Source organism: Plectropomus leopardus, chromosome 17 (genome assembly GCF_008729295.1).
Source record: "Plectropomus leopardus isolate mb chromosome 17, YSFRI_Pleo_2.0, whole genome shotgun sequence".
Lineage (NCBI taxonomy): Eukaryota > Metazoa > Chordata > Actinopteri > Perciformes > Serranidae > Plectropomus > Plectropomus leopardus.
Window position 1 is genome coordinate 31148844 of NC_056479.1, and position 72089 is coordinate 31220932.

The 72089-nt window shown below is 41.7% G+C and overlaps 1 protein-coding gene across 1 annotated transcript; it reads right to left on the minus strand.

The window, feature by feature from the left end:
* Positions 1-2220: 2220 nt before the first annotated feature.
* Positions 2221-22929, minus strand: tlcd4b (TLC domain containing 4b). Its single transcript, XM_042505728.1, has 7 exons — positions 22678-22929; positions 18171-18323; positions 13979-14068; positions 7924-7982; positions 6562-6656; positions 5496-5569; positions 2221-3724 (listed from the first exon to the last, which is right to left on the minus strand). The coding sequence occupies exons 2-7, from the start codon at positions 18314-18316 to the stop codon at positions 3388-3390; spliced, it is 801 nt and encodes a 266-aa protein (XP_042361662.1). The 5' UTR covers positions 18317-18323; positions 22678-22929; the 3' UTR covers positions 2221-3387.
* Positions 22930-72089: the final 49160 nt, after the last annotated feature.

Here is a 72089-nt window from a genome sequence, read left to right on the forward strand (position 1 = left end):
CACGTCACCGCTAATCCTCCTGCAGAGACTCAGACTCCACCCACTGCGTGCATCACGTTACTACAGATTTGCACAAAACTTGAGCGATGTTTACGTTAATGTTGCTAAAACTCAACGTGGAGGTGACTGTGTTTCCACTGAGTGATGTCATGTGACTTCTCCTCTGGTGATAACATCCCAGTAACCATGGCGACGGATGTTCAAAACATCAGCAGCTTTATTTCTATTGCAGCCACCGCACTAGCCGTCATTATTTCCAATCCGAGGCCACGTAGGCGTGTTATGGAGCCGTGATGGAAAGGCGAGCCCCTTATACGTGGGAGCGGCCACGTATGAGGGATTTCTCGGAGATGTAGTCCACGATTTCACAGAGGAATTGTGGGTTAAAAACTTTCTCAGTTATGTGATGCAATAACAGCTCTTGTAGCTCCTGCTAGACATAGCGTCATGTGACCTCACAGCGTCATGTGACCTCACAGCGTCATGTGACCTGGAAAAGACTACAAAGGGTTTCCATCGCAGTTTTGTGAAATATGGCTTTTTTGAATCGCCTGAAATACCCCCTCATAGGAGTGTAAAACCTTTTTTTGCACTGAATGGGAGCTTTTTCAAAACTGACGTGTTTCCATCAGGTGTATTTTATATTCACTATTTTATTTTGCACGATTTGAGCGGTGCCGTCAGCTTGCTCCCAGATCCGGGTGGTGTTCGGCGCAGTAAACTAAAGAGAAGCAAAACTGACCTTTTGACGGCCATGTGTTGTCAAAAAATGTTCTCAGTGGTTAATTAATGACATACCCACTAACAAAAGTATCTTTTAAACTGACAGATTATTTATGCAATTTATGGCACAATTTAAACTGGATGAAAAACATAATTTGTCTCTCGCTGACTTCCGTACATACGTTTAAAGAAGCCAAAGTCCGACTGTGGACACGGGGATCGGAGGGGCTTCACCCTTTTCATGGGAGTGATATGCTGAGTCGGCGGAGTTCTCTTTTAAGCAAAAATGAAGCAGGAGTAAACACGCCGGCTTGTCCTCTCGAAATTTCTATTTCTGTGACCAAAGCCAAATATGAAACATCCTCCTGCGTCTCTGTCCGTCTGTCGTGACATCAGCTATGCAGCCATCAAAGTCCGCACCCGGCAGACCCAACTACGACACGAGATCACGAATCTGTAAAACCAAGAGATGCCCGGCGGCACACAGACGGCGCGGTAACGATGAGTTAACCATTCAGTGTGCAGAGGCTGGCTACTGTGTGTGTGTGTGTGTGTGTGTGTGTGCGTGTGTGTGTGTGCGCGCGCGTGTGTGTAAATACTGTACAGACATGCAGGGACAGCAGAGAGCCATCAAAGGACATGCAGTCAGCTCGCTCTGGAAGACAGATTAATGCAATTAATATTTAGATGTTAATCATCTAGCTGGACTATTTACTAAGGCATCACAGAAATATGTCCATCTTACCATGCTCCGTAGTGATGATTTACAGTTTATACAGAAAACTAAACAACACATGCAGATCGCCACATTGATTCTGACGGCCTCGTCACAGATTGAGACGTCCAAATTCATTCGAAAAATGTCATATTGCTCGCATTTCCTACTGCTGACATTCTGCAGAATCAACGCGAGAGCACCATGTCAGTGTTTCAGGAGGGCACCGGGTACAGTGTACCGTTTGCTCTCTGTGCAAACCTGAAGACGTGAGAGGAAAATGACCACACATCCACGAGTGTTAGAGTGTGTGTTAGTGTGTGTGTGTGTGTGTGTGTGTGGACTTTTTCCTAAATTAGGTTCTCCAAGTCAGAGAGAACAAAGGAGATAAGAGAAGGTATAAAAGCCTCCGGGGCTGTTTCTCTGCACAGATACACTGACGCTCTGCTCTGGCTCACTGCACTCTGAATCAGCGCCATCACAACACATTAACCCTTTGAAACCTGACGAGACTGGCTTCATTTCTTTCGAAAACATGGAGGGAAGGCCATAAGCAACTCAAAAAATAATAATAATAATTATATATACATATATACACACATAGAGACACACGCGCACACACACACACACACACACACACATATATACATACATACATGCTCAAAAATTGGTAAGACATTAGTAAAAAGACACAGGAAACTTACCTGACACAAAAAAAGAAAAACATTTAGTTAGTGATCAATTGTAATATCTAATAATCTCATGTTTGTCACCTTTTACTATTTTTTTCGGTTGGTGGGACATTTCTGGCTAAGTTGCTCGTTGCCTTTTTTCTCCATGTTTTCAAAAGAAATCGAACCAGATTTTTCCGGTTCCAGAGGTTAAAATGTGAATGTGAATGGTGTCTGAGGGCAGCACAACAAAACTGATGTCCATCCAGGTTCTAAAGGGTTAAAGGCTAAAACCAGTCTTTACAGAGAAAGGAGACAAAACGTTGATTAACTCGAGAGGACAGGAAGTCTCTGTAAGGCGATGGGAGAGGTAGAACCAAAGCAAACGTTGGAGCTGGATGGCGGAGTCGATCCAGTGAGGCAGAGGGTTTCCACGGATCCGAATCAGACCTCAATGTGTCGAAGAAGAGAATACAAACACGATGAATACTGAAAAGGCAAAAGTGGTCCTGTAAGAAGCTCAGGGTGGTGGAGAGCTGGTCTCTCCTGCATGCATATTCAGCTGTTTGATATATCGTCCCGATAGTCCGGAGGTTGGAGGGGCATGGCTGGTGATACAGGCAGGCGCCACGTGTTACAGGAGGCCACAGCAGGTGATACTGTAGAAGAGGCATTATGGTGTTTGTTCTGTCTCTTTTTGTGAGGTCTGATGAGTTTAAAGACAAGAGCCCTATAGATTCACAAACACTGTATGGATCGGAGGCGGGAGGACGTCGCTCTGAGGGTCTCCTCGCGGCGTGGACGGAGTCTGAGCGACAGGAGGAGCTCGGGGAGCGACAGCGAGCGAGAGGTGGTTGTCTTCTGTTAGTGATCCTGTTCCTCCGTGATTATTGCTTTTCCTGTCTTTCACAGGCACTTCAGAGGATCGGGCTTTGGCTGAAGGTGAGCGTGAGAGGATACGGGGGGGGGGGGGCGAAGGAGGCGAGTGAAAGACAGAGTTAAAAGTGTGCTTGTGAGCTCTACCATGTCGTCTGTGACCGAAAGCTATCGCCCAGCAGGATAACACGGAGGCTGCGAAGGCTGGTGCTTGAGCGAGACAAAGAGCAGTGTCTCTGTCTCGTGTCGGGGTCAGGACCTGAAGGACGAGCTCGGTCCACTAGCCAACTACAAGGAGACTGGATTGGGGGTCAGAGGGAAGGACGCTGAGGCTGTGAGGTTCCTGGATGTCCAGCCTCCCTCCCTGTTCGTGTCGGTCGTATCCTTTGCTCTACTTCTCTTTCAGTCTGTGTGGTTGTTGACGTGCTTCCCGTCCTTCTCGGCGTCCTCCTTGACCTTTCGTCCTCCTTGCCCGGTCAGGACCTTGTAGCAGCCGCGGGTGATCTTGTACATCCAGATAGTGTTCAAGATGTCCAGGGCGATGCAGGACGTGATCCAGGCCACCTGAGCGCCCAAACCGAGGCGCTCAAAGTCCGGAGTGCCAAAGGTGGCGAATACGCTGGCCCAGTAAGACGGCATGACGGCGGTGCGCACCAGGAAGAACACCACCGCCATGGCGACGCCGTTTAGCACCACCAGCCGGTGTGAGCGGGGATACTTTAATGCCTCGAAAAACCACCTGGAGGGAGAGGAGGACCAGAACAGACGCATTAACCAAAAATTTTCCAACAGTCAGAACGTTTACATCGTCTTAGAAAAGGTCGAATTTTGGCGTTAGTGCAACGAAAACTGGCCTTTGAAAATACGTGTAAACATGTTAGTCAGACTGAAATCAGACTGAATCAAAGTTCTCTAAATCGGACTAACACACCCAGATAATGACATCAGAAGTCGAGCGACTCCACCGTGGCAAAACATATTTATGCCATCGAAAAAAACCCCAATATCAGTTCAAGGGGCCGTTGACATGGCAACGGTTCGTGCATGAATCGCTAAACTTTTGTTTTATGGTTTGGCCTTTTGTTCACATGACAACGGCCTTTTGGGGGCCTGAAAACGCAAACTTTTGAAACCGGGTTCCAGGGTGTCTCTATCTTCCACAGCAGCTGATGGAGGCAGCAGCAGAGCAGCAGCATAGCAGCAGTAGAGCAGCAACAGAGCAGCAGCATAGCAGCAGTAGAGCAGCAACAGAGCAGCAGCAGAGCAGCAGTATAGCAGCAGCAGAGCAGCAGTATAGCAGCAGCAGAGCAGCAGCAGAGCAGCAGTATAGCAGCAGTATAGCAGCAGCAGCAGCAGCAGCAGAGCAGCAGTAGAGCAGCAGTATAGCAGCAGTATAGCAGCAGTATAGCAGCAGCAGAGCAGCAGTATAGCAGCAGCAGAGCAGCAGCAGAGCAGCAGTATAGCAGCAGCAGAGCAGCAGCAGAGCAGCAGTTCTGGACCGAGTCAGTGAAAATACGTGAAACTCTGTGTTTTAACAAACCACACTGAGCACTATTTTCATTTTTTTTTTTTATAAAACTCCCTCTGACATATTTACATAGCTCTTATGTGAACACTTTATCCCTCCCATATTGTGCAATTTTCTTCAATTTTGAAAATAATTTTGTAATAAAACGCTGCTGTCGGGCACAAACCTCCTATCTCCAAAATTACTATTTTTCAGGCATTAAAAAAAACACTGTTTTTAAAAGGATCAAATGAGTGGTTTAGTCACAAGCTTTTTAAAAATACACTTCATTGTTCTTAATCCTTAAGGGCCCTTTTTAATATCACACACGTGTGAAAATACATTTATGTTATTCTCTGCTTTAATTGAGTTATTTTTTCAACCAACATCAGTCCTAATCATAAATATCAAATACTCATTAAGTGTCAGAATTTTAAGCCTTTAAATGCCAGGTTTTTGTCATGAAAAAAAAATACAAAAATTGAATATTTTTAATATACTACATGCTAAGTAATTTTTTTTTGATTATCACAGCCAGAAAGGATCTGTCAATGATCAACATTGATTTCCATGCTTTTTTTTTTTTTTTTTTTAGCGCTCTGCACACAAAAACTATTATCATTAATATTATTTTCTACTTTCTGTTTTCACTTGAGTTGTTTTTTTTTTAACATGTGTGCTAATGAATAAATATCAAATATTCATTAATTTTCAGAATTTAACCCTTTAAATAGCATACCACTATGTTCTTAGATTAAAAAAAAAAAAAAAAAAAAATAAAAAAAAAAAATATATATATATATATATATATATCCTTCAAAACATTACTAGAGTTTTTTGATTATCACAGCCTGGGATGAAAATAAATGCTATACAATACGTACTATTATTATTATTATTATTTTAAATAAAATTAAAACTAAAATGATGGTGATGATCTATCGAAATGATGGACAGTGAGGAAGTGTAAGCCAACATCTCGTCATGAGTAGGGCTGACTTACCTTTGGTTCACAAACGGCGTGGACAGCTCTGAGATGAGGCGAAAGTTGGCAAAGTATGGAAGAACGCCACGTGTCTGCAATGAGCAAACACACACAGACGAGCAAAATAAATAACAATAAAAATTATGAGACATGAAAAATTCAGCGTCTCCAATAGCTTTTTGATTATATGGATCATATTATAACGGATTATATTATAATATCTGCAGGCATAAGGTACTTCAGTTTAATGCTTTTAAAGAGCTTTCTGTGATCATTTTATACCAAATAAGTAGTTCATATGGTCGTGTGTATGTAGGAATATGGTTATGAGAGTATGTTAGGTTAATCTCCATTTTGTTAAATAGGTCAAGTGCATGAATAAAACAAAGACAGAATTAGGCTCAGTGGACACGTTTAAGTTTTCTAACATCAGAAATGTGCACTTTGACAAAGACAAGCTTGACTCATTTTCACCAAAGGAAATTAAAAAGGTAGATACATTAAATTAGATCCAATGATTGAGGCAATTAAGACTTTTTAATGACTATTAAGGATTATATATTTTTAAAATTTATTTTACCATTGTGCATTCAGGAAAAACATATGATAGCAATGGCTGTCAAAAGTTATAAATAGCAATAAAATCTGTAAAAAGAACGAATAAATAACAAACGAGTCTGCAACTAGTGAAAAACACATGACACAGCGGGAAAAAAACTGTGAAAATGATGACGATAAAAATAAAAAATGATGATATCTGTGAATTAACCAGAGTGGGAGCACTGTACAGTAACCATATCATCTAACATACACAACACATACCTATTTAATTTAATAACTCTGTAACTTGTTGCATCTATTTGGTGCAAAAAAAGCAAATTTACCACTCAGTACTGATCCCAGGAGTTTCAGGGATAAAAAGTCCTGTGAGCGTTTGTAATAAGAATAATAATAATAATAATAATGATAATAAAGTTTAGTTATCTAAGTGCTGAGTGCGGACTGAATTCTTATTTCTAACACTGAATTGAAACCATTTAAGAGTTGCTCAGGAGCTGCAGACACCCCGAGCGGTAAGACTCACCAGCACGTATCCATACGCATAGAGCGCCGCCAAGTGGTGACAGACAAAGAAGCTGTCCCCCATAGTGCTCCAGTTACAGGCCAGCAGCACCAGGTCTAGAGGACGCAGGGGGGACAGGCTGGTTAGAGAACTGGCTCACTGATCAGGAGGATAAAGATGTAAATATCTGGCTTTACAGACAAAGAGCCGCAGCTGCACGGAGCACAAGAAACATTAAAATGTAGACAACATTTAGGAATGAAGTGTTTTACGATAAGAATACGTCTATGTAAGTGAGCACACTGTAAAAAAAAGTCTGTTAAATTACCAGCAGAGTGCTGTGAAATCATGACATAAATCTGTAAATAGAAAAACACTGATATAGTGTTCAGTTTACAGTCATATTTTGTACAGCACTGAAGCAAACAAAGCACTTCACTTTAAAGTAATACGATGTTAAAATAATGATAATTCTTTGTAGAATTTACTGTAGTACTGTAGGATTTTAAAACATCCTGGTGTCACATTTGAATGTTAATCAAAACTTTTCTATTGATGTTCACTCAAAAATCTGATTAACAAAATGTTTTTGGCATACATTTTAGGACATTGACAGAAAAAAAAGTTATTTTACCTGCCAATAACAGCTATTTGAAGTTGAAAGAAAAATAATGTGTAGATTTTCAATTATTAATTTAATTTGGGGGTTTTTATACATGTGACTGGTAGTTTTGTCTTCCAAATGGACAATTCAAATTGCAGAGCTTAAAAATTTAAATTTAAATTGTTAAATTTACAGAATTATTCTTGCAACCACAGCTGCCAGTTTTTTTCTGTAAAAACAACAGAATTTCTATAACAGTGTATGTGGTTATTGAAGTTATATAGATTTTCTTCAAAGCAGGAGAAAGAAAAGAAATGCAATTATCCTGCTTTGCACATAAGGAGCATGCAGACAGTTTCTGGAGCTCCAGATGAAAAAGACGCTCAGCATTCAAAGGGAAGCACTGAAGTCAAACTAAGACTGGAGGAGAGGCTCCTGCAGGCCTGAAGACAGACGCCACAGACCTGTTTGACGGTGTTTGTGTAATAACTCTTACTGCCAGAGGGGGGAGACAAAAGTCAGCAGTCCAGCTTTAAACTGGCTTCACAACCTTCATTTTCCAAAACAGTTAAATGGACGGGCTTGTCAAAATACTTAATGAAAGGCACTTTCTGTTTTGGATCAGTGTATCTGTCTCTTGACATACGCGCCTGGCTCTGGTGCCTCTGACTGCAGTCGGGTTACTTCAGGTGGAAGTGGCTCTCCTTTGTGTGTTTACCTCACACACAGTACACGAGACGGGACACGAACACACGTGTGCAACACAAATATGAACTCACCATACAGGAGGTAACCGCAGGTTATGGCTACGTTTAGCTTGACGAGGCTGGGGTCCCCCCTGTGGAGCAAAAGAGCACATAATTAAAACAAGCTGTAAAACCGACAGACGATAATCTGATCTATAATCTACCTCTGCAAACCCCTCAAACACTCAGCGGGAGTCTCAGAGAGAGCTCACGGAGGCCTGACTGTCTGACCAGTGATACATGCTTAGGTCTTCATTAACCCTTTAGGGCCCGCTTCAATATCACACACACTCACATCGCTCTGCACACAAAACGCACTTTTCAGAATCAAGCGTTAAAAATGTTAAATATATTAATATTATTTTCTACTTTCACTGAGTTTATTCATTTAAATGACATCAGTCCTAATCATAAATATAAAATATTCATTCATTTTCAGAGTTTTCACCCTTTAAATAAAAAATAAAAACATGAATGATGTTGAGTGTCCTCCTCCTCAGTGTGTGAGTGCAGCTGCTGACAGTCTGGGATATGTCAGTGATCAGCAGCTACATTGACTGTGACAGGTCACCTAGTGGAAATAGCATGTATTTCCTCCATATGCCAAATATGGTCAAAATGACCTCATCAGGTGGAAAATAGTCAAAATGACAAATTCAGAGTCAAAAGCCCAGAATGACACCCAGAAATAATACAAGTTGTTTGAATGTTTTTTTGAATGTAACTATTTAGTTTCCACAGTGTATTTTAGACTTATTGTAGGAGCTGAGCTGCAAATTCACTGATTATACTCAAATACACAATCTGGACTACATTTAGGACACATGCATCAACACACACAATTATCACAACAGGAAGAGAGAAAAGTGAGTAAAAATGTGCCAACAGTCCCTAAGTGTAACATATGCAAAACTGTTTGCACAGTTCATGATGAAAAAAACCACAACACACAACAAGAATACACAAAATACACAGAGAACAGAGAGCTAGTCCAAACAAGTTACCCAAATACCTGTCAGAACAGGTGAGAAACCACTGAGTCAGCAGATAGTTAGGGCCAAGGTGCTATTGCCTCTAATGTGGGAGGTAATAAAAATCTAAATATATTACATGAGAAAATAAGAAGACAGGGAGTCTTATTAAGGCTGTCTGTGAAAGCGTGAGATTACTTAAAATACCTCCTTTTTTAAAAATCCATTTTTAGATGCTTCAAAAACAGAAGGAGATCTGCATTTGTTCAAATATTTTGCCTCCAGAATCAAATTGCCTTGTAAGATATTCAGTATATGAGTATCTGTAACCAGCTCGTGTGATCAACACTCAACTTTAGGAACAAATGTAACTGCAAAAAAACGGCAAATGAACATTTAATATCCATGAACTCATACTGTAAACAGACTATCCCCGAAACAGCTATGAAGACGAACCGTCTCTGTTTGTCTCAAACGGTCGAGAGCCGCTCTGGTGACCGTCAGGTGTCTCTGCAAATACCATCTGTTCAAAACAACAGTGAAGGTGTCTCTGTGTCAGTGGACATCTGATCCTCCAATCAGCAGCCACGGATCGAGTGGCAAACGACTGTCTGACCGCCTGTGTAACACAACCCAACCACACACACAGACACAGACACAGACACACACACACACACACACACACACACACACACACACAGACACACACAGACACACACAGACACACGCACACACAGTACTGTGCAGCGGCTCAGCTCGTCCAGCGGTCACGTTTCACCTGATATTGTTCATCACATCACTTCGAATATTGTATCCGTGTATCTGTCGGCACCTTGACTGAGCGCTTCTGACTGTCGGAACATTTTCTGACATTCACGACATTAAATTCTCTTCAGCTCGGTCCCTTTGTTCATGAAGTCGGGATTCACCAGAGGCACAACGATACAATGTTATTGTGATATTTGAGTCACGGAACAATATTGCGATTTTCAACGTTTTGTGCTGGTTTTTGTGTGTTTGTGCTTCTGGCTGCACAATTAATGAAATATTAATCATGAACACAATTTTTCTTCCCAGGATTAAACAAACATTATCAACTTTGAAATGAACATTTAAAATGTGTACTTGGAGAAGTGAAAACCTGAAGCAGTAGCCCCATAGTTCACAGTACACACTACACAAATCAAATATTAAAATAAAAACAAAAAAATCAATCAGAACAAAAAACAAAACACAGTCTGACTAAACCACATATCCCGTACGCTCTCTCTATGTCAGTTTGTCTGTCAGATCATCCGAGTCGTTTTCATTCATCTTGTTTTTACTGCGAGGTGTGTTTGACCGCTCCTCCTGCTCGCTCATCAGCAGGATCACTTTTCGGCTGCACTCGGAGACGCACAGAGCAGATACGAGAGCAGCCCTCCTGTCTGACAGACACCCTGCTGCTCCTCATTACCTGTACAGCCAAGCCTCTCAGTGTTTGGGGACCTGAGCGGACTCTCTGACGTGACCCGGTACGTGCTGTGAAGGGGCACGCACCGCCGATTCAACAGAAGCTGTTGGATTCACTCATTTTCTTATAGGAATAAAAAAAATGAACCAGGAGTCAGCTCCTCTCCACGGGGAGTCCACAGCTGCTTTTACAGAGCTCCCCCCTTTATTCTGCCCCGACACTTCCACACAACTGTTTCATTACACATGCTTAATTTCTCCTTTTTCTGTTGGATTTGGTTTTAAAAAAATTATGGTTGATTTTTTTGCTGTTACTGTTAGTCTGTGCATTTACAACTTGTGTTTTTTTTATTCTTATAAAATCAATAAAAAAGAGGGCATGACGGGCGTGATGTTAACACACCATTGGACAAAATATCTGTATCGGCAGCACTTTAGAAACAATAACAAAGGCTTGTTCCACGTGCGACAGATATAATTTTATCGCAAACATCGAGTATAAACTGTTTCGTTGTTTTTTTAGCAACCGGCATGAGACTCTCTCCAGAGCGTCGTATTATATTGTATTGTATTGTATGTTGTATTGTATCGTATCGTATCGTATCGTTTGTTGTATTTTACATTAGTTAAGAGGAGATTTCAAAATACTTTAAAGCCATATCTCCCAGCCCTACTTTGAAAACTTTGTTTGTTGTTGTTTTAAAGCAAGTACTCAAGTAATAATGTGACTCACCAAACTTGTACTGGAGTAATATTTGACCAAGAGTATTTATACTTTGAAGTAAGACTGCTTGGAAAATCGTGACCCTGGTAAATCCTCAGACTTTGCAAAATGAAATGAAAATAAAAGAAATATTTTAAAAATAAAATCTGTGTGACTAATAGTCTTTAGATGTGAACGAGTCACACGTAAGTGTTAAAGCAGGTTGCTCAGAGGAACATGAAAGTGTCTCCTCACCTGAGACACACCGAACTCTGTCCTCTCATTTGTCTCTTTGACTGTCTCCTGTCTCAGTGACGCCGTCTTTGCTTTAAGGCTCCTTTATAACCGTGAGAGTAACGAGGGCAAACCTTTAGAGACACGTCCACAGACGGCTGAGTCGGAGCTTTGGTGTCGCAGATAAATATTACATTTATAAACACAATAATAGTACATTATTAATAATAGTACATTATTACTCAAACTTGTAAATAATATACTCTGTTTGGATAATCTAAATTAAGCCTTACAGTATTTTTTTAATCGAGCAGACGGTGGACTATGCTGGTATTATTCGGGTCGTAGGCAGATGGAAGTAAATATATTAAATAATATTAAAAAAGCCTTGAATTTCGAGCACTGAATATTTATGCACTGCATCAAGCATCAGTGTCATGATGTCGGTTTGACTTGATCTAGAATCGACTGCTTTTCCTGAAGTTCCCCGATGTTTACTCTGAATTTTAGTAAATTGAATTTAAGTATTTTGGCCGCTGAATTTGAGTGACTTGAATATATATTATTTGATCTGTTACAAGATGTGAATTTTTGATTCTGAATTTGTGAACTTTGGAAAACAAAAAGTGAATTCTGAGGCAGAACATTCACATACAGAAATTCAGTTCATAAACAATCAGCGCCGAAAACGACTTCTGGAATATTTGCATGTGCATTTCGTAATGTCCTCCTGATTGCCATGCACCTTTTGTCCTCTGGGGTCACTCTGACCCCGCCCTGGCTTGACTGTTATTTTACGCACATTTTATAGATTTTTAATCAGTTCTGTGTTACACTTTAGTCTAACTTCAGTCCAACCCATTATCACACATTTTTCCCTTCGTTTTGGAACTTAGGGCCCAAAAACCTTGTTTACATAAGTATAAAAAAACATATTTTGGTAGCAAAAGATTTCATTTGGGGTCAGAATGACCCCCAAGGACAACGGGAGGGTTAACAAGTGGCGGAGTAATATTTTCAGTGATGAGGAAAGCGCGCTGTCATGCAGATTTGAGCACATTCTTAATGTCTTGTGGGCCAATCAGATACCTCGGTCAGAACTACTTGCAGAATAATAAAGGCTAATCTTACTTTACTCTTATTTTTGTAGATAAAAGAAGTTTAGGATTCAAAAATGTTCTTGCATGCGATCCAGTGTCTTCGATGTCAACTTGGAAGATAATAACGTGTTGAAAGATTTAAGTTAAATATATTAAATCTAAACCAGGTCGACCTCAACACGACCCTGAAATTTGGCCCCTCAGTTTTCCCTGATGGCCCTGAACGTGTGGAGGTCGTCTCAGGATAAGCCAATCAAGGAGCGCAGGCGGTCTGGGCGCGGCGCTCAGACGTGCTGCTCGTTAATGAATGGATCGTGATAAGAGCCGCAGCAGCAGCTGGAAACAATGCAGCTTTCTACAGTGTGGCTCGGGAACAACGCTGCTGTGTGACGGACATTAATGATGCTGTAATACAATCAGATTGACTGCAGAATTATTGCAGCACTCTGCGTGCAATGAGACGAGCTTTAAGGCATTACGATGGTGCTGGGGGGGTCGGGGAGGTGGGCGAAGGGGATCAGTTGAGAAATTCAGCACAAGCACAAAGAGCTGCAAAAAACTGTACAGCTTACTCATACTTATACTGTCGACCGTGTTACACTATTGTTTATTGTATCCTTTATCTTTATGGTCATTTTTCTTTCTTCTATAGACAAATCCTGAAACCTGCCACAAGTAAACACGTCTCCATTACTGTGTTGGCCCTTACGTTTGAATGCAAACTGTCCTAAAAAGTATAGAATTTCCTATTTTCAACGACAAAATTATTAATAAAAAGTGTGTGTGTATTACAATCAACCAAAAGCAGGGAAGGCAGTCTGCAAAGCTGAGGGGATAGAGGCAGGAGGGGCTCATGGAGGGCTGGTGTGTGTGTGTGTGTGTGTGTGTGTGTGTGTGTGTGTGTGGTTGGGGGGGGGGTAGAGCTCTAGGCTGCTGCTGTTTGCTGTGAAAAGGAGGCTTGTTGGAGGGATTCAGCAGAAGAGGAAGGAGTGTGTGGTGAGAATATTGCAGAGACAGAAAGCTGAGGAGAAGTGTTTAAAGACTGATTGAGATTTTGAAGAGGACGCAGAAATTAGGGAAATTTTCAGGATTCACTGATGCAAACAACACAGTCAGCAGTCGCAGAGAGGGAGCAGAGACAGAGAGAAGACAGTAAAGACAATAATCAAAGGCTAAATCCACTGAATCTACAACTCCCCGGAGACGCCGCTGACACTTCAGATCCGTCCTCTCTGCTTCCTGTTTTCACTCTGAAGACGGGAACGCCGTCGTCATCTCTCCAAAGGTATTAACTACCAGCCCTGACGATCCCTCACTCCCGCCCACCTCCCATCTTCAGCCCTTCATGTGTTTCCTCCCTGTGAGCTCGTCACGGCTGACGGGCTGAAAAGGCAAATGTGAGAAGACGGGTTTCTCCTAAAAGCGCCTAGAGCGTTCACATTCACACATTGGTTTTTTTAGCCTGCCAAAATGACAAGGCATAATGTGTCGGGATTTTGGTCTTTGCTGCTTTGTGTTTATGACGGTTGTATTTGTCTGCATGTCCCGTATTATTCTCCTGCTTTATTTCATTGCATTGCAGAGATGTCGCATATTTTCTTAATGCATTAGTTTTCTGTTCCTCTTACCAGACGGGGTTGGCGTTGACCTCATCGTCGAACCACAGGATGTACAGACAGAACAACCCCACAATCAGAGCGTGCACAGTCGACACCAACCTGGAGACGGACACACAAACAAGAACAAAGAAATAAACATGATGGCTGATTAATCCGAGTGTACAGGAGCCGACGTATCGGCTGAAATTCATATCTGCTGGTATCTGCCTGAACTCCATGATTAAACTGACAGGAGACCTCATGCTAAACTGCAACACCAAACAGAGAAGACTTTCTTATTTTTATGATCATCTGTTCACAAAGAAACACTTGGTTTTTGGTTTTTGCTCCTTGCCAATGTACCTAAGCTGTAGGAGGTCCTCGAAAAAAGGTACTTTCACCACGCTAACAGGCCAGAATCACGCTCCTATTTCACACTCTCGGCTGTAAATTGAACATTTATTGATAAGTTGAGATTCACTTAAAATTGGTGACATACTGACATTGGAGGCTTTATGATTTACAAAATGCACAGCAGGAATCGCATGACACCACAAGCTGCTGATTTTGATCAACTCAGCCTTCAACTCCAAAGATGCAGCAGGATCAAGGACACATTTTAATAAATAAATCTACCTTGTATTTTGTAAAAAAAAAAAAAAAAAAAAAAAAAAAGGTTGTGTTATTATTGTATAACAGAGATATCTTTGTTCTTTGTTTTTTTTAAATGAATATTGTCACTGAATTTCACGATCATTGCATCCCTCCTTGTAACTAAAGGCTGATGATTATAATAAAGGGTGCTTATGTCTCTAATACACTCATGTATAATTACATCACTGTTATCCCCTCTGTCCACGTGGCTGTACCTTGTGTTTTTGTATTTTTTAATCAGACCTCCTACAGTATCACCCCTGACCTTTGGAGTGCTTATCTGGGCCACTGAAGAGATACTTCTGAGCTGCACTGGTCCTTATCTGTCCCCTGCCTGAATCACAGCTCCTCCACTGTCTCCGTGCAGCCTCTGGAGGACAGCAGCCCCCGTCCACAGGCTGCAGCTGCTGGCCTGAGCCCGGGCCAAGACCAGCTCTGCAGATCAGCGACCGGATGGGACCATCATTCAGAGTTTTCTATGAGCGCAGGCTGTCGGCCGCATGGCTGGCCATTAAAACATTTCCAGCCGACTACTTTCTTACTGCTTCAAGTCACGTCACTTTAGATCTTTTTAACTCTATCTTTTAACAGGATAAAAGGTCATCAGAGGAGCAAGCTGAGTTAATGTAAGCTGCAGCTGAGCTCACAGTCCTCCTCAACGTCCGGCGCCAACCAGAGAGCGTCAGAGAGACACTCAGCTTTAATGGGAAACTGCCTCATGCAGTGTTTTTACCTCTTTATATTACTGCGTCGGTTGGTTTTCAAGAGACCTCTGCAGATAATTTGGCTCCTGGTTAAAAACTTGTGCACGATGAACGCTGACGGAATCGTGGCCTAAAATTAAGCTGGGCTAGAGTTAGCAGCAGCTGAGCGAGCAGCCCTTCCTGACATCTGGCCACCAAAAAGCACAAACGACACACAGATGTTTAATGTGAAACTATTTTTTCATGGTGTTAATTATTAGATTCATCTGGAGGAGTGGGAGACCTCTGTGGATACTTCTGATCCTGGTAAATCAATACTGAAATAATCCTCACCTAAATAATAATTGATAATTGTGTGTGTGTGTGTTGATGCATGTGTCCTAAATGTAGTCCAGATTGTGTATTTGAGTGTAATCAGTGAATTTGCAGCTCAGCTCCTACAATAAGTCTAAAATACACTGTGGAATTTGTCATTTTGACTATTTTCCACCTGATGAGGTCATTTTGACCATATTTGGCATATGGAGGAAATGCATGCTATTTCCACTAGGTGACCTGTCACAGTCAATGTAGCTGCTGATCACTGACATATCCCAGACTGTCAGCAGCTACACTCACACACTGACATATCCCAGACTGTCAGCAGCTACACTCACACACTGACATATCCCAGACTGTCAGCAGCTACACTCACACACTGAGGAGGAGGAGACTGACATCATTCAGTTTTAGTGTTTTTGGTTTTTCATCTAAAAACATAGTGGCATCATGACAAAACCCTTAACATTGTGAAAATTAATGAATATTTGACTTTATAATTAGGACTGATGTTGGTTAAAAACAAATTAACTCAGTAAGTTAATTAGAATTAAAGTAGAAAATCATATTAAAGCGTAATATTTTTCATCGCCTGACTTTGAAAAAGCACATTTTGTGCACAGAGCGATGTGAGTGTGTGTTATTAAAGCGGGCCATGAGGGTTTAGAAAGAAGACGAGAAAAGAAACAACACATCAACAATATTAACCGCAGTGTCTCAGATAATGCAGCTGTGCTCAACACCTGACAGTCAGCCCGGCTCTTCCTTTGGAAATGCTTCCTCCCTCCTCTCCGTGCACTTAAGTTACATAAACAACGCGGTGACACAGTGAGAGCCGGCGGTTATGCAACAGAGGGCCACTCTGTAGTGAACCATCAGAGCCCGACCTTTGACCTCAGACTCTTCCTTCTATTCATCACGTACTCTGGAATCAGGACAGAAAGGCTAATGTAAGCTGTGTAAATGAACTCTTCACTCAGGCAGCAAAAGAAACGCTCAAAAACTGCCGATAACTGAGAGTCCCTGAAAGATGTTATGCAACTACAAGTTATTGCCCTCTGAACTTAACCCCTGAGGTTTCTGCATGAAACTTAAACCTGCTCCTGCTCCACCAGCTGCTCACATCGCAGCTGTAGTGCAGTGATGATTTGGCCAGAGGCACATCAGAGGCCGCCTCAGCGGACCTGCATTCCCAAAAACACCAGTGTTTGCTCAGCACAGGTCAGCCCTGTCAGGACGACATACCCTGCAATGTTACACAACAACCATTTTCAGCGGAGGTGTGTCTGGAGCTTCAGTCGTTACGCTGACATCCATATTTAAAACAGCTTTTCTTTGCATGTCTATAGTAGATTAAGATTAGGCCACAATAAACGAATATTATTAGTGTTAAGCTGTTCGGATCTTTTGATTCCGGTGGCGGCTGCGCAGGATTGTTTCTCACTTGTGTGATTTAAACATTTTCAATAAGTAATTTGTTGTAATATGACAGATGTAATCTGTTTTTGTCAAGACGTTCTGCCTCAGTCCATATCTTTTGGCGGTTAGCCTTTAAAAATGGTTATTTCACTGCGGTCTGATGGCATCACAGACTACATTTAAATTCATTACAGAAAAAATGATTTCATGAAATAATAAAAAGGATAACTCATTTAACCCACTTCATTCAAATTCAGGATTGAGGATTTTTTTCTGCGGTGATGACCTTATTAAACATGACAACAGATAATCTTCACTCTCTTTTTATTTATGTTTTATTTCATTTTATTTTGACGTTTTATTGTTTTTGTAGTTTTTAGTCTTTTTATTTGTATTTATTTCTCTTGACATTTTGTGTCTCTGTATCTTAATGCTGCCCGAGTTTTGTCTCGCTCATGTTTGGTAGGACTGTTTGGCTTTCTGCCCTCCACATTTCCTATTTCTGCTCTCCACATTTCCTATTTCTGCTCTCCACATTTCCTATTTCTGCTTTAGCTTTTTCTATCAAAGCACTTTGTAAACTCGGTTTTTAAAAGGTGCTATATAAATAAAATTCTTATTATCAATAATATGAACAAGGAATGAGGAAATTACCCAAACATAGCAAGAAATTAGTAAAAAAGAAAATACAAGAAAATTACATGAAAATGAGTAAATAAATACAAAAGTTAATAAATAATTATTAACAGTAATTGAAATAATATTAATTAGTATTTTATTTGAGAAAAAAAAACGCGATAAAAGCTTTGGATGTAAAAAAAACAAACAAAAACAAAAACCATGACACTGGGTGCAGCCCTAGTCTCAGTAACTATGAGAGGTGACTATCAGTCGAATATTATGTTCAGCCAGTAAATTGGTGCATCCTTAAAAAAGCTCCAAGGTAAAACGTATGCTATTATTCTCTGCTACTAAGTGGTACAACGTTCAACAAAACGAATGAAACAAACATCAACTAAAAAGCTTTGGTTTCCCATGGGTCCTGGATGAACCTCCCAGAGCGTCCACGTGTTCGACGCGTGTGGGAGAAGAGCTACAGAGGAGCTCAGTGTGTTTCGGGGACGCACCTGGAGTTCCACTCGGTGAGTTTGGTGGGAGGCAGCCGTCCGTAACCCGGCGTGATGGCGGAGGAGAGCAGAGGGCTGGCCACCGAGAAGAGAAGCTGGAAACCCACGAAGCTGCCAGCGACCACGGTCAACTCTCTCATCTCCATCACTCACCTGAACGCAACAGAGGAGGAGACAGGAGGGGAGGGTGGGAAGGGTGGGAGGGGGACACGGAGAGGACGACACACATGGACAGGTTCAATCGATGACTGTCGGTCATCCTGGGAAGCACCACAAGAGAAAGTGAGGAGGCAGCGAGGGCGGCGAGAGGGTGCAGCAACGCCCGGTGTGGTTCATCCAGTCCACAAAGAAAAGAAGAAGAGACAGCAGGGAAAAAATATAAGCGGAGGACACGGGCTGTCTGAGGCAAGAGACATGAGAGCCTTAGACAAGCGGGCAGTCCAGGGAGGGAGGAGAGAAACGAAGGAGTTCGGGGCAGCAGGGGGAAAGTACAGGACACAGGAAAAATTAGTTACTGGGTGTTGTGAATACAGTGTGTTGCAAAGCGGTCGGATTTGTAATAAAAGGTCTCCATTTATGCATAGTTTGCAAGAGGATTACAGTGAATTGTTTAGGACACACCAAAAATCCCAGAGAGGAAAACAAAGGCCAGCGAGGAGAGAAAAGAGGATTGTCAAGACGGAGCCACGGGCCGAACTCATGAGTCAAACTCACTCAGCGGAGGACCGAGCAACAAGTTTAAAGGCTCTACGTTACTTCAACACTGCTCTTTATCTGACCGATTTATTATGAATTATTCTTATCTTATTTAGCCCATACATCGATATCTAAGTCAGTGGACTGTAGTGTGCACTTAAAATCATATCGAACATTTAACAAATTTAAACATGTTTTCAAAAAAAAAACCATATTCAAAGGATGTGAGATGGTAGGACAGACAGAGGAGGACGGACACAGTAAGACAGAGGACAAGATAGGTAGGTTGCTTTTGATAGTATTTCCTTTTGTTGTGTTTTCTTTGTTTTTATGTGTGTGTGTGTGTGTGTATTCATATTGATCTGTTCTTGTTTTGTCTCAGTTCTTGCTGGATTTGATCAAGGAGTTTATGGTGAGTATTATTGCAGAAACTGGGAATATTTATGTTCACAATTACAATTTTTCATAATAAATGTTAAAAAATAGGGGAAGGGTATGTGGACTTGATATTCACGTCCTCCAAATCCTTTTTTTCGACATGAAATATTTGTGTTGTCTACTGAATATGTCTGATGGGCATTTTAATGTTGTTGTCTCACTTATATTTTATTTGTATTCTCCCATTTTATTTGGCACATTCGAAATAAAGATCGAAACATCTTTATAGTAGCCACATGGTATTTTGGTTTTGGATGTCTATTTACGAACTCTCACAAAAAAACAGAGCTGTTAATAAAATAGCCATAAATAGCCAAATTGCCACAAATAGATGAATGTGGGAGACACCCTGTGGCAGTGCCGTCACACGTTTTGGTACAAGCGGGACACGAAGAACTCCTCTGCATTAACGGTCTCGTGCGTGGACGAGCAGCACGCCTGGCCAGCTCAAACGAATATACGAGCAGAGCTCAAACGCATGCTTTCCCAGTCGTGCCACTTGTACGCTTAAGTGAATTAAATAGTGAGATTTAAGTGAAAAGTCACATGTGCGTGAAGTATTGAGCATATGACCAGATAAATGACACTTGGAATCGTCTGCACAAGTTGTGAGAATTTGATATAGTTTTGCTGTTGGTCACCCTTTCGAACTGAGATTGTCAGGTTGTTGCTGCATTCAGACGCCTTTTACACGTGTTTTACTTTTGAAACTCTAGCAAATTGAATGATGAGCAAATTGCAAGAAATTGGTAAAATTAATGTCAAAAATTGGAGAGAGCGAGAGAAAATATAGGATATTTGAAAAAAAAAATTTTTAAAAAGAAAAAAGATTTATAATTATTGGAATTTTATATTTTAAAAAATTGGGGGGGGGGGGGGGCTTTCTTTCATGTCATTTTGAATTTTCCTTTATTGCTCATTTTTAGGTAATTTTTTGTAACTTTACTTATTTCTTATGAAGTTGCTTCGCACACATTTTCTGAGAAAAACAAGCTGATGTGGTCATGTTTCAAAGGGTTAAATGTGGTAACTTTTACTTCATTTAATCATCAATGTTTGCCACTTTTGTATGATTTATTCAATGTCGAGGCATGGGAGAAAATAAATGTTTTCTTTGCATTTTGGTAGTGAATCTACAAAAGGTCATTTTGCAGATGAAGTGTGTCTTTTAAGTGTTTATCAGTGTTGAGTATTAGGCAGAGACAGAAAGCTGAAGTGGTGGGGGGGCAAATACAAATTGAAATGAATCCGAACAAACACACGCCGGATAAACACCGAGTGAAGAGCTCTGTTTACTCACTCAGGTCAACAAACTAGAAGCCTGTCTTTTCAAATCGCAGCCAATCAGTGGACTGAGACAGCACAGTGTCTGCAACAAATCACTTTGTTCAAATCGTCTTTTTTAAGCTTGGCTAAATGACAAAAAGGGAGAAAATTCATATTTGAGTCCACAAAGGTTTCTTTCCATTCACTCTTGATTCATGTAACTGCACTGACTGTGCTGGTTTTCTGCTCACGCTCAAAAGCGAAAAAATTCTGACTCAGAGCAACCGGATGTCTCGGGGTCCGTCTGCAGCATCAACAACGCCATTGCTTCATAGTTAAAACAAACAAATTCAGGAACAAGCAGTTGATAGCCCTTTGCAAGCAGTTTGTGGCAGTTCCTCATTTCCATTTTTATTTTGCTGCAGACAAAAATAATCATCCAGCTTTGTCTCTGGGCTCTAGTCATCGCACCTATCACAACTGCAATTACAGCAAAATTGTCAACATACCTGCAGCACATAAAAACAGAGGCGGGAAAAGGTCCCAAACGTTCACTGGATGCTAAAGTGCCTCCTCCTCATCATTGTGACCCCTCAGCTGTCTGAACATACTGTGCTGACGCTGATCTGGACTCTGGCCTGAGAAACGCACTGAAATTCTGATTAAACCATGGAAATTATGCAAGCCATTTAAAACCACTTATTCCAGCAGAGCTGCTGATTAGGGTTGTGCAAGGTAAAGATTATTACCAAGTACCCGACACAAAGGTAGAAACCTCATAAAATGCAGCCATGTATTTAGTGAAGGCCTCAGTCATTGAGCCTCTGGGAAGCACATGACACTTCAGGCAGGCAGCCTACATTAAGTGTCTATTTTTACCCTTAAAATGTCCAGTGTCATACATGCATACTGCTCTGTAAAATACAAAGAAACAAAAGAACAAGCTGCTGAGGAACCAAAGCACCACATTCAAGCATCCTGAAATCCTAGAAATGTGTTAAAACCCAAGACACGTCCTAAAACCCCCAAAACGGTCCCGGAATCCTTTAAACATCCCACAGTCCTAGAAACGCCCAAAAATCCTATAAACGTCCTAAATTTCTCGAAACGTACTGCAATTTAGAAACAACCAGAAGTCCTATAAATGTATGAAAATCCTCAGAACATGTTATGGGGCTCCTGCGACTGGCCCCGGGCCCTGACATTTTGCAGAAGTGGCCCCTAAGAGTGAAACACTATTTTGAACGAGCAGGCTGCAGGTGTGGTTGAGCAGCACGGACAAAGTGTCTCATTGTCCCCAGCAGCAGCAGCTCCTCTGCACATTGCTGGGACACGCTGATCACATGCAGCACGAGCCTGAATAATTCATCGGCACTCTTCACCTGGCAGGCCGGTTCACGCGGCCCCGCGGGGGGCAGCAGCAGCCTCCTCACTGCGGCTGACAGCCCGGGACAGGGAGCCGCTCTGCCGGCCGCGTTTGACCTTGTTCCGCCGGACTATCCTGCTGCTGTCAGCAAACCGTGACCCCGTGACATATCGACCAAACGTAAATAATAGCGGCTCGATTTCCCCCGCTGTTCCTGAGGAAACATAAACCGGCTGCTGTCTACCGCATTGCTGCACCGCCGGCTGCGCCCGCCGGCCGGCCCGGTCTCAGCTGCCTCTGCGGGCAGGTCGAGCCGCGGCATGAATACTGATCAAATACGAGCCGGGAAGGACCGCGCGGAGGTGTCTGCGATCAGGGAGTGTGTCCTAACCGTCACCCGCCGCAGCTGCTAACGTGTGTGTAATTGTCTCCATCTGCTCGATAAGTCCATTATTAAAAAAACGCTGGAAACGGCGCCTGACGTGTCCAAAGTCGTGAATATCAGCCGCATTATCGATAACGAACCGCTGTTATTATCAGCGCAACTGTTGTAAAAAAGCCGATTTTGGATTTTGGGGGTAAAGTTGCTGGTGCAAGAGAAGCGGAGGCTACGTATGCTGCCGCTGCCACAGCCGGAGGACACAAGCAGGACGTTAACCCTTCAAATGTCTTCAAATGAGCCACATAAAGAGCGCACGTGTCGCGTTTAAGGCGCCGAAGGTGTACGGGGAGCTCGGTTACCTGCTGTCCGTCGCATAGGTCTCTGTAGGCGGATAAGCTCCCGGTTCAGCCGCCGTCTTCTCCACTTTTCCTCCAAGTTGACGTTAGCTAGCAGGTCGGCTAAAGAGAGGCAGCCCGCTGGCTCTGTGTCGCTCGCGACCCTCGGAAAGAAAGACAGAAGAAGAAGAAGAAACAGCCTCCTCGCGACGTGAACAAAGCCGCGTGCCAACGACCATTAAGCCCCCAAAAACGGCGCTGCCCGCGTCTTATCTCCCCGCCGCCATGTGAGCCGAGTTATGAGTCCGATAGAAAAGTTTCTACTCGTTTTATTTTGGCGTTCACTGAAAGGACTGACCGTGACGTCGGCACGTTCCCACAGCTCGCGCACACGCCCCTCGCGACACAGGGTACACCCACGAGGAACAAAGGCCACATGTAACATTAATGACGATAACATGCTGCACGCGGACAGGCAGAATTAACCCTTTGAACCTGCAGCACGCAGGCTTCGTGATTACAGGCTCTATTTAACACGTTATTATTATTATTATTATTATTATTATTATTATTATTATTATTTTGGTCATTGTTTTTGCTTTGCACACATTTTAATGTTCGCATGTCGGAACTTACATACTAGTGTTATACACTGCATTGAAGCATAAGGCACAGTTTAATATTTTACACACTTTTCACACTCAACACATTATCCATGTTATAAATTAAATATTCACATACTAGAACTAACTGTCTATTACTGTATTACTTACATTTATATTTTTACACACTTACATACTCATACTATAACCTTTACTTTTAAACATTTCAAGATTTACATATTGTGCTACTGGTTTACTATTACTGTATTTCTGTTTTTTTATGTACATTTTTATATACTTGTGCTTGTGCTTATTCAGACTTGCAATAATTCTCTATGCTGGCAGCAGAGCGACTGTAACGAAACACAATTTCTCCACCAACGAAATATTTCTGATTCTGACTCTGAAAAACATGGGAAGAAGGCAATAGAAATGTATTATTTTGTGAATTAATTTCCTTTTGTTTATTTTTATTTGACCTATTATGATTATTATTAATAATAAAAATACATAAGTCCTATCAATTATTATTGGCATTATTATTAATAATATCATTATTTATTTGATACAACACTTTTCATAAAATTAAAATTCACAAAGTGCCTCACAAAATACAATAATAAAACATAAGCATACACGACGAGCGCACAAAGTCACAGAGATTTACAGCACGATGACCAAATACAGATCCAGTCCCGAATATTACACAGACACCAGGGAAACACCTTCACTCACCAACAGACTTTGGAGTGTAGGACGAAATGGGCACACCTAGGGGAAAATGTGAATTAACCCTTTAAACCCTGGACTTATGCCTTTTACAGGCTATTTGACCCTTTGAAAGCCAAACACATTGGTTTCATTTCTTTGTAATGACGAACTTGGCAAGAAAAGTCCCACAAACTGCAATAAATTAGTAAAAAGTGATGAGGAAAATTACCTGAAATTAGCTTTTAGAAAAGGGCTGACAATTATGACAAAATTGTCAAAAAACTACGGAAAGATTTGTAATTACACAACTGTGTAATCGTAATGTTATCTTTAAAATAATTCTTTGTTTAAATTTAACAGAAAAAAAGCATGTATTTTTTAATTTTCTGCACTTTTTTTCCCATGTTTGTTTGTTTGTTTGTTTTTTAAAAATTTTTTGCTTATCTTCAGGTAATTTTTTTTTAACTTATTTTTTTGCTATTTTTGGGTCTTGTGTTGTCAAGTAGCTTATTGCCTCCTCCACATGTTTTTGGAGGAAATCACACTACTTTGCTCAGGTCTCAAAGGGTTAATGAGTAACCACATGCAGATCCTGTATGCTGCACCATCAGTGTTCATGAAGTTGACTGCTGATCCTGACAGCGTGCAAATAAGGCTTTATTTATCATTTTGGAAGAGGTCGTTCTTTGTCTTGGCAAATGTCTGACCTCTTTGTTCTGTCGCCTTCTGAGTCATTTTGCAGAGTCAAGGTTGTCTGTCTGGTTTCACCACATGTACTCACACAGGATGGAGGGTTTTTTCTCATATTCACACGCTGGCTTGTAAAGAAATTGAAATCTCTATTTTTTTCCTGCCACATTACTTAGTGGGTAGCCTTGGGCTTACATTGTGTGGCACCAAGAGCTCAGTCGATCTCTGTTCAAGGTCAAAATAGACATCATGATTTACACTTGAAATGAGGTAGTTACAAAGGCATTGCATTCATTCATTGAACTGAAAATGAATCACTCCGTGGCTTGGGTTCATTCTTACAAAGAGAAGGAGTGAGATGCGGATCGTAGCCTCTATTAAAGTAGTGAGTGAGTCAGAAACAAGCGTGGAGATGGAGACATTTAAAAAAACAATTGCATGCATGTCGACTGAGAGAGTGTGGAGACAGATATATGAAGTTCACTCAGGGTACAACCACCCTTTCACAAGTATTTAACCTTTGAAACCTGGGTTAATTGGTGCAAGTTCATTTTTTGGGATAATTTAATGTATTTCAAATTTTAAAATATATTTTTCATATAATTTTCTTGCCCTTTTTTTCTTTAATGAATTTCCCACTCATTTTGGGTCATTTCTTCTTTTGTCGCTCATTACCCTCTTGTGTTTTTGAAAGAAATCAAGCCAGTTTACTTAGGGTTGAAAGGGTTAAACTTGTCAATTTTAAAATCAAGTATATAACTAAATTTTAAGTAAATTTAAAAATTAGATATAAAGTAAACATAAATTAAGACTAATTTTGATATTTATCTACATTTTTTGAGGCAGTCTTTTTCTAAGATTTTTTTCAAGTAAAATCAACTTGTCAGAGTTTACAGTGTGGAGACGTTAAAAAATAAAACAGAGTGCATGTCGACTGTTGGAGTCTGATATATGAAGCTTGCTCAGTGGACAACCAGATGCAACCTCAGAAATGAACATGCTGTAGGAGACATCTGAGGCATTACGGGTCAATTACAACCAGAGAGCACAATTAAAATGAGATTGTGGTGCAATCCAGTTCAAATTCAGAGAGGAGAATTCATTTTGAATGTGTATATTCAAATTTGTTTAATATTTCCTCTCCAGTCTTGCAGAGAGGAAATAAAACACGGCATTGTGATTGAGTGGCTGAGTGTGTGAGAAAGCACGCAGAGATGAGTAAATGATATTTGTGTCGATTGAAAGAGTGTGTCGAGACAGGATAAATCTAATCCTTCCTCTAACAATGAAGAGCCTCGCAGATTTACTAAACATCCGCTGCTAATTAGAGCAGATCAGATGCCAATCATAGAGGCAGTATTGTGAAATGAAGAGGTGTGGGGGAAATAATACATTCAAACAATGTTGCATAATATGACAGGAGCAGGCACGGAGGCAGGATATCACTTGGTTTCCAATGTGCATTGAATTGCAAAGTTTCTGGCACGTGTTCTGTAAAAAGTATGCTTTTTGTAATTTGGGTGAACTGGCCCTTTAAAAATACATGGTAAAGTAATGGTTGTACACTTTGGCAAGTAGGCTTGTTCACTTTCTTTGCAAAAGTTAGATGAGAGGATTGCTGGCTCTCTCCAGCTCGTTCTTACTCAGAAGTCATCCAATATCGCCACTTTTACAGTGATTTCAGCGTAAGATCCTGCCGCCAAAAGCCACCTCTTGCGACTATGTGATACACTACGGGGGAAGCCAGCTGAGAACGTGGCCTGACAGAAGCGGTTGCAGTGTTATGATAGGCCACCGGATGGCACGTGTCGTGGCAGCATGATACTCAGATGGGTGGCATTAGTAGAGAACGCAGCGGGACAGAACTTGTCACGTCCACATGATGCGCCGCAGAACGGCGTCAGGTTCAAACGTTGCTGGTAACAAGGTAATATTAGGATCACAATGGTCCCTACAGGACTTTTGTTGCCTAAACTTCACCACGTGCAGAGTCCTCCCACCATGTGCTTGTGTTGACATCGTGGTAGCGGCATCCTGGATCATCCACCGCAGATGCAAAAGGATACCTAGAGCATAATATGTAGACATAGAAGTCCACTATTTAGGAGGCGGGTGAACGCTCTTGGTTTGTTGAATCCATCGACCTCCTCTTCCACTCGCCCTTCAGGGACTTTCCAGCTCTTTGTTTTACAAACTTGCTGGTGGTGTAACAAACTGACGCCAACTGGTGGTGTATCATACTGCCAGTAAAGGTGCCTCTTTGTGTCAGTGGCCGACATATATTGGGAAAATAACTCTTAAATCTTGTATCGAGACAGATACGCTTGTTTTTAGTGTGGCCGCACCAGTTTTTTTTATTTATCTGTGGTTCTTTGAGACATTTTTTAGCTGTTACAAAACAATCTTGTAAAGAGAAATTCTCCAGTTCTGTTTTAAGTTTGATTTTAACTAATATTTCACAATTTTATTGCTTTTTTCCCTTCTTTTTAGAGTCATTTTTGCAGTGATATACAGGCTCTGACTACATGCAAAGCTAAGCTAAGCAGCTGCTGGTTGTAGCTTCATATTCTCTTTCGAGAAAAGGAGTGCCTATGGGCCTTATGAAGTGTCTCTTAGCTGAGATTTTGACCCAAATGTCTTCAGCTCACCACACCAGTTACTGTTTACCTCCAGTAGTTTTTTTGTATGATGTGGATACACAAGACTCTGCAGGGTGTTTGCTCACTTCACTGCATCCTGTCCTCCTGCTCAAACAAGCGTTTTACAAGCTCACCTCACCATAATCACAGATCCAAACCATAGCTGATCTGCTCCAGATTTCTGCAGTTTTAACCGTCTTTATATATGTGTGTATATATATATATATATATATATATATATATATATATATATATATATATATATATATAGATATATATAGATATATAGATAGATAGATAGATAGATAGATATAGATATATATATAGATATATATAGGTAGATATATAGATAGATATATATAGATATCTTCAGCATATGGACGTCCACTGCAGGGACACTATCAACCAATTACCTCTTTGTCCTGGGCCACAAGCCAACCACCTCTCTCCTTCCAGCAAATGCCCTCAAGGTTGAAAAACAAAATCACTTCACAGAGACTTTTTTTCTGGGTTTAAACAGAACCAACAGAGATGGCACTGACCCAAAGACTCAGCAGGCCTGCAGGTCTCGACACGGTCCTGCTGCGTCCTGCCCTTCGTCCTCACTTACACCTTGATGAGCATGGCCCTCTGGCCTGCAGCGAGATGAAGCAGCCTGCTGTATTAAATTACTCCGCTAATATAATAAACAGAGTCGTTGTTGTTCTCATTATCACCATTACAGGTTAATTACACTTAGTCATCGGGGACATGAAATCTCCATGCTTGAAAATGTAAATTAAGGGTTTGTTTAGTGAGTCTGACCAAATTAATTAAATCAGTCATCGAACAAAAGCTTTCAAATAGAGACTTTGAAATTTTGAGTTCAACAAAGGGACTTTCTGGTTTTGATAGGCGATTGTCAACAGTTTGTATCTGCATATCAGAGTGAACTGAAGAATTTAAATTCCATTTCACAGCTACTCGTGAGTCAATTTCACACCAAAAGTGCAAATATTTGCTTCACTTTCACATGCAATGACTCAACAGACGTGTGAGGGACATGTAACATGATGCTACGTTAATGCAACATGACGGACAGTTTGACATGTTGTGAAACAAAAACCCTTTTACCCAAAGTTAGATGAAAAGATTGATATCACTTTTCACTGGGGTCGTGTTCTCTGTGTGCGTTTTCCATTTGCTAAAATCCTCCCCTAGAGTAACTTTAAGGCATTACAGCTTAGCAGCGAAGCTACACAGGACAAGGTAAGCCTGCGAGATTCAAATTTCCCCACATGTTGACGCCATTTTGCATGAAGCCATAAGAGTTTGGGTGGTGCTTTGGCTGCCTTCATGTGTTCCTCGGAAATATGGTATTTACGAGTTCCGAGCACGTGAACGGCTCTCCAAAGTCACAATTATGAGTAGGAACTTGGATAATTCTGATGATCACGAGTTGCTGAGTTGTGATCTTTGTGTGACGTTTCACAGTGGAAAGCATGGAAACAGCGTCAACAATTGACTGTAAAAAATTATATATTTCATTATTTTGTTCCTTGTAGGCTAGCTATCATCTATTTTTAGTTGCACATTTATTTTTAGTATCTGCGTCGATTAGCTGCAGCAAGCAAACTTTTAACTATAAAGCAGCCAGGCAAGTATACTAACACTGATAACAACGTTATTCTATAACACGATACGTTATTATTAAGGTATTCATAAAAAATAATAAAGCTGTTTATGACATCTTTGCCCTGCTCTTAAAAAAACTCATGAGGTTTTTACAAACTCACTCTGATTCCTCTGATGTAACAGTGATAAATAATAAAAATCTTTACTTGTTTGCGTCAGCAGAAATGGACATTTGGGGTAAAAAAAAAAGAAGCACAGCAGCATTTGATGTCTTTTTTTTACCAGAAGAGACGCAGTCATGGGACATGAGCTCCAGACGCACAGGAAATGTCAACGGCTCTGCCCCGAGGTCAGAGGCATTTGGAACCTTGATTGGATCTTTTCTCAGATAACCTATGAAACACAATCAGGCACCAGGAGAAGGCCACAGGGGATAATGAAATTATCAGAATAGTGCGCATAAAACACTAGTGGAAAAAAGAGAAGTGATGAAGGTTTACTGAGAACCACATCCGACAGAATATACTGAAAAATGAGAAAGTACTGATCCATCTGTTTCAAGGAGGAAAAAGGAAATACTGTGTGAAATGCAACAGCGGGAACATCAAGTTGCTTGTATTGATGCAGCATGAACCTGCAAATAACAGTTTCTTCATATTCATATTAGTATGACTATATGTCAGGTGGATATGTAACCAGATATTCAGAGCATAGCACAGTGATACTCATCTTATGGCCTGCAGGACAGATCTGGGCCATGATGGGGTGCTGGGTGGCCCAACAACCATTTTCAAGTTCACAATAAAAATAAACTTTGAGTATACATAAAGTGCCAGCGTGCAATAAACACCATCAACACAGAGCTTGTTCATTAACAAAGTGCCAGTGGAGGAACCCCTAAAATCCTAGAAACGTCCTAAAATCCAAGCAAAGTCCTAAAATACTACAAACAATCAAAAATCCAAGAAATGTCCAAAAAATTCAAGAAATGTTCTAAAATCCAAGAAACATCCTGAAATCCTAGAAATGTCCAAAAGTCTGAGAAATGTCCTTAAAATCCTGGAAACGTCCTTAAATCTGAGAAATGCGCAAAATCCTAGAAATGTCCCCAAATCTGAGAAACTTCCTAAAATCCTGAAAATGTCTCAATCCCCTAGAAATGTCCTAAAATCCAAAAAATGTCCTTAAACATCCTTAAGCCCTTGAAATGTACAAACATTCTAGAAACATCTTGAAATCCTAAAAATGTCCTCAAATCCTAGAAATGTCCTAAAATCAGTTAGTTGTAAAATCCTGGAAATGTCCTCAAATCTGAGAAATGTACCAAAATCCTAGAAATGTCCCCAAATGCAAGAAAAATTCTACAATCCTGGAAACATCTGTCGTTGTTTCTTAAGTAGCAATGATGTGTAGACGATGAAGAAACCGCTGCTGACACCGACTTGGTTGCATAAGAATCAATTTATTACAACAAAGTTCAGCATCCACCAGGCACCATGGTCTGCCTGGGAGAGGATTCAGGACCAATGCGAATCTCTCTCTCCTACAGCTCAAGGAAATCTCTTATATAGGTACAAGCATCTACACATTAATCAGTAAACAATTCCTCACCTACTGTGATCAATCACAAAAAACCCCAAGGGGCCGCAGTCCATGTCATTTAAGCCTGGTATCAATATTCTACTCATCTGGCTCCGAGACGTAATCATCCCTAGACCTCTGACCTCAAGATAAGACCCATACAAACAAAGCATAATACACCTCACATCCTAAAATCCGAGAAATGTCCTAAAATCCTAGAAATGTCCTAAAATCCTAGAAATATTCTAAAATACCAGAAATGTCCTAAAATCCTAGAAACATAAATGGGGCTGCTGTGGCTGGCCCCTGATGTGGCCCCCAAAAGGAGCAAGCTGCGTATCCCCAGTATGTTACGGGAAGAATACACAGTAACCGTCCATGCACACACATATTTTTACACCTGCAGAAACACGTGCACCTTCATCAGTGTGAGAGCAAAATGCAAACGGTATTCATGCACCGTGTTAATATATGAACGCTGTGTTCTTCCTGTGCTCTCCGTTTTATGAGGAGACTTCAGAATGCTGCATTTATTAAACAGTAACATTAGTCGCAATCCCAAGAAAAACACTTGGCAGAATAAATTATTATGCTGCCGTCTTTAGTCAATTACAGTAATTATTAACCTCCCTTGGGCCCTGTGAGTAATGTTTGAACTTACCAAGGCTCAAAATATTTAATTATCTCAGGAGGAGACTAATTAGCACTTTATTGCAGGTAGTGAGTCAAAAACAGCCATTATTCAAACAAATAAACATGCAATTTAAATTCTGTTTAAGCGTTGTGTTTCAGCAGAAGGAGAAGTCTTTGTCTTATATATATGGTAATAAATTTAACATTTTCTGAACAGTCTGCCACATTATATCTCACCAGCCTGTTATTTCCTGGAAGGTGCCTTTTTTTGGGAGAAAATGGTTGTTATTGCTGCCAGCTGTTCACAACATGTATCGACAAGGTTACTTGGCACAAGCAGATAAAAGATTTGGCTCTCGATATATCTGTAGATAAATTAGGGCAAGAGATACTATTTCTGAGATTACTGAGGTTTAAGATTCAGCTGCAGCTCTTAACCTCCCAGATATGTTTTATCAATCCCTAATGAATTCCGTTTAACCCTCTGAGGCCCGCATTGACAACAGTTTTTTGTCCTGCATTCGGATGCCTTTTGAAAGCTGTTTAATCTTTTCAGACCTGAGCAGATTGGTTTGTTTTTTTTTCTCAAAAACACAGGAGAAAAGACAGTGAGCAATTTGGTGAGAAATGTCCCTCAAATTGCAAAAATTAGTAAAAGGTGGCAAGAAAATACCTAAAATTAGTTTTTGTTTATTTGTTTTGTAAAAAGAAAAAATCAGAACAAATCCTCCAAACTATATTCAGAATTATTATAAGTATATACTTTAAAATCACATTACAGAAAAAATATGAACATTTAAGCACTGTTTTGGTTCATTTGATGTTTTTTTTTTTTTTTTTTTACCCTTTTCTTTTCTTTTGAATTTTAGGTAACTGTTTTACAACTTATTATTTCTTGCCAATTTTGGTGCCATGTCTGGTTAAGTTGCTCATTGCCTTCTCCTCAAGTTTTTGAAAGAAGTCAAACCACTTTGCTTAGGTTTCAAAGGGTTAAAAATACAGAATGTAAATGGTGTTATAGGCTTAGTCGATTGCTTATGATTCAGGGAATCAAAAAAGTAAAATTGCCACTGTGCTGTGGTGCATGACTGAGAATTAGAAAAGGACAAATACGCACAGCTCCGACAGCGAAACATCAGGAGCAGATGAAGTGTGAGGATATACAACATGAATGTATATGTACATGTATATGAAACATGAATGTTCCTGAATATTCCTCAAACCACGTGCATGCAACAATACCAAAAATTCCTGAACGACTAAGGGACCGTACAAAAGTTATTAGGGGAGAAAAAAAAGAAGAGTGTGTAGCAGAGCTAGTGTGGAGGTTCAAAACTACGATGGCCGACAGGAAAATTAGAATAGCCAACATAAATGGACGTATAGATCCAGAGTTTGGTTTGTCTGTTCTGGGCTGCTGTAGAAACAACATGGCAAGCTTTTGGCATGGCATCTGGCTGTCAACTGACCATAACAGCAAATCAAATTCATAAAAACTCAAAGTAAAATCTTAGAAAATAACAATATAATATAACATAATAACAACATAATAATAATTCATTTGAAGAATAAACCAGTACAAGATACAAGGACAGGAGTCAGAACTGATTCAAAAAATGTTAAATCTAAATAAAATAATAATACCAAAAGTAGACCATTACAAAAAGAATAATACATATGAATTAAATTATTGAAAGAACTAAAACTAGAATAAGATAAATAGACCAATAAAATATGATAGCACATGAGGAAAACAAACAAACAAACCAAAAAAAGACCAAATAATCGATAAACCAATAAACCAGGAACATGCCTAAGGTAAAACGAAAATGAAATAAAATAAGATAAAATAGTTGAACCAGACCAATGAAATGCTCAGCTTGAAAAGAGACATCTTTTGACTGTAAAGGGAGTGAAAGTGTGCAGAGTGGCTGAGAGGAGATTCTCCTCCATCAGCGGCTTTTAAGTTGCTGTTATTCTGATAAAGAACACAAGATGGCGGACTCGATACTGCCTTCGGTCACGGCGCTTCAGAGGGCCCAGAGAGGGGAGGCTTTCCTTTTCATTCAACGGCCGTTACATCAGCACCATACTCTGAACTGCATTTATTAGAAAGTGGAGCAGAAAGAGTGAACAAATAATATGAAAACTTTCAGATCCCCCCGGACAGGACCCTTCTCCTGCAGGGCAGAATTTAACATCCAGCTTCATGCCACATTACGTAATACTGGTGCTACTAATGTAAAGCAGTTCGACTCCAGCGGGCAGCAGAGCGGCCTGTGCCAGGTCCCAGTGTGTGTGCGGGGGTGTGTGTGGAGGCGTCTGAAAGGGAGGGGGGTGCCATAAGTTTGTGCGGTGCCATGCGCAATCTATTCCACTCTCCACCCACACAAACTAAACTAACTACTGTAACTAACAAAATGCAGAAGAAAAGCTACTCACGAGTCAACAAAACGTGTGCGGAGACACACAGATTCATGTGGGGTTCTGCACACACACCAGTGTCAGTATGACTTAACCCCACTTGTCCTCCATCCCTGGAAGTTTGACGAGCCCCATCAGACACCAACAGCTAGTCCCGTGTTTTTCTGACAGCCGGGGCCTTCTGTGTTATGACTCCTGCTGCCACATCTGGTGTGTGTGTCAGTGTGTTTACGCGAGTGTGTTTGACGAATTCTGCCACATCTGGGAGGCGGTCCAGCTGTCCTGCTCCTCACACGTCTGGACAGCGTCCTGCAGACACTTAGCTGTCACTCCGGGTTACCTGGAGCCCACCTCACTGTTAGAGACGAGACACTGGCTACATGTGCACCCGTGCCGCCACATCTGTGCTGTGTGTGTGTGTGTGTGTGTGTGTGTGTGTGTGTGTGTGTGTGTGTGCAAATGAGAATGTGCGTGTGTGTTAGTGCCTGTGTGCGTGTGACACTGGGTACATGCGTGTCCTCGGGGCTGAAGCTCCGGTCTTCACACCTCTCAGTTAAAAACACACCCAGAAAGACACACCAGGCACTGCAGCCAGTCTATCTGGGTCAAAGTCTTCTTCAGAAGAAACACTGTCGAGCTCGCCTGCCCAAAATGCATATTTAAGGAAAATTATATTCAAAACTGACTTATTAAAAGATGTCTAATTATTTTTAGTCACAGAAGTATACAAATCAATCGCCAGAATAAATGTTGGCATTGTTTCTGCAAACTACGGCTATATTACATTTGTACTTTATTATGCAGCGGATAAGATGAAACTTTTCATTTCAACACTGTTGTGGTTAACACATGGTTAGGTTTTGGTAGAAAAACTGCGTGGTTATGGTTAGAAAAGGATCATGTTTTGCCTTTAAATATTTGGCTGTTATGGCACCATCCCTGCACAAAATGCAGGAATGTATCAGTGATAAACAACCACTTTTTGTGGCATTATCTCAGCTAGAAATGCAGTGATCTTTTAGTAAAAAAAACAACCATTGTGTCTGGCACAATCCTTGCTCGAAACTCAGTGATGTCTTGGTTAAAAACAATCGCTTTGTAGGTGAAAAGACAACCACTTTTCATGGCACTGTCCCTGTAGGTGACGAAGTGTCTTGGTAAAAAACAGCTGCTTCATGGCACTATTCCTGCAGGAAATGTAAAAATAGGCAGGTTTCCATTAACCCTCAAATTGCACAATTTGAAATTGTGAATATAAATTTGCCTTATGGAAACATGTTTATTTCGAAAAAAAGCTGTTATTGCATCACATAACTCTGAGAAAGTTTTTAACCCACAATTCCTCTGTGAAATCGTGGACTACATCTCCCAGAAATCCCTCATATGTGGCCGCTCCCACATATAAGGGGCTCGCCTTTCCATCACGGCTCCATAACACGCCTACGTGGCCTCGGATCGTAAATAATGACGGCTAGTGCGGTGGCTGCAATTGAAATAAAGCTGCTGATGTTTTGAACATCCATCAGCAATGTCCCAGTAAAAAAAAAAAACAAGCTTTTTGTACCACTATCCGCGGTGGAAAAATCTATAACATGTCACTTAAAGTCACCCACTTTTGGTGGCTAAAAATCAGCTGGAAACGATGACTCATGCAAAAACATCTGGTTTTGTTGTTTGTTGGTCTGAAATGGTGGTCTGTAGGTTTGTAGACCGCTCGCCTAAGTGTCACAAAAGCCACCGTCCCCAGCTCACACACTCACTTTAAATATCCTGCGATGACTTTCACTTATAGCAGCAACCGTTTTAGAGAAAACTGGAGCTACATTTGAACAGGCTGAACCCGCATTCTCCTAATATTTCCCAAAAACACCCTTTCCCTCAAACCGCACAATCTCACAGATGCTGTCGATTCTGGATCTTCTTGTCCCAGAACGCCGGCAGACATATTTCACACTGAGTGAATGATTTAAAGTTTCAAACTCCAGGCATCGCTGTTTTATGGCTGCACCAAACCACCACACCAAACAGCTGATGTCTCGTGCATTGTTTTATTCCCTCTGTATTAGGTATAGATATATGGAATTCATAACTACAATTTAAAAATAGTGAATCTTCTGAGTTTGAAAAAGACACTCACATGTAAAGATGGCAACAGAAGAGGTTATTCATTTTGGGTTGAGTTTCTTTCTATGTGTCCAGGGAAATTAAAATGAGTTGATGGCTCATTAAAATTTGTGAAGGAGGTAAATGCATCATGAAAACCATCAAATGTGCTAATATATGCTGCTATATTTATTTATCAAACTCAAGGGCTGTGTGACAATGATCGAAGAGAGAAGGAGGTCTCAAAAGAGGGAAAGCTGTGTTATTTTTTTTCTTTGTGCTAAAGGAGGGTAGCATTACTATTTTGGGGAAAGCAAACAGAGAGTCTTTATTCTCAGTTCAGATTTAGATTCTTTTTCATTCTGACTTTGTGCCTTAAAGATGCATTTTGAGCCATAACCAGCCAAACTGTTACTAAAACACAGTTTCCACTGAACAAAAACCCACTAACACCCAGTAAAATTTGACTTCAAACGTGCTAAAACCCCTGAAACGTCCTAAAATCCAATAAATGTCATAAAATCCTAGAAACATACGAAAATCCTATCAAGTCTGAGAAACATCCTAAAATCCTGGAAACATCATAAAATTCTAGAAATGTCTGAAAATCAGTGAAAACGTCTGAAATCCTAGAAACGTAGTAAATTCCTGTCACAGTGGGAAAGGTTACAACTGACAATCACTTCTAGGAAAGATGAGCTCGCAGTTGTCACAAATTTTTTTTTTTATCAGATTGGCCGATCGGAGCAGAAGCCACTGACCTGGATGCAGGTGATAAATACGCTGTTTTTCTGGCGTGATGCGATGGCGTGCGACCACAAGATTCTGTCCGTCTGTCCGAGCAGCACTCGGACATTGTTCCAAATTAGCCTGTATAGCAAATTTGAAAAAGAGACTAAGTTAGCAATTACAAAAAAAGGAACCATTTTCACTGGCCTTTGCTGCTTTGTTCTGTTTGCTCACCTGTTTTCGGCAGATTCATGATGTCCAACTTGACAAACCAGTGAAAAAAATCAAACTGAAGGGCGTATTCATCTACTGCCAATGGGAAAGGATTCTACTTAAGCATGTTTTCCCGAAAAAATGCAAATACGTCAGGTAAATTATAAAGTAAAGTAAATGAATTTGCAAATAAGGAGCACATAAGAAATCACACTGCCTTGGGATGGATAAATGATACATAAATGAATTATTAAAAAAATAAATAAATAAATTACTGATAGAGACCATAGCTGAAATGATTGGTCCGTTAATCTATTAGTCAATATAAGTAATATTCTATTTTTTTAATTTGATTGTTTATCAATAAAAATACATTTTTTATAGCAAAAATGCAATATTGCAAAATATTTGCTGGTATTCTGTCATTATAAACTGAAAATCTTCGGGTTGTGGACCGTTGGTCGGACAGATGGGCTTTTTCTTAATTTTCTGACATTTCTTAAAGCAAAAAAATCATTGATTAGTAAAGACTTAATATCAATACTTTCAGATGAATTCATAATGGGAAATAATCAGCCACAATAGAGATGTGAGGCAGAAATTTGGGGTCAAGATGATTTCTATGGTGACCAAACAAAACAGACTTTAGCACAGTGGTACGTTAGGACATCTGCCTGTTTACTGTGTGTGTGTGTGTGTGAGTGAAAGGGAGCCTCAGAATGTGATAGTACTACTGTACTCCACTATTCAGCGAGCCTGTGTGTAGCTACGTCTCTTTTTCGGTCTTCTTGGCGGAGTGTTTCCACTTCTGTACCTCCAGATCAGTGCAACATGCATCTCTCCCTAAACACTCCACCACTGAAGAATCTCCACTCTAATTAACTGAGATTACAGCAATTAGCAGACCATTAATCACACCCTTATTAGTTTAGCCAGGCAGAGAGAGGGGAAGAGTGAAGAGAGGGATGGAAAAGTGCAATGGGATGGGAAACAGAGGAGGAGGAAGAGATAGAGAGAGGTTCTCCTCTTGGCACTGGAACTGATATCACACTCTCCTGTTTCACATAGTGTGGCTTTAGGAGCCAAACAATGCCTCCCTGATTAACACACGTCTGCGCTGTGTGCTGGTGCTGTGTAAGCGTGGACAACACTCGTGAAGCGTGCAGACACACCTTGGTGCAGATTCTGTGCAGATTTTACATGCAGATTTAGAGACAACTGTGTGTAAATGTGTGTGTGGGTGGTAGAGTGTGAGTTTGGGTTGGCACGAGCACTGGTATGTTAAAGCATCCAACGTGTGTGTGTGTGTGTGTGTGTGTGTGTGTGTGTGTGTGTGAGAGAGTGAGTGAGTGAGTGAGTGAGTGAGTGAGTGAGTGAGTGAGAGAGAGAGAGAGAGAGAGAGAGAGAGAGTCAGGGTATGTGTGTGTGTGTGTGCATATGTGTTACAGTGAGAATGTGTGTGTGTGTGTGTGTGTGTGTGTTTTAAGGAAGGCTACATGTCTAAAAATGCTCTGATAACATCTACTATTCTATTTTTTTTTTTTTTTTCCCCCACACACCCCGAAACTCGCCTCCCCTCGTCAGCAAGCGGGGTCAAATGTTATTCCCTCCTCATTGTCACGGTTGCCAATCACCTCACATTCTGTAGCAACTGTTTCCAAGGCAACGGAGAGATCCGGTTGCCAGGCACCGAGAGCAATGCATGTGATTGTTACTTATTTATTTAATTCTATCTTTATCTATTTGTTCATTCTAAATGCGTCCGCACTCGCATTTCACGTGCGCGCGCTCCATGCACCAGAAATGTGCAAACACACAGTTATCTCTCACACTCTCTCTCACATGTTCTTTTTTTTTTTTTGCAAGTGCTCGCGCACGTGCACACACACACACACACACACACACACACACACACACACACACACACACACACACACACACACACACACCTTCTCTGACCCTGGCGCTAACTAACTAACCCATCTGCATTTACCACAGGTGTGAAACGTGCGCATTGGATGACAAACAGTGATTATCATAGCAATAAGGATCCTAATCTGAGCTCTGCTCTCCTCCTGGCCTTCTGTTCCCTCCTCTCATCTGCCACGTCTCATAGGAGCTGCACAGTGATAAAGACAGGCCCTAATGAGAGAGCTCTTATTGCACTGTGATTTCCTCCCTCCGTCCCCTCCTCCTCCCCCATCTCCTCTCCATATCCATCCTTCTATACCTGCAGCATCCTCTCTCTCCCTCCATCTCCATCTCCATCCCCATCTATCCATCCCATCCCTGCAGCCACTCCTGCACGCATCAGGCCTTTTGTTTGTCTGGATAAATATCACAGGGGTAATTGTAATGGAGTGACCCATCGAGGGGGGGGGGGGGGGGGGTAAAATTACTGCTTTCGACACATCCAAGACGTACTTTTTCATTCAGAGTCTATTGTCTCTGTCTGCTTTGTGGTTATTATAGACAGGAATGGATGGAGGAGGAGGCCAGAGGGTCAGAGCAAAGGAAGGGAGTCTCCAGTTGACCAGGTTGATTCAGGCAGGGGGGGGGGCGCTTTGATGTCGACTTAAGCACAGATGTAACGGCCATGTTTCGCTGCATTCCTGTTGAGAGGCGGGTAGCTATTGTGCAGAAAACACAATGGATTAATCATGTTTATCATCGTCAGCCCATGGGAAGTGAGGAGTGAAGACATATTAGGGATTTGAGCTTTGGGCATGTAAAACCTGAGAAATGTCCGAAAATCTGAGAAACATCCTTAAGTCCCAAAAGCATACCAAAATCCTTACAGCATCTTAAAATCCTAAAAACATCCTTAAATCCTAGCAACATCAAAAAATACAAGAAACGTCCAAACATACTAAAAACATCCTAAAATCCTAGAAATGTCCTCAAATCCGAGAAACATCCTAAAAACTAACAAATGTGCCAAATCCTACAAGCATCCTAAAATCCTAAAAGCATCCTAAAATCCTTGAAATGTCAGAAAATCCTAGAAAGACCCTACAATCTGAGAAATGTCCTAAAATCCTAGAAACATCCAAAAATCCTAGAAATATACTAACTAAATAATTATGTCTGAAAATCCTAAAAACATTCTGAAGTCCTGGAAATGTCTTGATGTCCTTGAAACATCCTAAAATCCTAGAAATGTCCTGGAAACCTAAAAACGTCCTGCAGCTGAATTGTGCATCGCAACAAGATAATATTCCACAAAAACATGCATCAATCCTTCCATCATCTTCAGCTTATCCAGAGTCCCGGGGACAGCAGGGTGAGCAACCAGACGTCCTTTGCCTCTGCAACAATTTGCAGCTCCTCTTGGGGGATCCCGAGGCATTCCCAGGTCATATGAGATATATGATCCCTCCAGCCCGTTCTGGGTCTGCCGCGGGGCAGGCGCCCAGGAGGCATCCTGATCAGATGCCCAAACCACAACATCTTGCCTCTTTTGACACAAAGGACAATAGGCTCTGAGCTCCCTCGGGATGTCTGAGCTCCTCGCTCTGTCTCTGAGGGCCCTGACACACCAAGCTGTTGGTCAGCCATCAGTGACCGTCTTTCGCCCCACTTTTTTGTGGTGTGTCCTGCATGTTGAATTGACGTCAGTGAGAGAAATCACGCTGATTAACAGTTTAGTTTGGCACATTACAATAAAAAAGGGAGTGATGATCGCAAACAAATAGCTTGAAAGTCAAGAAGGAAGGAGATCAAAACAAGCTTGTTACATTAGGTGAGATTATTTTTTAGCCATTGAGCTCTTAAGCAGAATTTTTTGTGTGTTATTGCATGCACATGGCATGAAATTCTATAAACATCCAGAAATCCCAGAATCCTATTTATGTCCTAGAGATGTCTTGAAATCCCAGAAACGTCCTAAAATCTTGAAATGTCCTAAAATCCTAGAAACGTCTTGAAGTCGGTGAAATGTCCTGAAGTGCTAGAAACATCCTAAAGTTAAAGAAACATCCTAAAGTTAAAGACAGTTAAAGTTAACTCGAACAAGTTCGAGAAATGTCCTAAAATTCTAGAAATGTCCTTAAATCAGATAAAATGTCCCAAAATCAGAGAAATTTCACGTAGCTGCAGAACGTATGTGCTCGTTGGCCATCGGCTGTAGTTTATTTGATGCGCTGAAGTGCAGCTTTTGGACAAAGCACAGGCAGCGTGAGGAGACTTAACAGTCTGCTGCTTGTGTCTCATTCTTTTCGGTCACTACTGAGATGGAGAATCAATCAGTAGTAGATGAAGATCTACCACTTCTTCTTTATTACGATAGTCTGTCAAAATGCCTGCAGCACTGCCGACACGCTCTCATTCCACCTCGTCACATGGTGCCGCTCTGTCAGCGACCGTCTACGTTTACTTATGCTGGTCTAGGTCTCCTTCGTCGCAGCTGACGCAGAAGGAGACGCTCCATGACGCCGTAACAATGATGTCAACAAAAACACATGTTGGAATGAAGCAGCACAGTCAGCATGTTTGCACAACAGCTTGTGACAACCAACGCAGACCACCGTGATGGTTGGGATCAGGGAACAACGTCACAGACGGTTAGGTTTAGGCAAAGGAGGCACATGGTAAGATGTAGAAAAAACTCCCACATACATCCACACGGGAAGCAGACTCCGGATTCCTGCATGAAAGTCGGTTGTTAGTGGGACCCATCCACACCGCACGTTTGCGCTCCTTTAATTTCGTGGTTACAGTGGTTGCGTTATTACCAGACACTGTCCTTCAGTGTTTCATGTGCAAGCGACTGGATCTGTCCGGCTCCATTCTAATGTGATGCCACCCGTGCATGTTGCATGTGGACACACCCAATGTCTCCTGGCTGTCCACCAGCGTACATTAACAATGCCATCAATTCTGTACAACCGCATTCTCATCTGACACCATCCAGCTGTGTTCAGGTTGGACGTGGACGGTGGCTTTTGACGTCATGCTCGTACGCTGAGAGCACTGACAGAACATAATATTGACAAGTTTGGGCTGAGAACGGGCTGGTTTGGCTAACGGAGAAAGGACGGGCTGCCGAGATCACGGCCGTGCAGATCGGTGCTCACGATGCTTCAGACAGACAACAAGGATGCTAGAAAAATAGCTGCTGAACAATGTTAGAAAAACAGTTTCAAAAACACAACCTAGCAGTGAAAAATGACTTCTTTAAAGTGTACCGTTTTACCTGAAACCCAAATAAAATGATTTTTGTACCATATACGGGGTTGCAACACGGTCATGAAAAACCTGAGAATGTCATGGAATTGCTCAGTCTCATTATGGACAATCTCAATCTTTGATGGACATTTTACGTGATGTAACACAACAGCAAATTTATTTTCTGCAGCAGCTGACGTAATGCAACTTTGGGATGCGCTAATCTGTGACTTTTTTTTGAACTATCAGGAAAGTTTCTTAATGTTTTCTCTCTGTGTTCCCTATCTCCCTCCGTGTATGCCAGCTAACTGGAACTGTGCTTGGAAAGAGCATAAATCTGATCTGAAAAATAATGCTGTGACAGTGCAATTTAATGTGTAGGTTCTTGAATTTCAAGAGTTTCCATATGTCCCACGACTATTTTCAAATTGTAATGTATTTTGAGTTCGAGAAATGTTTGTGTTAAACATTGTGAATAATAATGGAAATTTTATCATGGAAAAGTTTAAAAAAAAAATTGAAGACAAAGGCACTTTTTCATTAAAAATGACTCGAGAAGATAATGGTCAAAATTACTGATAGACTATATTCTCTGTAGATAGAATTATTGCCAAATTATTTATTTAATCTATAAAATGGCCATTTTGAAGCCATGGCAGTGTCAAGATGTGAGGTGTTCATGTTATGGTGTCAGCTCCCTGTATACAGCCTCGGCATTAATCAGATATCATAGAAAAAACAAACTAGTGAAGCAGGTAATCAGTGTAGGCAGGGGAATCAATTGGATCTTTAATTGCTGTGTGGAAGAGACAGAAAAACTGAACCCACACACACACACACAGAGACAGAGACAGAGACAGTGGCGCTGATGTGAGTGGAGTCTCTAGGGAGTGGCGTGGAGAATCCTCTTGGCTGGGAATTTCCAGGGTTTAGCACAGAGACACAGTTTCTGTCAAAGGGCCTTTTACATGGATGAGCCCCGGCATCACATTCACCCACTGTGAAATAGTGGGATTTGAATAATCTTATTACATCCCATTACAATAACACTAATATGATCCAATGCCCTGCTAACTATAGCAGAGACAGGGAGCTGACGCTGCTGACCACCCGACAGCGTCGCACAGACGCGTGGCAAATCACAAATATAACAAATATATGATAGTGTTTTTATCCGTGTAGTTTAGGGGAAGTTACAGCTCTCGTAACACTTGATTTGATCCAGACAGGAGTGGAAGATGTTGTCAGATACTCTCTTTTAACCCTTGGGCCTGCTTTAATCTTACAGCTACTTATGCTCGTATCGCTCAAAATGTTCAAAATCAACCCTTAAAAGATATCATACATTATTAATTCTTTAAAATTGTATTTTATTTATTTTCTATGCATGCAGTGCTTTCCATCTGGCCATCAGTGTATAATAACAGTGTCACTAGTTGTGACAGCCGTTCAGCTGCGTTCCAGTTGGATGTGAAGGTGGCTTTTGGCATCACGCTCTTACTGACAGCATTAACAGAGTGGACGTATTTGACAAGTTTGGAGTAAGAACGGGCCTCAGGGAGAAGTTACAGGACTGCAAACAGCCAGCGGCCAGCAGGCAGAAAGAGACCGTGGGGAATAACAGCATGTTTTCTTACATCAAATCTGGTGAATTAAGGATTTATTTCAACCAAGCTGGAGCTAGACATTGTTGGAACAGTGGACTTCCCAGCTAGATTACTGAAAGTCGAGGTGGTTTGGGTGATTTTATTTTGTTTCTGTTGAGTTTGAATCAAGTGTGTTTCATGATGAGTTAACGAGGCAATTAAACCTTGTCAGTCTTCTGTGACAGAGAAAGTGGAATTGAAAAGATGTATAGTTGTATTTCTCTGTTTAATAGGGAAAATAGCTGTGATAGTATTACTTTTCTTAACATTTTGTGGGTTTCTGTTGTCTATTTATTTGTCTGAAGGGCTGAAAGTAAGCAACACAGTCGCCATCAGGTTTTATCCCCGCACACGTGTACCGACATAAGGCAGGTTTGCATTACAGATTTGTGCCAAACTTAAGCATTATTTTTAAAATGTGGATAAAAAACAATTATGAGCTGACTGTGTTTCCTCTGAGTGATGTCATGTGACTTCTCCTCTGGTGATAACATCCCAGTAACCATGGCGACGGATGTTCAAAACATCAGCAGCATTATTTCTATTGCAGCCACCGCACTAGCCGTCATTATTTCCAATCCGAGGCCACGTAGGCATGTTACGGAGCCGTGATGGAAAGGCGAGCCGTGGGAGCGGCCACGTATGAGGGATTTCTGGGAGATGTAGTCCACGATTTCACAGAGGAATTGTGGAACCAAAACTTTCTCAGAGTTATGTGATGCAATAACAGCTCTTGTAGCTCCTGCTGCATCATGAGGGAGCCAGTTCCTACTGACAAGCACATACACAGCGTCATGTGACCTCACAGCGTCATGTGACCTCACAGCGTCATGTGACCTCGCAGCATCATGTGACCTCATAGTATCAGAGCGTTGACGTGTTTTCATTTGGCGTATTTTAAATTTGCACAGTGTGAGGGTTGATGGAAACCCGCCTATCTACTGTATATCACGCTGAAATTTCAGGAGGGTATGAAATATTGTATACTGTCCAAGCCTATGTCAAGTGATATGTATTGTAAAGTGCAGTATTGCCTCTGAAATGTAATGGGTTAGAAGTATAAAGTAGCAGAAAAATACTGGAGTACCTCAGAAAGTGTACTAAAACTTGGATCTTTTCCTCTCGTATTGTCCTTGTCTGCTGCTCCTAGTTTGTCTTATTGTGCCTGTCTGTTATTCTGTCTCATCGTCCCGCCGCCCGTCCTCCAGGCAGTTTGGAGAACAGCTGAGAGTAGACTGAGATTTATCTCTGACTTTCTAAATGCGTTCCTGCCCGTGCCCCTACCTGCCCGCGAGCCCGTCTGCCCGCCAGCCTGTCTGGATATTAGATTTGCTCTTTGACTGTGACCTTATACACGGCGAGCCACAGGAGCTACTGCCACTGCTGGACCTTCTGTCCTGTCGTGCAGAGTCGTGTCTTCCTGCCATCGGGGGCCCCGCCTCCCCCTCCAACACCCCCCTGCCTCCCCACCCATCAACCATGTGCACTTATTGGATTCCCCTCTCCACCACGCGCTCTTATAAGGGCATCTGTCAAGCGGATGAACAATCAGAGCTAAAAAGGTGTGTGATGCACGCTCGGAAGGATCTTACTTCCTGCAGAGGATGCTGAGGTGGAGGACCAACGAGCAGGACGCTCCACACAAGTTTACGTCTGGAGGACGGCGTGCGTTCACATCCAGTCAATGGCGATGGCTTCCGCTCAGCTACGCGTATTCTCAAGCAATAACATCGACATCTGTATTATCAACCCAAGAATACCCGTGGTCGAGACGGGAGCAAACGGTCACACCACATCACTCCCCTCCACCTTCTCTCCTCGCTCGCTCTCTCACCTCCCATCCCCCCTTTTTCTCTGTTTGACGCTGTACAGCAGGAGAGAGCTGGAGGGAAGGGTGGGGATTTCATGAGCTGCTCAAACTGTCCAGGTCCTGCAAGAAAAAAAAAGCTGTTTTTGGGACTGATTCATTGAAAAAATATTGCGATTAATGACTGTTGTTATTACTGATTAATCTGAATGTATTACAGTCCATTAATCAATTCCATTGTCATGAAAAACTGCAACTTCTGAGCACAAGATAACGTCTAAAATCAGTTAACAAAGACGTATGACAAACAGAAGCTGCAAATGGAAAACATTTTGCATTGTTTCACATTTTTTTACAAGGATTAATCAATTACCAGAATAATTGCGAGTATTTTTCTGTCGATCTTAAATGTAGTCTGTAGATGCCACATGGATATACCAAGCTTATATTATGTTTAGGAAAAGTACAATTACTGATAAATACAGAGATATTCATATAGAAAGGGGAATAAATCAATTACGAGGTGGAGTTTTATGTGTCTAAATGGAGGCCGAGTGCTTTGTTCATCTTCCTGGCTAATTTGTGTTAATATCTCTCGTGTTTTAATGGCGTCAACGACCATGAAACTGCTGCTGTTTCCAGCGTCGTAAATATATATCTATATTCTCCGCTCCACTATTTCTGCTGCCAGGCCGACTGTATCTGCCGCCTGAAGTTACTTTATAGAGATAATATGACAAAGAGAAGCAGCAGATGGAAAATGTTTTGCATTTTTACACAGTTTGGCTGGAAAAAGAATTAAAACGATTAATTCATTGATCACAATACTACGATTATTTTTCTGTTGATCGAATAATCGTGTCAGCTGCACAACAAAACATCAACACCTCTCCGCTGTCTGAAGTCTGTAGATGGTACATAGATTAGTCAAAGTTATGTTTTCTTTGGAGAGGAAAACTGGTAAATACTGTAAATTAATCATTGAAAGAGGACTTTTATCCATCTAAGCAGAGGCCGGGTGCTGCGTGCACACAACCTGGCTAACTGGTGTTAATTTCTCTGATGTTGCCACAGTGACTCTGCTGCTGTTTCCAGCATCGTAAATGTTCTCCGCTCCACTATTTCTCCTGCCTCTGTTCTCCGCCAACTGTATCTGCGGTCTGAAGTCACTTTATAAAGATAGTGTCACAAAGACAAGCTGCAAGTGGAAAATTATTTGCTTTTTTGCTAATTTTTTGTTTGGAAAAGGATTTAAAGGATCAATAGATAATCACAACACTTCCGATTCTTTTTCTGTTGATCGACTAATCGTTTCAGCTTCAAGACACAGCGTCACCATTTCGTCATGATATCAAATTTTCTTCAGGAGAGAATAATTACTGATAAATATGGAGCAATTAATCATAAAAAAGATCGTTTGTGAGGTGGAGTTTTATCATCTAAACGCAGTGCTTTGTTCGCCGTTTGGTGAGCTGCAGTTGTTTCCAGCGTTGTAAATATTCTCCGCTCCACTATTTCTCCTGCCACGCCGACTGTATCTGCAGTCTGAAGTCAGTTTAAAAAGATGATATGACAAAGAGCAGTTGCAAATGGAAAATGTTTAACATTTTGGCATATTGTTATTGGAAAAAGGCTTGAAACGATTATTTTTCCGACAGTCGACTAATCGTTTTAGCTCTAGACAAAACATCGCCCCTCTCCACTGTTGAAAGCATGATCTTTAGATGCTGCAAAGATGTGTCAAAGTTATCTTCAGTGGACGAGAAGTGCTGATTAAAAACGGAGCAATTAATCATAAAAAGAGGAGTTTTATTGTCTAAATGGAGTGCTTTGTTCACCGTTCGGTATAGAACAGAAGTCCTGGCTAATTGGTGTTAATATCTCTCGTGTTTTAACGGCGTCGACTACAATGAAACTGCGGTTGTTTCCAGCGTCGTAAATATTCTCCGCTCCACGATTTCTCCTGTATCTGCAGTCAGCAGCAGGCAATGAGAGAAAAAAGAAGAGCGGGAATGTGATGGACCGCCGTGCTTACGCGCACAGTCATTTTGTCATCGCACAGCAGGGTGCAATAAAGTTTGGGCTTTCTTTCTCTCAGTTTTTTTTTTCTTTTTCTCTTTTTCCTAAATGCTCAGAACCCCTGACCGAGTGCGAGTGAGGAAGTGGGAGATGTGAGCTTTGCCATCCCCGTCCCCGTGTTTATCAGCGAGCGCCACAGTCGCACGCATACATCTGAGGGAGTGAGGGCTGCCCCCGCAGTGCTGCGAGCTCGAGCCCCCGTGCTGCACACATGAGAGAAATCAGGAGGAAGGGAAGGAGAAGACAGAGCGAGGAAAGATACCGAGGAGGAGGAGGAGGAGAGGCGGAGGAGAAGAGGAGGCATGTGTGTTTTCATGTGTGCGAGAGGAGAAGGCGACATCCGAGGGAGAGGAAGAAAAGGCGGCACAGAAAGAAGGGAAACGTCAGAGAGAAGAGGGAGAGCGTGTGTAATTTCAAGAGAAGAAACGGATAGAGAGAGTGTGAGCGAAGCAGGAGGGAGGAGGGGGGTATCAGCTGGGTTCGGACTGTCATTCTGTGACATGATTGGCTGTGTCAGGAAGAGATAAGCAGCCTTCACATCCCTCTGCCCTCGCATCTTCAAGGCCCCCGAATCAAACGGTGGAGAACACCGCCGCGCTCCTCTGCTCTGAAAAGAGACTACATGAAAGGAGTGATTCCTGCTATTATTCTAAACACCTCTGCATGTGAAATACCACACTTTTTCAAAGCCCATGGATGTGCAGGAAACGGATGAAAAAAAGGCGATAAAGACAGAAAACGACTGGTTTGAAAAGCGCTGGGCTTCTTCACAGGAGGTTGATAGTAGCCTTCGTTGTTGGCGAGGGACGCTACGATCTCAAATCCCTGTGTCTTTACAACTCTTTCTTCCTCTTCCGCCCGCCATAAGCTCTCACATTAGGCCGCATTAGGGAGGGAGACGGAGCGAGGAGAAGCAACTCCCCTTCGTCTCAGCTCCTGCGGGACTTAACATCTCGGCTCTTAACTGTCCCAGTGGCCCGTCCAGCTCCGCTCTCCCCCGACTCAGCCGACCACTTCCCATGTGTCCTCTGCCAGAAATCCCCAAATTAATCCTCCACCCATTACTATAAGCTCTGACACTCTTGTATAGATCTGCGGGATTATAGAATAGGTAGGAATTATAAGGTATTACGAGGAATTAGTTTTTTTAAGTAGCAGCTTAAACCTTCATGTCTGATGACGCAAAAGTCAAAGAAAGGAACTGATACAAGTGGTTTCTTGTGATGAATTCAGATTGCAAACCTTTTAAAGGGATATTTTGCCAATTTTCAATCAGCATTGTATCAAAACAATAGAGAACCCCAGTAATGAGTCCTAAAACCAGGAAATCCGTTTTTTTTCATTTCAGCACCTTCAACTCCCTTGTCTCAAAGTTAGTGGGGTTTTGTGAATGTGTCTTTGGTTTAGAAGCCTTAAATTAGATTTGTTGTAACTAACCTCTAGCCCTAACCCAATATTAACTGAAGAAACTTTCAGGTTTTGTTCTACGATATGAAATATTTTAGTAAATACCCCAGTTGCAAACTTGGAGCATTTATGTGTCTTAAAAAGTCGGTTGCTAAAGTGACAAACTATAGAAATTCTGTGGCTATCGCAATTTTTAAAAAAAATCATTTGACAACGCTAGTTTTAATACTGTACTCCACATAACCAACGCCTAGATATCCCTAGATATCATATTTTAGGTCCTCTGGCGATCTTGGCAGCTCTCAGAACTAACTTGTGCCTACAAAACTCCACCGGATGACTCAAAGTGTTTTAATGTTTTAATTAAAACACGTCATCTGGTGGAGTTTCACTGGCTCTCAGCACTGTTGTTTAAAGCCCCGGCTGTGCTGATCTGCATGTTTGTATCAGCCGCCGCTCACGCCGTCACTGCAGACACCAAGAGTGTCGAAGCAGACTAAGAGACAGACCCACCTCTCTCTCCGTCTCAAAATCTCACCAAACAATAAAACAGGGCAGTGCCGATCAAATCTAAATCGAGTTAATGATACTACACTGTCCTTTTCTCCCCTCAGGAGTTTTTAAAAACGGATTTTAGCGCCTCCTTTCACCGTGATGCCGACATTTGTGAACAGGAGGTGAGTGCTAGGGCTGCAACAGTATGAGATATTCACAGTACGATCCCAAAAAATATCCTGGTGTCGTGGTATCATATAATTTTTATTATTATCTGTTGCAATGACCTTTCAAGGAATAAAAGCAAAAAGTCTTTTTTTGAGGGGGGCGGTAGAACAAACGTTTTCACTCGGGCCGTCAGCAGTTTGACGAGCAATATTTCTTTTTAAAAAATGTGGTTTTATTGTGATTTTTTTTTCCTTTAAATTTCTTGATTTATTGATTTTTTAAAAAATATGGCTTTTTTTTTTTTTGTTTTTTTTTTAATTTTTGGCGATTTTCCCCTTTGAAATTTTAATTTTTAAAAACATATGATGATTTATTTTCTTTAAAACTTTTTGGGCATTTTTGTTTCTCTAGAAAATTTGCCTGTTTTCCCTTCAAAGTTTCTGGTGATTTTAAAAAACTTTTGGATATTTTTCCATGTAAAACTTTTGGCATTTTTTTTTCTCCTTTTTTTTTTTTTGTTGTTGAACAAATGTTTTAATTAGGGCTGTCAGACCTGACGCATCAATTGTGTTGCAATTAAGGTCCGTAATTAATGCATTCATTTTTAAAAATCACTAAAGTGCCAGATGACATTCTATCTTTCAGAAGCTGTACCAGGCTGAGTTTTTAAGCTAGCTAGTTAATTGCAATTTACTATAGAAATTCTGCAATTAAAAAAAAATTTTTTGACAGCCCTAGTTTTAATACTGCAATTTAACCCTTTGAAACAGTAAAAATTTGGCTTGATTTCTTAAAAATAAATGGAAAGAGGGCAATGAGGAACTAATCAAGAAATTAATCGAAAATTTGCAAGAAAATAATTTAGATATAGAATTTATAAAAAAATTACCTGAAATTTAAGAAGGTAAGATGTTTTTTGTTATTTTTTTTCTTCTTTTTAAAATTTTTTTGACAATTTTCAAAAACAAAATTTTTGGCCATTTTGTTGTTGTTCATGCAGAAACCATTTTATAGGTCAGATTCTCCATCTAGCTGCATTTTTTCCAATATCGTACATAAGAAAATGTACATGGAAAGATAATTATATCTAATAATATAATGATATTATTATCATAATATCACAATATACCTTGAAACCCTTAAACTGATGAATCCCCAGTGGTCCCCAAACTGCCTCCTGCACAGTGAAAATTAAGGCCAAAAAAACAAGGATCAAATAGTAAAATTAAGCAGCTCTGATTAAACATAAATCAAGAGTCTGGTACTACATTTCATACTTCCCACCCTATATGTTTTCAAAAACGTGTTTTAGTTTATCCTTTAACCCTTTAAAACCTGGGCTCGACACCTCTCACAAGTCATTTAACCTTTGAAAACTAAGCTAATTGGTTTGGTTTCTTTAAAAAACATTAGAAGAAAAATGTACTGACCTATTTGACAAGAAATGCTACATATATTGCCAAATTATTTATTTATTTTTTAAAGGTGAAAATAATTTTGAAATTGTCAAAGAAAAAAATAAGTAAAAAGGAAATAAAATTTATAAAAAATGGGGAGGATGTCCAGAAAACTACATTCAATTATTATAATTATATATTTGAATTATGTCAAAAACATATATTATTATTATTTTTTATTTTATTAATTTTTTTTATTTCTATTTGGGACCCTTTCTTGTTTATTTTGGTTTTTTACATTTCTTTTTTTCAGGTAATTTTCTTTACTAATTTTCTTTTCTATTAAACTTTTATTAATATTTTGATGTTTTTTGGGCCATGTGTTGTTTAGCTGCTCATTGCCTTCTCCCCATGTTTTTGAAAGAGATGAAAAAAAATTGCCAAGGTTTCAAAGCATTAACTGTAATATGGTCAGAAAGGTGTGTTGAACGGATCACACGATAACGTCCCCCACCAGCGGGAGCCTTTATTGGTCAGATGCATTTTGGTAGTTTTTTCTCTGTTTTCTGTGGTCATGTAGGCACCATTTTCAAAAATATTTGCATCTGTCTATTGCAGAGATGCACTAGTTTTATGTGAAGACTCTCTTTATATGTGAAATGCTTCTTTAAGCTCGGACCCACACGTTGAGGATTGATTGTGCAGATCTGAGAGGGAGCGTTGTAACGTTCAGACCTTGTGAGGATACAACACAAAAAACAGACAGACTGTCTGCAAGGCTGTGCAGGCATCACCGGCAATCTCTGGTGTGCTCCCAAACAGCTCCCCACTATGCGCCGCATCAATTATTCAACATATTTATCTATGCAATTTGACGGCCTCTCCCCTCTAAAGCTCTGAACAAATTGCGAAGCAGCTAATATCGCTTCTGGGTCTGTGGCTCAAATCACGGCGGCGGCGAGCCCCAGAGGCTGAGCACAAGAGGCTGTAAACAATCACTTGACACTTAGCACTTATATTTTTTGATCTGTCGGGCTAAATGCAGGCGGTGAACTCCTGCACACCTCCGCTCGCAGCCACGCACGCTGTAATCTTCTTTTATAAACAGCGGCATGAGAGAGACCTGTGGAGCAAAACCACAAGCATCCCTTCCCCCGCTTTGGTGTAGATGCACAAATGCAGCACCCCCCCCCCCCCCCCCCATTTCTTCCTTTCTTCCTCTCCACCAAACCGGCATTTAGCATGACACACACGCCGAGGAGCCAGGGTAGCCAATTATCAAACAGATGTCAATGTATGCGTTACAATACTAAGGGGAGCCCATTACCACACAGATGTTTTGTTTTTCCTCCTCTCACTCCTTGCTTTTTTTTTTCTCTTTTTTACCCAGCATCCTCTCTGCTCAAGGCCCTCTGAGGATGGCCCAGTCCCTCCCCCGCACCACCCGAAAAAACACCCTCCACCAGTCACACTAACAGAGATGCACACACACACACACACGCACACAGAAAGCCTTTAGCGAGCCAAATGGAGAGCATGTGGATGTCAGTCAACAGAAAGGAGAGGCGGGGGACGACGGGGGAGGGAGCCGGGTGTTTCTAGGATCTGAGGATGTTGAAGTAAAAACATTTACATATATTTTTTTATGGCAACAGGTTTGGGAAGCATGATGTCTTTAAAAAAACTTTTAATGTTTTTTTTGTCTTTTAAAATTTTGGTAATTTTTCTTTAAAATGTTTGATGATTTTTGAAAATATTGATTTTTTTTCTTTTAAAATTTTGGATGATTTTTTGCTTTGGATTTTTTAAAAATGTATGTTTTTTCATTAAACATATTTAGAAATACATTTTTCTTTTCAAATTGTTGTTGATATTTCAACTTCAATTTCAATTTCCTTTTTTCAAAAACTTATAGGGATTTTTTTTGTCTTTAAAAAATTTGGGGGTGTTTTTTCTCTAAAATGTTTTGCCTCAATTTTCCTTTAAAATTTTTGCTGATTTTTAAAAATTTGTTGGTGATTTTTCAAGAAAACATGTCTTCCAATCTCAAGGGGGCACCAAAATAAAAACTGCCAAAATTAGAATGGCCAAAAATACACCATATATTATAGCCAGAAACTGTAAAAACAGAAGTTATCATTGGATTTTCAAATATACGACGGTCTATTCTTGTTTTAGAAAATATATACATATTTAGATCTGGGGCTATTTATAAAACATTCAGGGCTCAAGCCTCAGACGCCCAGGCCTAATGACACCACCGGGAGGGAGTGGTGTGTGTGCATTTGTGTGCATTTGTGTGTGTGTGTGTGTGTGTGTGTGTGTGTGTGTTGTGTGTGTGTGTGTGTGTGTGTGTGTGTGTGTGTGTGTGTGTGTGTGTGTGTGTGTGTGCGTGCGTGCACTGGTGTAGCAGGCGGAGGAGTATAGGGCCGTGGATCAGAACCAAGGACAGCTCCCAGTGGAGAGATATGTGCTGCTTTGCTGCGTTACTAAATGGAAGTCTCCCCTGTGCACATAAAGTACACGCTTATTGCGCAAAAGCACATACACACAACTAAATGTGCGTGTACACAAACATGCATACACATTTGCATCGTGCACACACTGGATCCTTGTCCAAACTGCAATTTAGTAATCAACTGTTCGCTCATTCCCCCTCTTCATCCATCTCCCCTAATGGATTCCCAAGGCTTCCTCTCTTCTCTTTTCCCTCCTTGCAGCGGCGGCAGTGGGAGGGTTAGAGAGCCTAAAAGACGGAGAGCCAGCTCCGGCACATGAAACTGAGGAGATGGAACTTTATGTCTCTCTCTGCTGCTTGATCAATAGGAATTTAATGGACAAGGATTGAGTTCAGGGAGTTCATGCTTGCCAACGTGCCTGAGGGGCTGAGCACATGCACGCTGAGAGGCAGGCGGGAGGCACACAAACACCAACTGACTGGAGCGTGCGTCAGTTGGGTGTGCGTGTGCGCGCGCGCAGCACGCACGCACGCACGCACGCACACGCACGCACGCACCGCACGCACGCACGCACGCACGCACACGCACACGCACGCACGCACGCACGCACGCACACACACACACACACACACACACACACACACACACACACACACACACACACACACACACCACCACAAAGCTGGCCAAAAGCTGTAAATTCAATTGATTTGGGCAGCTTTGATACACACTGAAAATTCACTGATTATTGAATGAGACACACACCAGGGGAGGGGAGGGGCGGGGGGTCTATAGGAGAAAGCCTGAATATTTCATTGAAGTGGGCTGAAGGCAATCAATTGAAGAGGCCATCACATTATGGTGTCAGAGTGGCCGTGCAAAATGCGGAGTTTAAGTGCGTTGTTTAGCCAGCACGGACACAAAACTTACAAAGATCGCTGTGGAGAATAAAGGAGAAATGTGGGATAAAGGCCTGAGATCAGGGATATTGAATTTTTTTGCTGATGAACCGATATTAAAACAATTCATCTGTCCGAAAACCAATACCTTATACATCCACTATCCACTGGAGACATAAAATACAATGCTTTTAATCATATGTAATATTCATTAATTAAATAAGAAAAATACTTTGAGGTTGATGTTTTCTACACTTCACTTTGTCCATAAAAAAAAAAAAATATATATATATAATATATATATATTTCTGCTATATTTGCAGAAATCAGCATGTTTTCCTGATTCTGATCAAAATAATACACAACTACAATACTGATTAATTTTGGGAATCATCTGAAGCACAATTAAAAGCCATCTCTTGGCTTTTTTGTAGGGATGCACGGTATTGGATTTTGTCCATATTTGATATGCTGATATAAAACAACTCATCTGGCTGAATGGCGATACAGATATAAGCACCTTTTCCTAATTTCTGTGATCATCAAGTCTCTCCTGTAGTGGAATTAACATCATATTATTCTTACTCTTATCGCGATGGCCCACCAGCAGATGGAGACATGAAATACAATGCTTTTTAATGTATATAATATTCATTCATTGTGCAAAAATAAGAAAATATTTCAGCTTGATGTCTTCTACATGTTCACTTTGTCAATAAAACAGAAAATACTGGTTTGTCATATTAGCAGAAATCAGCATATTGGTTGATTCGGATATTTCATTTTGAAGCCAACATCTGACGATAACATACGTTACGGTACGATACGATTCAGGTAACATTCATTCATTGTGCAAAATAAGAAAAATACTGTCATTTAGGGCTGATTTCTTTATGTACATGTTCACTTTGTCACCCCCCCCCCCCCCCCCAAAAAAAAAACCCAACAACAATCATTGTTTTTTATGTCTCCATCTGCTGGTGGAATCATGATATAAAATATAAATATTATATAAAATAGAGTATAAAAAATATATCTATCCACTTTATTTCCCCACTTAATTTTAGGGATCATCAAGTCTCCTCTGTGGTGGAAATAACATTATATTATGCTTACTGTGATGGCACACCTGCAGATGGAGACATAGAACATAATGCTTTTCAGTGTATGTAAAATTCAATCGTGCAAAAAAATGAGAAAAACTTCAACATAGGGTTGAAGTTTTGTACATGTTTACTTTGTCAATTAAAAAAACAAATGATGCATGATAACATCGTCTTGCCATAGATATTGGCTTTAAAATGAAATATCGGAATCGTCCATCATGTCTGCACTCCGTGTTTATTTTGTCTGTATTGCTACATGTTCTGTGTAGCTTAGTTAAAGCAAATTTTGACTGTAGGAGACAAAAAAGACAATAAAATAAAGGCAAAATGAAACAAATAAGAACTATAGTGATAAGGATTCTCCTTCCATATGCCGAGATGTACAGTATATAAACGGTCACACATGCCACCATCTACAGTACTGCCTCAGTTTGAAAGTACAATATGACGACTCTTCCACCGTTTGTTGTTGTGTCAAACATTTGACTCTGCCCTCTATTGGCTTAAAATGAAATACAGGTATCAGCTAACATGCTGATTTATGCCAATATTCAGGGCCCCCACACCTTTTCATGGACAACATTTCAAAACTGTTTCATGACTTTTCAAGGATCAATAAAAATAATAATGAGAATTAAAAAATAAAAATAAAATAAATGAACTTACATTTTTCTTACACTTGCCTGACCTTTAAAAAAATAAACAGAAAAACCCATATTCGATTCAAACTCTATTCAAACATATTTTCAGATCGTTGACATATGTGGAGGGAAACCGTGAACATGAGGAGAAAATGAAAAAAAGTGCTTGTGATGGTAAACAAAACACATCGCCGCATATTAGAGCAACATTACATCGACAGCTGAGGGCAATAAATTTGTTGTTGATCTGCAATATGTGGAAGATTAAATACATTTCCAAAACCATCAGTGATTTAGATTAATTCCGAATGCAATTAATTTAATTGCTTTTACATGACTATTATATGTATATATCAATATATATAACACAAACCCTAAGTATAAGTATTTTTCTTATTTTGCACAGTGAATGAATGTTAAAATTAAAACTATGCATAATAAGATGTTAATTCCACTACAGAAGAGACATGGTGACCATTAAAATTAGGTGTGGAAATAAAGTTGATATATCGATATTGGTATAGGTTATTGGCCAAATGAGTTGTCATATATCGGCATATTGGCTATCGGCCAAAAAAAATCCAATATATCAGTTTGTGATTTTGGCATAAGTCAGATTGTTGGCTGATTCCAATATTTCATTTTAAAGCATTTTAAATCTGCTGCTAGCCACGAAATGCCGATATTATTGTGCGTTCATGGTAAGAAGCCTATTTGGTGATGTTACGTCTCAGGGATGCACGGTAACATCGGCATGTTATCCGTATCGGGAGATATTGACTTTAAAATGAAATATTGGAATCTGCCGACATATTGATTTCTGCGGATACAACGTGAATTTTTGGATTATTTGAGACACAAAAATAAAAAAAATGAAGACTTTTTAAAGTGTTTTTGAGATCAGAAAGGCAGATACAGTCTGCAGTAACGCAGACGAGAAGTCAAATGTAAGCAACAAGCGAAGTCACGTCCAACTCTTTTATCCAGTCTGGCGGAGATAAATAAATCATCATTTTAATAAAGAGCTCTGGAGCAAGTTGGAAAAGACGGATTGCATGAATAAAAAGCGAATAAAGACTGTGATATAGAGCGCTCCCCCTCCTCCTCTCCTCCTCCGCCCCGTCGCTTCCACACACAGCTCCTCTATACGGCGGTCAAACATTTGCACCTGACAAAACTGACAGCTTTCCATAGAGCTCTGGAGCCATATTGGCCACACGTTTCTGCGCATTAATGCTATTACACAGCGGTTACCGGAGAATAACGGCAGCGGCAGCGTCTCGGGAGGATTTCCATACTCACCCCATTGTTGGAAGTCTGTCAATTCCTCCTCAAGTCGACGATATTGGCAATATGTGGAAATCACAGTGAAACAGGGGAAACGCCCCCCTCTCTAACTCTCTCTCTCCCTTTTTCCTCCCTCCATCTCCATCCCCTCCCAGAGAAAAAGAAAGCAAGAAAGCCTCTCCGCCTGAAGAAAAAGGAAGGTAAAGGAGGAGAAGAAAAAGATCCGAGACTCTCTACACCCTTTATCCTCCCTTTAGATCCTGGAGTCTGTGGCTCTGCTCCTGCCCTCCTCTCTCCTCCTCTCTCCTCCTCTCCTCCTCTCCTCCTCTCTCCCTCCATCCTGTCCTCCCATTGTTGCGAATCAAGCGTGGTCAAAGGGGCGCGGCGGCAACGATTCACAGAGAGGCGACAGATTCACGCTGCTGCTGCTGATCAGGAGGCTCTAACAGCTCACACACGAGGGGATTTATCAGCTGCAACTATCAGAATATTACCAAGATGATCATAAAAGCCCGCAAAATAACATTTTCTTTTGGTCACCGGCCTCTCCTTTGTCTCCAAGTCTTTATTCAGGGTTTCCACAGTCATGGAAAACCTTGGAAAAGTCATGGAATTGCATAATCACATATTTCAGGCCTGGAAAAGTCATGGAACAGGTAAAAAATCAATGCGAGTTTTGGAAAAAACAGGGAAATTTGTTGTGTGTACTAAATTTAATTACATAAATGTAACATAACAGTGAATTTATTTTCTGTAGCTGACGATGTAATATAGCTTAAATATGCGTTGACGTGCGACTTTTTAATTATGTTTTATTACGTTTTTTTAAAAATTTTTTTTAAAGAAAACCATTGGTTTGAAAGGCATGTTTTCTTTCGGACACATTGGCTTCTTCGTTTGTTTGACGTTTTTTTTGTTGTTGTTTTTTGCATTTTTTATAGAAAACTTTAAAATTTTTGCTAACTTTTATAGAAAAAATAAAAAGAAACGGTGATTTTATTTTATTTTTCTTAAGTTTTTGTTAGAGAAAAGCTTGGGCTTAAAAGGCATGTTTTCTTTTTTCGTTTTTTTTTTTTTTAAAAAAACACACCACTTATCAAAGCTAGACATGGTAAAACCAGAAATGATTGTTGGATTTCCTAATTTCCAACAGCCCTTGAACATATCACTAGGGAAACCTTCATATTTGATCAACCCTGGGTGAGTGGGGCAAGCAAAAAACAGTAATTTGTGTCCTCTAAAAATCATGGAAATGCTTGGAAATTTTGTCCATGAAAATGTGTGGGAACCCTGTTAATTCTATTAATGCGCACATTAAACAATAGTCTCTAACTAAAAGCTTGGAAATTATTCAAATGTAACCTTCACCAAAGTGTTGAGATGATAAACCTGCACACCGGGAGACACTCATTAGGCGGTGGCAGGCTGCCTGGAGAGCTCTGCTTTGGAGCCGTTTGCCCTGAACATGACCGCGTTGCGCGTTAGGCTAATTAACTTTTCAAAATTACAGATGGTCCCGCATTTAAATTCTGGGGCGGAATGATCGACATTTTCTGTTATTAATTCCCTGCCCCCCTTTGCTACAAAATCATCATTGTGCATAAAATTAAGGCCTCGGAGCTCCTTCTCTTCAAAATGGTCTTTTTCTGTCTGCAGCGCATAATGGGAGCTGATGGACAGACGGTTAAGTGCATTACTGCCTGATGCACAAGGAAAGGAAGTCTCACCAATTCATTCAAGAGCACAATCTGTGTGGATAGTGTGGCCCCGTGCAGCTCCCTGACAGCAACTTCTCAGTGACTGGCTCTATATCCATCCTAATCCAATCCCATGGGATTTCCAGCCGTTGAGTTTCCACGGCGAAGAGGACTGGCAGCTTCAGCGGGATCTCTGCTTCCCAAATCTCCCCAAACCTCGCCTTATCCGCCCGGGGATTACACAGCTCAGCTCCCCGGGTAGCACTGGAAGTATAGTGTACTCCGGGAGTCGGGGAGACTGGGGACGGCTGCAACAGCTCTTAAAGAAACATTTCACTGACGGAGAGACAGCCTTTTATAATCAAACAAGCATGCTTCTGCAGTAGAAAGATGCAAATACTTCTGAAACTGGTGCACCATGACCAGAGAAAACAGAGAAAAAGGATGCTTTTAGCCCAAGAGGTAGAAAACCTACAACTACCAGAATGCACTGCGCCACACCAGACCAATACACGCTAAGGCTGGTCAGTGATGTAATGCAAACTTGTACGTGTGAGACAATGGCGGCTGATTGGTTGTAAATGGATGTAAAAGAAACCAAAACTACAAGAATTCAAAACAGAATATCTAAAACATTATACGGCCTGAAAGATGGCAAAGCTGAGAAAATGCTGGACATTTGTAAAACTTTAAATATTTTGTTTGATACTTTGGTTCTATAGCTCTTCTGAATATATGTATATAGTTGCATATAGTTTGTCCTGCATGGGTTTTGTCTTTTGTTTTTCTTATGTCTATTTTTAAAGTGAGCCATGTCTGAAATTACTGAAAAAACGAATGAAAAGAAAAAAAAACAGTGGCCGATTGGCAAAAAACAATCTCGTTGTTTTACTGTTCTTGCTTCGTTTTTGTTTTCACTGCGCAGGAAGCAGTATGCTGACCACTTCCGGCTCACAAACTTTCGCTATTATGGCAAAACAGGGCACTAAAATGTGTTTTGAAGAACATTTTAGGAGAGAAATAGTCAAGGCAGCAACATAATGTTAATTTATATTAAATCAGCAATGCCTAGTTTTACAATTTGATCTTGAATTTGACGATTTGATTTGATTTTGGTCTGAGTTAAAGAGGGAAAGAGCGGGGCGGCTAAGTCTCTTGATCCGCCTCTATAGTTACTCTTTCTAGGCCAGTTTCCATTAACCCAAAAATTGCGCAACTGAATATAACAACTGATATACAATATTTCAAATGGAAACGTGTCAGTTTAGAAAAAAAAATCCCATTTATTGCAAAATTGTTTTTACACTCACATGAGGTGGTATTTCAGGTGATTCGAAAAATCCATATTTTGCAGAACTGGAGTTGAAACCCTTTTTAGCCTTTTCAAGGTGACGCTATGAGGTCACATGACGCTGTGAGGTCACATGACGCTGTGAGGTCACATGATGCTGTGAGGTCACATGATGCTGTGTCTATGTGCTTGTCAGTAGGAACTGGCTCCCTCATGATGCAGCAGGAGCTACAAGAGCTGTTATTGCATCACATAACTCTGAGAAAGTTTTTAACCTAAAATTCCTCTGTGAAATCGTGGACTACATCTCCCAGAAATCCCTCATACGTGGCCCCTCCCACATATAAGGGGCTCACCTTTCCATCACAGCTCCATAACAGGCCTACGTGGCCTCGGATTGGAAATAATGACGGCTAGTGCGGTGGCTGCAATAGAAATAACGCTGCTGATGTTTTGAACATCCGTCGTCATGGTTACTGGGAATGTTTCAAGAAAATAAAATGAAAATTTGTAAAAACACGTAATTATGATCATCATAAAAATAGTTTTCTTGCAATTTGTGGAACATTTCTTACAAAGTTGCTCATTGCCATTTTTCCCTGCATGAAAGTACACTAATTTGCTCAGAATTGAAAGGTTCAAATTCTTTTTAGAAGCGTCTGAAAACAGCACAAGAAAAACAACGTTGATGCTTCAAAGGGTTAATACATACAAATTTGGCTCATGTAGTCCAAATAGTCTCTAAGTATCTGTGAGAAGCACTTAAAGTGTTCATACGGTCCCCAGTCTCCCCTCTAGAAGGTAGCGGTGGTGTTGCTCCATCGTTGCATAATAGCGAGTATAGCTGACGAGGTGGGCATACTGTGGGACTGCGCCACCATTCATCATGGCTTTATTATTTGTCAAAGAGTATCAGGATGCAGGGTTTTACTGGGCCGACTCTGAGGACGGATTGACTTTATATCTTAGAGGGACTGGGCGGAAAGAGCGTGCATGTACACACATATACACACACACACACACACACACACACACGGTATCTGACCATCTATCACTCTGCGGCTGATACAGCTGTACTGTAGTATTACATAATACTGCTGCATGCTGCCCATCAATCACTCGACGGTTCGATTTTGCATCACGTGCTGCATGCGTGCACCATGTGGACAAGCTCACTGTTTCAGGAATATTCTGTCAACTGTGGGCGTGATCTCTGAGAAAAAAAAAAAAAGCACCCCAGCACCGAGGTCACTTTTGAAGCCAGGATGACCCCACATCCGAAGCATCAGAGCGCAGACAGGGTGGTTGTAAAGTCCTGCGCCCGTCCTGTTTCCTGGGCTCTTTGCTTCTCTAATTTCTTCTCTGTGTCTCTCCCCCTCTTTTGCAGTCTGCTCAGATCCCTGTAGTATGAGCACATTTCTCATTCCCTCTCCTTCTCTCCCTCGCCCTCGCTCCCTCAAGATTGCTGCTTTATTAAACAGACTCTCCCTATCTTTCATTTGCCACTCTCCCCACCGTGCTCCCCGCTCTCTCTCTGTTTTTTTATTTATTCTTCTTTTGCCCCCCCCTCAACACATCACACTGGCTTTGCATACGTCAATGCATCGCTCGCCTTCTGTATACACTCTCAGCTCCTCATTTCTCTCCTCTATATGTTCTCTCCTCGCCCTCCCTTTGTTCGCCTTCTAGTTGCTGTGTGCTCCCTCCATCTCTTTCAGACCCAGGGCAGCTATATTTAGCGGCAGGTTAACTGCTCCTGTCAAAGGTCTGATTTGTATTCTCTGCATGCGAGTCTGACTCGGGCCTTGCAGCAACACAAACAAAAGGCCCTAGTTTGAATATGCACTGAGCCCACTGGCTCAGGAATCAAAGCCCTCTCTCTGCCCCGCTGCCAGTGGCGCCACCTGCTATGGAAAGGGAGGAGGGCGGGAGAGGAGGAGGTGGCGGTGGGGATGGAGGAGGGTTGGTGGGTTCACGGGACTCAAAGTCAAGCTCGATTCAATCCAAACGCACACATTTACACACACATTCATGCAGGGAGGAGCACCCCGGCTCAATGGGCCCACTTCACCGTGTTGCACCACACGCTCTGAATGTGCAAAGAAAGAGGCGAAGATGGAGCGGGTCGTGGCCCCGTACCGCTCCGCTCTGGAAGACAACAATACGTGAAGGCAGCAGGGAGGGACAGGACAGGAGAGCAGAAAAGGAGCCCTCGCACAGGAATTGAGGATAGAAATCCCCCCTTTCCTCAAAGTCCGCCCCAGGCCCAAAGTGACAGGGGAGATTAAAGTGAAAGGCACATACATTACACGCCACTGTACGTGTAAGGACACGTGGGGAGTCGCTGGTGCCGAGTCGAGGGAGAGGTGTGATGCACCCCGCTGCTTTGCCCTCGCCTCCGCTGCCTGGTCTCATCTGGTCCGGCAGCAGGCTGAGGGTGACAGCCTGAAATGGCACCCTGCTACATCAAGACATACAGTTGTCGTGACCGGAGGCTCTGAGCGCCGCGTAGCAAACACACACACCGAAGAACGCCAGACTTAAGTGACCGTCCGCCATTTACTGTTTTCTACGCCTGTCCAGCTTCCCGTTCATACACGGCACAAATATCCCAACGCCGACCTTTTCAAGAAGGTGTACGAAGGAACAAACAAGGGAGGCCGAGTCTGCACAGTCACACAACGCCACCACCGGTGAAAAACTCTGACAAATACAGGCACACGTGACAGCCGATAACCAACACGCACGTTAATCGGAGTATGCACTAAAATTCACACACAGCAGTAGGAGACGGTTTACACAAAAACGTACAGATGACACAAACGTCCAGTCAAAAACCAAAACACAACCTGCTGCAAGTCTTAATCATCTTCATCGTGATTGGTTAGGGTCAGGGAACAAAGCTGAATCGTGATGGGTTAGGGTCAGGGAACAAAGCTGAATCGTGATGGGTTAGGGTCAGGGAACAAAGCTGAATTGTGATGGGTTAGGGTCAGGGAACAAAGCTGAATTGTGATGGGTCAAGATTTCAGTCAGAATTTTAACCCTTAAATGCCAGTTTTCTTCTAGATTAAATAAAAATACAGTCTTGCCAAAATGTATGCCATGTACATGAACACAGTCAAAAGTATATATGTGTGTGTGTGTGTGTGTGTGTGTAAATAAAGGGCATAAATGTGCAATCAGGAGGGTTAAAGTATTCAGTCCGTCAGAGTGGGTGATGGATGGGTCATACGGTTTAGCCTTTTAATAATAAAAAATATTCTATCAAACTCCAAAAGTTAGCTGGTCTGTGGCCCCCCCGACCCCTCCAGCTTACGCGGCCTAATAAACTGTGATACCACACAGCGGAGAAGGCAGTCGTGGACAAGGTTATTTTAACTTAACCTGTGGCCTTAAAAAATAATGAATCATGAGATGCTTCTTTGAAAAAATGCTCTGTTTACTAAAGAAGTAGTTAGCTGGAAAAACTAATGACTGCAGCTCTAAACGTATCAGATAAACAGTTTTAACCATGCCTCACATGGAGTCTTTATTTACAATTCTTGACATACAGCGAGTAAACTTAAACACAATTAATTAAGAAAACCATGAGAGCACAAAAAGCTGAAACCTGACTTCAGATGGAATTACCCCAAAATTAGTAAGAAAATAGAAGAAAGTATAAGAAAATGACAGAAAATTAGTTTTATATATATATAAATGGCCTAAAATTTTTGAAAAATAATTTAAAATTTTAAATATCTGATAATTATAATTATAAAAACAGCTCTCTTAAAAATAATTCTCAAAATCTACTATTTTCTTGCAAATTATAACAATCAGCTTAAATGTTTAGGCCCAGTTATGAGTAAAATTTAAGAGCTAGTGTGGTAAAATTACCTGGTTAAAAGAAAAAAAACAAACAAGTTTAAACATAATTCATTATCAGAGCTTAAATTAAATTAAGCAGAGGAACCAAATAATCCAAGTTCTCGTCTCATCCGCTCAATACGCAAACAAAGGCAATGCATTGCAAAAAGGAAAAAGTCATAAACGAATTCAAACTCACCGCATGTAGGATTGACGGTGACAGAAAATCCGTCCCTGTCTTGATGTCTTGCTCCTCGTGTCCTCCATACACTCACTCGTCTCCTGCTGGCTGCAGTCCGGCAGACAACCTCCACAAAAACGAGCCAAATGTAGTTTTTCCTCCTCAGCAGCAGCGCCGCCCCAGCCTCTCTCCTCTGTGTCTCTCTTCTGTCTGTCTCCTCTGTGTCTCTTCTGTCTGTCTCCTCTGTGTCTCTCCTGTCTGTCTCCTCCGTGTCTCTCTTCTGTCTGTCTCCTCCGTGTCTCTCTTCTGTCTGTCTCCTCTGTCTGTCTCCTCTGTGTCTCTTCTGTCTGTCTCCTCTGTGTCTCTCCTCCGTCTGTCCTCATAAACAAACACACATTTCCCTCCAAACATTTCCCCCCAAACATTTCCCCTGCCCTTTGTTCCTCCAGGCCACGCCCCCTTCACCTGTGTGGAGAGGCTCACCTGACGCAGCTGTCACAGCTGATCCGAGTTAACCCTCCTCCTCCTCCTACTCCTCCTCCTCATGTTAACTTTTAAACACAGAAACATGATCTTTAGTTCCATTAATATCAAGTTTTTTTGCTCTTACAGATCATCATTACAATTTACTCGTTTTCAAATTAAAAATATTTTCAAACTTTTTTTTCTGTACACCTGTTTGTTTCAACACGTTTTTATTTTTTAAATATTTTCTGTTACGGTGACATGTTGCTAAATTCAAACATCACATCTCTTCAACCTTTGAAATATGAGAAAATTGGTACAATATTTTTCAAAAACAGAAAAAGTCAATGAGAAACTTGTTTACAAATTGCAGGAAATAAGCAGATTTAGAAAATTATTTTTCAAAAAGTTAGGGAAAAATTAAAACAAAACAGCTAAGGAAAAACTATATTTATAATTATCATGATAAACATATTTTAAAAAATGTTTCAGAATTATTATACATTTTCAAACAGTTTTTTCCCATGTCATTTCCTTTGTGTTTGTTTTTTTACTTTTAAATTTATTTATTTATCTGTTTTACTAATTTCCAAGTCATTCTCTTGTACTTTTTTTTACTAATTTCTTGCTAATTTGGGGTAATTTCTTCTTTCATTATTCACGGCCCTCTTCATGTTTTTGAAAGAAATCAAGATCATTTGCTCGTGTTTCAAAGGGTTTAAAATATTTTTCCTATGGTTTTATTTAACTTTGAAACAGGTCAGAGGAACCTTTGTATAACACCCTCTGACCATATTATCCATAAATTAAAACAGTCGGTTCACTTTAATTTCAGTCATGAAAAACCTGATTTAAAAACTCTCACTTTTGCCATTTTCCTTCATCAGAGCACGTTTACAGCAGGGATCACAAACCTTCACAAATATCACATTTAGTGAATCTGGGCAGTCATACAGAGTGTATTAACGCTGCATTTATGTGGCGTCAGAAGGTCGAATAGTTTCTGAGTTTTGAAATCGTTCTCCTGATTCATTGTGTTCATGAGCTTTAAAGTGGGAACAACATGAAGCTACAGAGATTTTTACATTTTAATGCAGAGAGCATTTAAATAAGAGGTTGATAGCTATTTCCAATTTGTTTATATATATTTATATATTATTTTATGTTTTATATATATTATCCATCCATCCATCCAATTTTCTTCCGCTTATCCGGGGTCGGGTCGCGGGGGCAGCAGCCTAAGCAGGGAAACCCAGACTTCCCTCTCCCCGGCCACTTCGTCCAGCTCTTCCCGGGGACCCCGAGGCGTTCCCAGGCCAGCTGAGAGACGTAGTCTCTCCAGCGTGTCCTGGGTCTTCCCCGGGGCCCTCCTACTGGTGGGACGTGCCCTGAACACCTCACCAGGGAGGCGTCCTGGAGGCATCCTAATTAGATGCCCGAGCCACCTCATCTGGCTCTTCTCAATGCAGAGGAGCAGCGGCTCTCCTCCGAGCTCCTCCCGGATGACCGAGCTTCTCGCCCTATCTCTAAGGGAGAGCCCAGCCACCCTACGGAGGAAACTCATTTCGGCCGCTTGTACCCGCGATCTTGTTCTTTCGGTCACTACCCAAAGCTCATGACCATAGGTGAGGGTAGGAACGAAGATCGACTGGTAAATCGAGAGCTTTGCCTTTCGGCTCAGCTTCCTCTTCACCAAGACAGACCGGTGCAGAGTCCGCATTACTGCAGACGCTGCACCGATCCGCCTGTCGATCTCCCGTTCCATCCTTCCCTCACTTGTGAACAAGACCCCGAGGTACTTAAACTCCTCCACTTGGGGCAGGACTTCGTCCCCGATCCGGAGGGGGCACGCCACCCTTTTTCCGGCTGAGAACCATGGTCTCGGATTTGGAGGTGCTGATTCTCATTCCAACCGCTTCACACTCGGCTGCGAACCGATCCAGAGAGAGCTGAAGGTCGCGGCCCGATGAAGCCAACAGGACCACATCATCTGCAAAGAGCAGAGACCTAATCCTGAGGTCACCAAACCGGACCCCCTCAACACCCTGGCTGCGCCTAGAAATTCTGTCCATAAAAGTTATGAACAGAATCGGCGACAAAGGGCAGCCCTGGCGGAGTCCAACCCTCACCGGAAACGAGTTCGACTTACTGCCGGCAATGCGGACCAAGCTCCGGCACCGGTCATACAGGGAACAGACAGCCCGTATCAGGGCGTCCGAAACCCCATATTCCCGGAGAACCCGCCACAGGACTCCCCGAGGGACACGGTCGAATGCCTTCTCCAAGTCCACAAAGCACATGTGGACTGGTTGGGCAAACTCCCAAGCACCCTCAAGGATCCTGCCAAGGGTCCAGAGCTGGTCCACAGTTCCACGACCGGGGCGAAAACCGCATTGCTCCTCCTGAATCCGGGGTTCGACTATCCGGCGGACCCTCCTCTCTAGTACCCCCGAATAGACCTTACCAGGGAGGCTGAGGAGTGTGATCCCCCTATAGTTGGAACACACCCTCCGGTCCCCCTTCTTGAAAAGAGGGACCACCACCCCAGTCTGCCAGTCCAAGGGTACTGCCCCCGATGTCCACGCAATGTTGCAGAGTCGTGTCAGCCACGACAGCCCCACAACATCCAGGGCCTTGAGGAACTCCGGGCGGACCTCGTCCACCCCCGGGGCCCTGCCACCGAGGAGCTTTTTGACCACCTCGGTAACCTCAGCCCCAGAGATAGAGGAGCCCACCCCCGAGTCCCCAGGCCCTGCTTCCCCAACGGAAGGCGTGTCAGTGGGATTGAGGAGGTCTTCGAAGTATTCCTTGCACTGATCCACAACGTCCCGAGTCGAGGTCAGCAGCGCCCCGTCGCCACCATACACAGTGTTGACGGAGTACTGTTTCCCCCTCCTGAGACGCGGGATGGTGGTCCAGAACCTCTTCGAAGCCGTCTGGAAGTCATTTTCCATGGCCTCGCCGAACTCCTCCCATGCCCGGGTTTTCGCCTCGGCGACCGCCGCCGCCGCACTCCGCTTGGCCTGTCGGTACCTGTCTGCTGCCTCCGGAGTCCCACAGGCCAAGAAGGCCCGATAGGACTCCTTCTTCAGCTTGACGGCACCCCTTACCGCCGGTGTCCACCAGCGGGTTCGGGTGTTGCCGCCCCGACAGGCACCAACCACCTTACGGCCACAGCACCGGTCGGCCGCCTCAGCAATGGAGGCACGGAACACGGCCCACTCGGACTCCATGTCCCCAGCCTCCCCCGGGACATGGTCAAAGCTCTTCCGGAGGTGGGAGTTGAAGCTCCTTCTGACGGGAGACTCTGCCAGACGTTCCCAGCAGACCCTCACAATGCGTTTGGGTCTGCCAGGTCTGACCGGCGTCCTCCCCCACCATCGGAGCCAACTCACCACCAGGTGGTGATCGGTTGACAGCTCCGCCCCTCTCTTCACCCCGAGTGTCCAAGACATACGGCCGCAAGTCCAACGATACGACAACAAAGTCGATCATTGAACTGCGGCCTAGGGTGTCCTGATGCCAAGTGCGCATATGGACACCCTTATGCTTGAACATGGTGTTCGTTATGGACAATCTGTGACGAGCACAGAAGTCCAATAACAAAACACCACTCGGGTTCAGATCGGGGGGGCCATTCCTCCCGATCACACACCCCTCCAGGTCTCACTGTCGTTGCCAACGTGAGCGTTGAAGTCCCCCAGCAGAACGAGGGAGTCCCCAGAAGGAGCACTCTCCAGCACCCCCTCTCTAAGGACTCCAAAAAGGGTGGATACTCTGAACTGCTGTTTGGACCACAGGCACAAACAACAGTCAGGATCCGTCCCCCAACCCGAAGGCGGAGGGAGGCTACCCTCTCATTCACCGGCGTAAACTCCAACGTGCAGGCACCGAGCCGGGGGGCAATAAGTATTGCCACCCCTGCCCGGCGCCTCTCACCAGTGGCAACTCCAGAGTGGAAGAGAGTCCATCCCCTCTCAAGAAGACTATTTATACATATTTTTATATTATGTCTAGGTCACTCTACACGGACAGCAGTTCACATTAATACCATATTACAGTAGACGTGATCAAATATTGAAATTTAATACATGAATTAAAACAAAAGTTTCTTACCATTGACCAAACATTGACTTTTCCTGCCATGTTTATGCATTTATGATGTCAAGTTGGCGCCTCGTGTTATAAAATAACGTTATCAATATTAGTATACTCGCCCGGCTGCTTCAGAGTCAAAAATCTGCTTGTTTGCTGCAGCTAATAGATGCAGATACTAAAATGTAACACTTCTGAAAGTCCATTATAGAATATTTTTCTGGCAACCCGCATGGCGACATCACATCAGAAGAATCTGCATCCAATAAAACAAAATAAAACAAATCACAGAAATAAAGATTGGTAATTCTAGTGTCTGCCCCAAGAAACAACTTCAACAAAAATATATCTATCTCCATATCTCTTTATCTATCTATCGATCTATCTATATATATACTATGTTAGTGTATGAAAAAATCAGTATGTAATTAGTCACGTTACCCCTCCTTTAAGGTCTCCTAATAAACATGATTTGAAAAGAGAGTCGGCCTCGCTGCATGGTGATGGACTCTGAGCTTCATGAGCACGTGCTCGGGGAAGATTCTGAACGCAAACAGTGACAGTTGGTGTCCAGTCTGCTCAGTCGGGTACCGACATCGTCAAACGGTATCAACAAACGTGACCAATGATTGCGTGAGTCAAAAAAAACAAAACAATCTCCACATAACTGCTTCTGAATTGTTTATTATGTCCGAGTAGCATCTCAGACTCAGACAAGTGAAAATGTGGTGGGAGAAATTGTCAGGGCGCAGACATGTAATGAATACATTTCCTGCCACATATTTGAATGTAATTTCAGATGAGCCGAGGTACACTTTGTATATTCTGCTCAGTGAAATAGCTTTGAAAATAGATGAATTGCCTGCTAAATAAATCAAGCACTTTCCACCCTCAACTAGTTAAAGAGTTTCCTCAAACACTGTCTGACAGAATATCTGACGAGACGTCAGCGTGAGGCTCTGAAGAGCAGCTTCAGCTCTCACTTCTGTCTGTTCCTGCTTCAAATGGGAAATTTAAGTGCAGTCCAGGAAGGAAAAATAAGATTGTTTTCTGCAACAGTTTGGATTACATGATTTAGTGCGTGGGTTATATCTGAAACACTAATGTAAGGACTGAGCAAAAAGAGTTCAGAGGTTAAAAAGTGTTTAAGAGGAACCTGGAAATAAATGACACTTTAATGATGTCATGTTGTAGCAAGAAAGGACAATGTTGCAATAAAATCTGTAAATATATCCTTTATCTCAAAACTCTGATGTATGTCCAAAGATGCATCCCTTACTTATTGTAAATGATCCCCGATAGGAAAAAATAAACTTAAAGCTGAATTTGGAAATGAGGTTCCTTCTATAAGTGTAGCTGTAGAAAAGTTATGATATATGAAATGTACAAATATACAAAATATAAAATGGTAAATATAGTAGATGTGGAAGACTACTTTTAAAAAAGCAAAGGAAAAATGTCAAGTCAATTAAATTCCATAAATTATTTTAAGTGTTTTTTAAAAGTAATTTCTAGCTTGGTAATCGTTTAATGTTCTCATGTTTTAAAAGGCTTTTTTAGGGTTTTTTTGACAAATTTTCAAGTTTTTTTTTTCTTTTTAATTATTTTTTGGGGCACTTTTTGCAAATTTCTTGCTTCTGGGTCATTTTGTCTTTTGTTGCTCATTACCTTCCACCCATGTTTTTGGAGAAAAAAAAGCCAAGAATTTAATAAATAAATAAAATAATTATTGAATAAAGAATTATTGAATTCATGAATAATTTTAAAAAAAGTTTGACTCGGTAAAAGTGCCACATGCAGCTTTTGTGAAAGGACGTGTCTGCACCCTGTGTGATGATTCAGCGTGTAGCAGCAGGTGGTTACAGAGGTATTCAGGGCGTCTTTTATTTCTACGTCCCTCCGAAACACAAATCCTTTAATCCTCTCCCTCACACTCGACGCTGCTGCCATCCTAAAACATTACAATCTGGTTTTCATTAGATGTCAAACTACATTTCTGTGAGATCGGAGCCTCATCCTTCACATTCGTGACAGGCCGAGCTTCCACACAACCACAATGCCTCCGGTGACTTCAAGTGACAGACAAATGCACCAACAATGTTTTACAGATGTTTCTGTTACATAAAACAAATCACAGCTCGCCATCTCGCCCTGCCGCCATCTCGCCTCACCCGCCCTGCTTCCTGTCTGTGTCTGTCAGTCTGTCTAAATGCTGTCGAACTCGCCACCGTACAGCGATTTTCTCATTTGCGGCTGTTTCACACGGACTGGGAGGTGCTTTCTGCGTTATGGATATCGACGCTGACCGTGGTGATAGCTGTGCCGATGCTGTGATCCTGCCTTTGGTTGTGCTCGTGCTGTGGCTGCACTGATACTGTGCCCCCCGCTTGCCCCGATCGTGGTCTGGCCCTGGTTGCGCCGATGCTGTGATCCTGCCTTTGGACAACTCCCTATCAATATGTGCATGAGACTGTTATCATCTCCCTCAACATCATCATAGAGTGCATTAATAATTTCACACTATTGTTATTGTAATATGACATGCATCTGTTTCTATTATTGCCGTGCCTCTCTCCCTCTCTCCCCCTCTCTCTCCCCCTCTCTCTTTCTCTTTCCTTTTTGCCATGATTGTATTTCATTTGTTATTTACGACATCTATTGCTCGTCTGTCCGTCCTGGAAGAGGGATCCCTCATCATACTCTGCCGCTCTTCCTGAGGTTTCTTCCTCTTTTTTCCCCGTTACAGGGGTTGTTTTTCGGGAGTTTTTCCTCGGGTGATGTGAGGGTCTAAGGGCAGAGGGATGTTGTACGCTGTAAAAACCCTCTGAGGCAAACCCTCAGTTTTGTGATAATGGCCTCTATAAATAAAATTGACTTGACTTGACTTGACGCCTCTTGGGTCGCGGCTGCAGACGAGTCTCTCAGCTGATTGTAAAAGTGGCGACATCAAAGGGTTAGTCGGGTGGTATGAGGTACTTTTCCGTAGTCAGTATTTTCCGTACAGTAGATGTCAGTCAGCACACCCAAAGTTTGGAGAAGCAGGCTAAAAGTCCAACACAGAAGCACATGAACACGTACTGCCGTGGACGGGGTCAGCAACAACACGTATTTTCCACCACGAAAAGTTTCTCCTAAAAAAGTCAATATCAGTTTAAGTGTTGGTTTAAGTATTTTCCGCACTTTTCCTTTCCAAAGGACAGACCGCTCCGACGGGGAAGCCGTTAAAGCTTCAGGTCCCCATTTACGATCTTGTGAAAACCACCAGACCGCACTGACAAAAACAGTCATTTTAGCTCGCCAAACACAGGAGCTGCCGGTTTACTTCTGCCTCCGTCAGTCCGTCAGTTTGTGTCACTGCG

Bases quoted from the DNA above. Each gene is read 5' to 3' on its own strand.
- tlcd4b (XM_042505728.1), bottom strand. From the start codon at position 18,316: ATGGAGATGAGAGAGTTGACCGTGGTCGCTGGCAGCTTCGTGGGTTTC. The intron at 14,069-18,170 runs GTGCGTCCCCGA...GTCCGTCTCCAG, and splicing joins CTCACCGAGTGGAACTCCAG to GTTGGTGTCGACTGTGCACG. The intron at 3,725-5,495 runs GTAAGTCAGCCC...CTCTCCCTCCAG, and splicing joins ACGCCGTTTGTGAACCAAAG to GTGGTTTTTCGAGGCATTAA.